General features: G+C 45.4%; 3 protein-coding genes and 2 non-coding genes across 6 annotated transcripts; 3 read left to right on the top strand and 2 right to left on the bottom strand.

Annotated features, from left to right (window-relative positions):
* Nucleotides 1–11,825: 11,825 nt before the first annotated feature.
* Nucleotides 11,826–11,928, top strand: LOC125511706. The gene has a single exon (XR_007285068.1). It is a non-coding gene; the product is annotated as a U6 spliceosomal RNA (small nuclear RNA).
* Nucleotides 11,929–47,508: 35,580 nt separating this feature from the next.
* On the top strand, nucleotides 47,509–48,883 carry LOC125508138 (ocs element-binding factor 1-like). The gene has a single exon (XM_048672741.1). The coding sequence runs from the start codon at nucleotides 48,110–48,112 to the stop codon at nucleotides 48,581–48,583; it is 474 nt and encodes a 157-aa protein (XP_048528698.1). The 5' UTR covers nucleotides 47,509–48,109; the 3' UTR covers nucleotides 48,584–48,883.
* Nucleotides 48,884–49,649: 766 nt separating this feature from the next.
* LOC125508139 (cytochrome c oxidase subunit 5C) lies at nucleotides 49,650–50,142 on the bottom strand. Its single transcript, XM_048672742.1, has one exon. The coding sequence runs from the start codon at nucleotides 50,108–50,110 to the stop codon at nucleotides 49,919–49,921; it is 192 nt and encodes a 63-aa protein (XP_048528699.1). The 5' UTR covers nucleotides 50,111–50,142; the 3' UTR covers nucleotides 49,650–49,918.
* Nucleotides 50,143–52,807: 2,665 nt separating this feature from the next.
* TRNAP-AGG lies at nucleotides 52,808–52,879 on the top strand. The gene has a single exon. It is a non-coding gene; the product is annotated as a tRNA-Pro (tRNA).
* Nucleotides 52,880–53,033: 154 nt separating this feature from the next.
* LOC125508137 (eukaryotic translation initiation factor 5B) lies at nucleotides 53,034–58,229 on the bottom strand. 2 transcript variants are annotated; one of them, XM_048672739.1, is made up of 7 exons: nucleotides 57,934–58,229; nucleotides 55,422–55,923; nucleotides 54,111–54,717; nucleotides 53,929–54,029; nucleotides 53,765–53,845; nucleotides 53,550–53,677; nucleotides 53,034–53,453 (listed from the first exon to the last, which is right to left on the bottom strand). In XM_048672739.1, the coding sequence occupies exons 2-7, from the start codon at nucleotides 55,848–55,850 to the stop codon at nucleotides 53,327–53,329; spliced, it is 1,473 nt and encodes a 490-aa protein (XP_048528696.1). In that variant the 5' UTR covers nucleotides 55,851–55,923; nucleotides 57,934–58,229; the 3' UTR covers nucleotides 53,034–53,326. The 2 variants fall into 2 exon arrangements, with proteins under 2 accessions (XP_048528696.1, XP_048528695.1); XM_048672738.1 differs by having other exon boundaries at nucleotides 57,939–58,229.
* Nucleotides 58,230–72,089: the final 13,860 nt, after the last annotated feature.

The raw sequence follows: 72,089 nt of genomic DNA, 5'->3' as shown, positions 1-72,089 counted from the left end.
GAGTTCAAGAACTACACCTTGGATGAATTTCTTAGTGATGAGGGAATCAAGCATCAATATTTCGCACCATACACCCCTCAACAAAACGGTGTTGCGGAAAGGAAGAACCGGACGTTGATGGATGCGGCAAGGACCATGATGGCGGAGTTCAAGTCTCCGTACAACTTTTGGGCCGAAGCCATCAACACCGCGTGTCATGCATCCAATCGGCTCTACCTCTGCAAGGGCTTGAACAAGACTCCATATGAGATACTCACCGGTAACAAGCCCAACCTCAAGTACTTCCGGGTGTTCGGGTGTAAGTGTTTCATTCTCAAGAAAGGTGTTCGGTTGTCTAAATTTGAGGCTAGAGCTCATGAGGGCATATTTGTTGGTTATGCTACAAACTCTCATGCTTACCGTGTCCTCAATAAATCCACGGGACTTATTGAGGAGACGTGTAACGTGGAGTTTGATGAGAATAACGGCTCCCAAGTGGAGCAAAGTGGCACTTGTGATGTAGGTGATGAAATTCCTCCTCAAGCCATAAGAAGAATGGGTGTTGGTTTTATCCTACCCATTGAGGAACCCCTTGTGGCCGAAGGAGAAGGACAATGCTCCACTCAAGTGGAGCCATCACCAACCCAAGGCCCACACGCTTCCGAAGAACAAAGTGAAGGCCCTCAACCTCATGAACAAGACCAAGGGCAAGATCATACTCAAGACGGTGTTGACACACCAAGTGATGCCCAAGGTCAAGTTCTCTCCCCCGAGCAAGTTCAAGATCAAGAACAAGTTCATGACGGCACTCAAGATGATCAAGTAACCGCTCCTCAACTCACCACCGAGGAGGAATTAGAGCGTCGTGCCGCCAAGATTGCATCCAAGCTCTCCACCAAGGATCATCTCATGACGAATGTGCTTGGAAGCTTAATAAAGGGGGTAAGCACTCATAGACAATTAGCAAATTATTGTGAGCATCACGCGTTTGTCTCTTGTGTGGAACCCCACAAGGTCTATGAGGCGCTAGAAGATCCGGATTGGCTCAATGCCATGCACGACGAACTCAACAACTTCGAGCGCAACAAAGTGTGGAGATTGGTGCCAAGGCCAACGGGGAACCACAATGTCATTGGAACCAAATGGATATTCAAGAACAAGCAAGATGCCCATGGGATTATCATTCGCAACAAGGCTCGTTTGGTAGCACAAGGCTACTCCCAAGTCGAGGGTATTGACTACGGTGAAACCTTTGCTCCCGTTGCTCGTCTTGAATCCATTCGCTTGTTAATTGCATATGCTTCTCATCATAATTTTAAGTTACAACAAATGGATGTGAAGAGTGCTTTTCTTAATGGTCCCATTAATGAATTGGCTTACGTCAAGCAACCCCCCGGGTTCGAGGATCCCTACTTTCCCGATCATGTGTATCAACTCGATAAGGCGCTCTATGGCCTTAAACAAGCCCCACGTGCGTGGTATGACCACCTTACCGAGTTGTTGCGAGACCGTGGTTTTGAAGTTGGGCTAATCGACCCCACTCTTTTTACTAAGAAGGTCAAAGGGGAGTTGTTTGTGTGCCAATTATATGTTGATGATATTATCTTTGGTTCTCCTAACAAAGCTTTCAATGAGGAATTTGCCGCTCTCATGACCTCAAAGTTCGAGATGTCCTCCATGGGAGAGTTGAAGTTCTTTCTAGGGTTCGAAGTGAAGCAAAGAAGAGAAGGAACTTTCATCAATCAATCCAAATACACTCAAGACACACTCAAGAGATTCAAGCTAAGTGACGTCAAGCCGGCTTCCACTCCAATGCCCACCAAGTGCCAACTTGACTTAGATCCCAATGGTAAAGTGGTGGATCAAAAGGTATATCGTTCCATGATTGGATCCTTGCTTTACCTTTGTGCATCTAGACCGGACATCATGTTGAGTGTGGGAATTTGTGCACGGTTTCAAGCCGCACCTAAGGAAAGTCACTATGTGGCGGTCGAACGAATCTTTCGATATTTGGCTCATACCCCAAACTTTGGCCTATGGTACCCCAGAGGATCAAACTTCAAGCTTGTAGGGTACTCGGATTCCGATTGGGCGGGAGACAAAGTGGATAGGAAGTCCACTTCCGGAGGGTGCCAATTCCTTGGTTGCTCTTTGGTAAGTTGGTCTTCCAAAAAGCAAAGTTGTGTGTCTCTCCCGTCCACTGAGGCGGAGTATGTTGCCGCCGGTAGTTGTTGTGCTCAACTCCTATGGATGAGGCAAACTTTAAAGGATTACGGTGTCACTTGTGACAAAGTGCCTCTTTGGTGCGACAATCGAATTACCATCAAGATCTCTCTCAATCCGGTGCAACATTTCAAGACGAAGCATATTGAGATCCGGTATCACTTCATCCGGGATCACATTAGACGAGGAGAGATCGAGCTCAACTATGTCAACACTCATGACAACCTTGCAGATATTTTCACGAAGCCCTTGGATGAAGCAAGATTTCGCGAGTTAAGGCATGAGCTAAATATCATTGATTCGAGCAATGTGGCTTGAACCCTTGCACACCCTACCACGCTCAACTTGTTGTCTAGTTTAGGTGTAGGCATGGACATAGGGGGAGTGTTGTTCTCTCGATGAACTCTCCCTCCCCCCATTATGCATAAATTGATTGTGTTCTTTCACATTAGCCATATTTGATGGTACTTGTGCTTCAAAGACGAGTTTTGGTCATGGACCCAAGGATAATTCTTCGCGGTGCCATACCAATTGACTCAAACATAGGTGGCCTCGGCCACCGTCCTCTCTTTGGGGAGTTGAAGTTAGCCTTGCTGCTCTCGTGTTGTTTTCTCTCTTTCTCTCTTTGCTCGTTGTGTTAGGTTCTCCTAAGGTGTTGTTTCTCTCCTGTTTTTGTGCCCCTTCTTCCTCCCTTCGGATTGCACTCATTTGATCTTGGCTTGGGCTTAGGTGGTCGGGCGGTACAACCGGTACCACGAGCGGTTCTACCGCTGGTACCGGGTTGTGCTGTCCCAAGGGTTTCCGTTCGGTGCCTGGGCGGTTCCACCGCACACTCCCACGGTAACCTACGTCCGGTACTACCGGTTGTTGCCGTGCGGTACTACCGCTGCCTTCCAGGCACCGGAAGTACCGCCTCCATCCACCGGTCTGTACCAGACGAGCGGTACAACCGCTCCCCTAAGCGGTTCTACCGGGGCGTGCGTACGGGCCTATATATACTCGACGGGGCTGAAGGGCTGTCTTTTTTCCCTTCGTCCTCGTTCCTCTTTTTCTTGCCCTAGCCGCCGGCCATCTCTACCCCTGCCCCAGAGTGCGTCTCGCGCTTCGGATCCTTGGCTCTCCGTGGATTCTCTCCATGGAGGCCTTCCGATCTCTTACCATGGATGGTGGTATTGCCTCGTGCTCTTTGCCTCTAGTTTTTTTGTTTAGGGTTATTCCTTGCCTAGGGCTTTTCCCATCTTTCCGCGTTTAGTGTTCGTTCTATGGCTTAGAAGAGTTCTTTGTTAGCCTCCTGTCTTGTTTGCAGCACTTAGAATTCGGAATATTACTTGTGTGATTCGTATGACTCGGTTAGATCTATCTTCCCTGGTAGTGCCACTGTCAGCGGTTCTACCGCCCCTACGGGCGGTACAACCGCTGGAGCGGTACTACCGGCGGAAGATCTGGTACAACCGGAGTATATCAACCACTAAGCACTATTCTATCTTCTCTATTGTTGCAACTTGTTCCTTTTCTGCTAGTGGGTGCAATCCTCTCATCCTTGTTGGGTTTTTGTGTGTTCTTTTCGTGTGTGTGTTCAGGTGGCTCTAGTTCTCGCTCTGCTCCTCGCAAGACCAAGAAGAGGGCACGAAGGACCTTGCGACTGGTTGTGTCAGATGAAGAAGTTGTGATTCCCACCAAGCCCACTCGCCGTGAAAAGTCTGCAGCTGCTAAGCAACGTGTTGTCATGCCGTTGCATCGTTGGAAAACCAAGGATTGGGAAGCCTACCGCTCAAAGAATCTGTATGAGGTTCCCATTGCTCCCCGTTGGACCATTGCAAGTGCGGATTGTTCATGAACTCTTTGAGCACAACAAGAACAGATATGCCAAGCAGTGGACAATTGATTTTGATCATTGGAGAAACAACATGGAGTATTTTGGTGAGGCACTAGCTCTCTGCGAGGAGTTTGATCTTTTCAAGATCATGTCAGTCAACTGTGACTTTGATGTTCAACTTATCCATCAGTTCTATGCCACGGTTCATTTTGGAGAATATGATGCGCGCACTCTCACCTTCATGTGTCGCGATGAATTGTTTCACGTTCCCTGGAGGGCTTTCTGCAATGCTATTGGGTACGAGGATACCGGTCTGCAAGGAAGGGGTGGCATTCGCCCTCATGATTTTCCTGAGTCCATGCCTAAGGAGAAGCTTGCCCCTCTGTACATTAGGGGCCGTGGGATTATTGGAGAATCCAAGGATTTGGAGAAGGTCTATGACATCATGCACCGAGTGTTCCGCAATGTGCTCTTGCCCAAGGTGGGAAATCAAGATGAGATTCATGGCTATCAGGTTGATTTGATGGTTGCTATGAAGACCATGGTGGGGACAGGGGCAACATTTGATGTGTCCAATTGGCTGTGGCATGAGATGTACAACATGGTCATCTACCGTAAAGTCCCAATCTACGCTCCGTTTGTCATGTGCTTTCTGAACTCTGTGTGGGCTGTTCGTCGTCCTGGAGAGCTCCTCACTTCTCCAGACAACCTCACTGTTCATGAGGTCAAGCTCCTTAAGAAGAAGAAGCATGCTGAGCCTCGCTTCCCTGAACATGCTCCTGAGGATGTCTATGCTACTTCTGACGATGAGGACTTTGAGCTGGAGCCAGGGGCCAAGCCTTCGTGGGTGGCCAAACTTACTGCCAAGGTGAAGAAGACCTTTTGTCTCCAGGCTGACATCTAGAAGAAGATGTATGAGGCACATGTCAATGAGAAGCTTGCACGGCGTCGCCAAATTGCAATGATGAAGCACCTCAACATGCAGGTTCAGAGTGGCTCTGAGAAGAGCATCACCCCAGAGGAGCATTGGATCTCTACCCATAGCACCTGGACTGATGATGAAGCCCCTCCCCAGCCATCATCCTCGTTTGCAGCAGCGGACAATGCCATGGAAGAATCTGATCATGACGATGATGACGACTCTGATGATGAAGATCTAGATGCGACTGAGGAGTCAGAGGAGGACGCCTGAGCTTTGGGTCGCTAGCTTCGCTCTTTTCCTTTTTGGTGTCTTGATGCCAAAGGGGGAGAGGGTTCTATAGGTCTCGGGGATTTGCTTGGGTTGTTTTCTCTTGTTCTCGTGTTTTGTGTTTGTTTGTGGACTTGGTTCGTTCCGTGCTGTGTGTAAGACTTGCTACTCCGTTTACCTTTCTGTTCGTAGGTCTTTTTCGTTATTATTGCCTCTAAGTATTATATTGTCTATCCTTTTGAGCTCAGAGTGATGAGTCTATAAAATCTAGGGGGAGTCTAGTCCTGAAAGTGTGCTCATGATTTCTAACAGCTAGTACTTGTTGGGGCACACATTCAGGGGGAGTTCCAGTCTAGATTTCATTGACTTATCTCTTGCAAATCGTGTTGTTGTCATCATCCACCAAAAAGGGGGAGATTGAAAGGGCATTTCCCTACTTTATGTTTTGGATGATGATGACAACCCTTTGTGGTCTAACGTGTGCTATATGTTTCAGGTTCTCGATGCTTAGGCTTACATCGGATTGCTATTACCTCTCGAAGGAAAAGATCGAAGACGTGTCCTCTACGGTTTTATTTTCTTTGGTCGTAGAGTACCCGTACTATCAAGAGGGAATCCTCATTAGGAAGCTCTGGGGGAATCAGTTCACGTACACTTTTCTCACCCTCTCTTTGCCTTCCTCAGGTGTGTGTGAGAGAGAGAGTTTTCCTTGCCTCTTCCCCTCTTTTCTTTTCTGCTCACTGTTTCTGCCCAGCGGTTGTACCGCTCTCTGGAGCGGTTGTACCGCTGGGTCTTGTCGCTCACCAGCTGTGCTCGAGCGGTTGTACCGCTGCCTCCGGGCGGTGGTACTGCCACCATGCTCTGTAATAGCTGGGGCAGTGGTTCCGTCCATGCACCGCTCAAGTACCGCTCTCACTTCTGGTTTGATGCGGTTCTTGGGCGGTAGTGGCCCGGTTGGTCCGGTCGTTCCACGATGACCGGTACCACCGGTGGTCCGAGCGGTTCTTCCACTCAGGACTTAGCCACCCAAGAGCTCAAGGCCATACGGTTGTTTCGGCTAGGCACCGCCCAAGTACCGGTCAAGCTCCTGTTTTGATGCGGTGTTTGTGCGGTGGCTAGGCGGTTAGTCCGGTTATTGTTCTTAGCCGGTACTACCCCCCCTGGTCCGGTTGTACCGCTTGGTAGGGTTCTGCAGATACACCGTGAGTCCCGGTTGTACCGGGACGAGGACCGGTTGTACCACTACAGTGCTAAAATCACAGTAACGGTTGGAAATTGAGGGTGACTATATAAGGGAGCTTCTCCCACCTACCACTCCTACCTTGACCTCTCTCACTCCACCATTGATGCCCTTCAAGCTCTCTTGCCCGATCTCTCTCTCTAGCCACTCAAACTTGTTGATTTGCTAGGGATTGAAGGAGGAGACCTAGATCTACACTTCCACCAAAGGATATTTGGTTCCCCCATACTTTCTTGTGTGGACTTTGTTACTCCTGGGTGTTTGAGCACCCTAAACGGTTGAGGTCACCTCGGAGCCATATTCCATTGTGGTGAAGCTTCGTGATTTCGTTGGGAGCCTCCAATTAAGTTGTGGAGAGAGACCCAACCTTGTTTGTAAAGGTTCGGTAGCCGCCTTCAAGGGCACCAATAGTGGAATCACGGCATCTCGCATTGTGTGAGGGCGTCAGGAGAATACGGTGGCCCTAGTGGCTTCTTGGGGAGCATTGTGCCTCCACACCGCTCCAACGGAGACGTACTTCCTCTCAAAGGGAAGGAACTTCGGCAACAGATCCTCGTCTCCACCGTCTCCACTCTTGGTTATCTCGTGCCTTTATTTAAGCAAGCTTACTTGTTTTATATCTCTTGCTTGCTTGTGTACCTATCCTCGTTGCATCATATAGGTTGCTCACCTAGTTGCATTTCTAGACAACCTATTTTGATGCAAACTTTAACTTGTTAAAGAAAAGCTAAAAATTGTCAGTTGCCTATTCACCCCCCCTCTAGTCAACCATATCGATCCTTTCAGTTGTTTTATGTGTTGATCATTTGGCCATATATGCAACTTGGTGGCCGGATATGCTCTATGTGTTGATCACTTGGCCAGATGCAACTTGTCGGCCGAATATGCTTTATGTGTTGGTCATTTTACAGGATATGCAGCTTGTTGACAATGCTTTTGTTTATAGCCTTCTCATGTGTGCAACTTGTTTTTTGAAGGTGGAGAAGAGGAACCTCGTCCTCGTGCATTGTTGTTTGAAGTTGAGTGGGCAGGCATCGACACCGAGGAGTAAGCGAATGATCCAACAGAACCAACAAAAGAGCCGACCAAGAAGATTAGGAAAGGGGCCCGAGGAATTAAGTGGGAGTAGGAGAAGGAGAAGCAAGAAGGGGCGACGACCAAGATTACAGAGAGGTTCGGGGATAACTTTGAAAGAACATGCGGTGCCCCCACGTTTGGTTTTGGTAATTGATGAAAATCTCTATGGACTAATGGTTGCCTTGAGTTATATTTGAAGGTTTTGTCCATAGGCTTTACTTGGAGTACATGTGTTGGTTTCAAGGAGAGTTGGTGCCGACCAAGGTGCTATTCAAGGAATTATCCAAAGATTGGTCATGTGAGAGTACATGTCTTGAAGAAGAAGATTGTATGATCATTCATGTCTACCTTCAAGACATCATCCAAATGAAGAGAATTGGAAAGATTCAAGGTTGATCAAGATTAAGTCAAGAATGTATCAAGTTGATCAACACACAAAGCATACAAGATGTACTGAGGGATCAAGTGATCCCCTGGTATGGTAAGCATTGTCAATTACGCTTTGTGTACTAACCCATGGTCTTCGTGAGAGTTCTGTGTGGGTTTAGGTTGTCGTGTGAAAGTTCAAGTGATGCATCACGAAGAGATCAAGTGCTTGAAGCTTGCCGTCCATTATGGTGACAATGGACGTGTGAAGATGTGCGGAAGAGTTGCTCACCCATAGTGGAGTATGGGGGAGCAATCTACTAGTCTTCACCAAGCCAACGCAATCAAGAAAGGTGGTCCAACTTGAGGAAGTCAAGATCGTCATCATATAGTTCAAGTGGACTATGTGCAAGACAAAGGTTTGCCCTTGATAGGTTTACTATTTTACCGGTCTCATGGGTAGTTGGGAGACCGGGTTATAGGATCAATTGTCGTACTATCAAGGGGGGCTCTCGATGAGTAGCTTGATCGTTTTGTTCGCTGAGAGCTCAAACCATTGCATCCTTGCATCATCTTTCTTGGTTCTTGTTTGGTTCTCTTTGAGAGTCTTAGAGCTTATGGCCATCTTGATGACAAGCTCGAGTTCATCGAAAACGGAGTTCACATGCTTCTTCTATGATGTTTTCGATGTTGGAGGTTTTGCCGGTTCTTCTTGGTTGGAGGTTTCACTCCTCTTTTTGTTAGGCATTCCTCCCCTGCCGTTGTTTTGATGCTACTCGTCGTCTTGTATCCAACAAGCTTGAGTTTGCTCAATTCGGAGCTCGTATGAAGAAGTTATGGCAGTTCTTGTTTCTTGAGAGCGGCTTTTGTCTGGTCCCAGCGGTAGTACCGCTTGGAGCTCTCAGCCGTAGTACCGCTGCAGTGCCGCTCTTCTACCGCCTCGATTTTGGGTCCTGCTCTTCTCGTGTCGGGTTCAGCGGTAGTATGAGCGGCAGTAGGAGCGGTAGTAACGCTCTTGTGCGGTAGTACCGCTGGGCCAAGCGGTAGTACAACTGCGGCCAACGGTAGTACTGCTGGCTACAGCGGTAGTGCCGCTCATACTGCTCTACCTCTCTGGCAGTTTTTCAGCTCGTGTTTTTCTCTCTCGTTGGGGTGTATTGACCATGTTAAGCGGTAGTACCACTCCTCCAGCGATAGTACCGCTCGTGGAGCAGTAGTACCACTCGTGTGCGGGCTGAGCACATAACGGTTGGATTCGGGAGCTCCTATAAAAGGGGTCTTCTTCCCCAATGAACCTTATCCTTTGAGCTCGTGTTCTTCCCCCATTGTTGACCTTCTTCGAGCTTGCTAACTCTCAATCTCTCCATGGATTCTTGCTAGTTTTTGAGGGAAAAGAGAGAGGAGATCTAGATCCACATTTCCACCAATCACTTTCTCCTCTATGTGAGGGGAACCACTTGGATCTAGATCTTGGAGTTCTTGGTGTTCTCCTTCTTGTTCTTCCTCTCATTTTCCTCCCTAGCATTAGTTGCTTCGGTGGGATTTGAGAGAGAAGGACTTGGGCACTTCGTGTGCCCTTGCCATTGCATTTGGTACATCGGTTTGAGTTCTCCACGGTGATACGTGGAAGTTAAAAGTTAAGAAGCTTATTACTCTTGGGTGCTTGGTACCCTTGAGCTTGTTCCTCTTGGGTGCTTGGGCGCCCTAGACGATTGGTGGTGTTCGGAGCTCAATCATTGTGGTGTAAAGCTCCGAGCAAGCATCGGGGTCTCCAATTAGGTTGTGGAGATCGCCCAGAGCAATTTGACGGGTACCGGTGACCGCCCCCAAGGGTTGCCAAAGTGTACGGGTTCGGTGACCGCCCCCAAGGGTTGCCATTTGTACAGGTTCGGTGACCGCCCTCAAGGGTCCCTTAGTTGAATCACGGCACCTTGCATTGTGCGATGGCGTGAGGAGATTACGGTGTCCCTAGTGGCTTCTTGGGGAGCATTGTGCCTCCACACCGCTCCAAACGGAGATTAGCATCCGCAAGGGTGTGAACTTCGGGATACATCATCGTCTCCACGTGCCTCGGTTATCTCTTACCCGAACCCTTTACTTATGCACTTTACTTTGTGATAGCCATATTGTTTCTTGTCATATATATTGCTATCACCTAGTTGTTTATCTTGCTTAGCATAAGTTGGTGCACATAGGTGAGCCTAGTTGTTGTAGGTTTTGTGCTTGAAAAATTAACCGCTAGGTTTATTCTGCATTTGTTCAAGCCTCAACCGTAATTATTTTAAAGCGCCTATTCCCCCCCCCCCCCCTCTAGGCGACATCCACGATCTTTCACTTGACGAAGAAGGAAGAGATATGTGTTGAGCGCTCGAACGCCAAGGAGGAAAAGAGATCGCCTAGAGGTTTGACATGTTGATGGCGGCGGCCAAGAAGAATTTCAAATTCGAAGATAAGAAGATCATGCTCGGAGAGAAGAATTGAGACCGCGACCGCCTCAGAGGACTCGAAGATGTTGATCTTGAAGATGAAGGAGTTGGATGACGATGCAAGGATGATCGTGCAAGCCGTCCACCTTTAGGATGTTGAAGCGCTTGAAGGAGCAGCTGAAAACGGCGGAGAAGGAGGCTGCCAAGAAGGAAGCGGATGGCAAGGAGTAACCGGCGACAGAGTGAGCGCATAAGCTCGGATAGCTGGTCCGCCGGGCAAAAAAATCCACTTTTTAGACGACTGAGATACTTTTGTGATTGGTCATGTAAAAACTACGAAGATCGTCCTCTTTTTGTTTGTGATCGGTCATTATGTATTTGAATTTCAAATTTTCTGGGTCTGTACGGACATTTAGAGGATGCGATTGGACGGCAAACTCCTGTATTCTTGTTCGTGGACTAGTCCGGCCCATGGACTGATGTCGTGCTGTTTAAGTGTCGGTGTTGGAGATACCCTAAAGATATTTTCAGGATCACATGGCTGATGTGGCAACTACCTCAAATCACATAAAGAAAGAAAAAGAATCCAGCAACTTTATTTTAGTTAGCAGCCCACGTTTTGTCAACTACATTGGTCCAATTCGATTATCTTTGCACGTACCCAGTGAAGCTCGTGGGAGGTGTGTTGACTTGGGATGGCTTGTCAAAACCAAAGGGTGCATGCACTTGGTCACTTTGAGGTTCACCATCACAATCAAAATCAAAATACCACTGGCAGCAAAAGCCAAAAAGGCAAACTAGACTGAAATTTCAAGATCACCGGCGCTGCATCCATGAGAGAAAAACAGTTGCTTTTCCGTGGGAGAAAAACTGTTGCTAGGCGCAGATTTATCATCTCTGTGATAACGAGGTGCATGCCTCCGGACGGATTTTGATTGGATTCTCCGTGATTTTTAACATTCATGCACGGGACACAAGTTTATCCCAAAGGATGCACCGCCTGGAAAACATAGCTCCGTACGTAGGAGGTGGGTCCGAAGTAACAGTCTGCATGGAACACTTTTTTTTTATGGAACAAAATTTTGGTTTTTGAGAAATCCTGCATGGAACATAAATATATTTTTTGAGACAAGCATGGGAAATTTTTGTTTTGTGATCAACATAAAAAAAAGAGTTTTTGAGATCAACATAAATGAGTGTAGATTTCGCAAAAAAGAAAACATAAATGAATGTAGAACGGGAGCGTACCCTCGAAAAGAAAAAAGGACACGAGCAGTCCGTATATGTGTTTCCAGCTCGCTTCGTATAGTTGGGCCGACTCCTCGCAGAAAGATATTGGGCTGACAAGCTGACGATCTAGCTTTCACGCAGATGCGGCCCACTTACCGTTTGGTGCGGTTCCGCGGTTCCTGGCGCTTGCGGAACGCAGCACAGCACCCTTGTTTAGTACCACCTCGCCCAGCGAGAGACGTTCCGACCGGTTTATAAGCCTTAGCGTTGTAACCTTGTGTCTCTTCGGGGACATCCGGTAAAATTGGAACGATACAGACAAGATTAGCAGGGCCACTGCGGAAGGATGACACGCACAAATCAAGAAATGGTCCAAATTTTTTCGAGATTTTGCGCGCTGGTCCCTGTCATCTCGCACGTCAGCCCCGGGTATTTTCTCGTGTGTGCTTTCCGAGCTCATTTGTCTTACAGATGGGCCCTTCCGCTAGTGCCTTTCCTCCCAACGAAGCCCTTGAGGAGGCTGCTTTGCTTTTGTGCTTGCACATTTTGCAGTTACGTCCTTGTCTATCTTTTTTCATTCGACATATGCTTGATCCCTGTTGTTTTCTTTTGCACATGGATATTATTATTACTTTTTACTAATATACTATTTATACGAATATTTATATTTATGACGGCATGGAATATAATCTATATTTCGTTCTTGTAGTATTTTCACAAATTATACAATGTGTAAATATGTAGCTTATTTTATGTTGATAAAAGTAATTACCTTTCTTACATCCATTATGTCCAACTTTTTTGTTCACGATCTATATAATTTGCCAATGTCCACCTTTCTTTTGTTCATGATCTATAATTTGTCTATTCATGTATATCGATATCAAGAAAAACGTTGGGGCATTAGGCAAATGTTTTTTTTCTAATCAAAAACATTATTTTCATAGCTCCAAAAACTCTAAATATAAGTGTACATATACATTTAGATGTGTAGTATGTAGGCTTACAAATTTTCATCAATGTACATTTTCATATCTGGTGTCTGCAAAAGAGACAAATACGTGGATTAAAATGGGCCAACATTTTGTTGTTTTGGGCCAGGATTTTGTCCTTCTCTGTAGCATACAATTCTTCTATTTTAATGAAATTTTATTCCTTAAAAAATGAAGTTCTATAGCCTTTGTGACATTTTTTAAACATCTACATATAGATGTAGATTTTTTTGAAACTTTAGATAGCCTTTATGATATTTTTAAAGACCGGGTTCACTGGCGTCCAATAGCCAAAAACCTCACTCGTATAGACTCGCACGTTCCTACCCTTATGTTGTGCTGAAATGGTCCTTTTGCATACAGGCAATCAACTTGTTCTTTTCCTCCTCTGACTTTCAAGACCTAGCCGGCGGCGGCTCATCTTCCTCTACTTCCTAGCGAGGGGCTTTCCCCTCCATTCGTCGCTCAGACGATGGGATCGGGCGGGGACTCCACGACTTTGGTTTGGCGGTCTTAGCGTTAGAAATAAATTAAGATATTTCTCCTATCAATGGTGGCGAGACGATGGTGTCGTTGTCAATATGGAATAAGGTCTCCCCGCCTCGTCCTCATTTCAGTTGTGCTTCTTCGTATCATCGGGAGGCATGTGGAGGACTGTGTGTCCCCAGATCTGGTTCTTTGAGTCTAACTTTTCCTTTTGCAGGTCTATTTTGGTGGCGTTATCTTGCGGAGTTGACAACATGGTTGTACGTCGTGGTTCTCCAATTCCAATCCTGACCGCCGAAGGTTGACTAACCTCAGTATAGTCAGGGAGTGTGTGAGATTAGTATTCCTCGAGTCCATATGGCCGCATCTGAGGGTGTTCTGCATGCCCTCTTCGGCATTTTCTTCTCCGCGGAGACGATTTGCTATGCAGATAACGATCACTAGCTTCTTATGATCGATCTACATCTATTACTTCCCAACCGCTGCTTCTAAAAGTTGTCATGGGTTTCAACAACTTTACTCCGCTCAGACGGAGGCCCAAATGCGGCACTGAGCTTTGCTCATATCATGTTGCCAATGAATGCACGAGGAAGAAGACTTCGGCACCCCCAAAATTTTGGAGGTATCTTTTATTTTTTGTAAAGATGTTTTTCTAAGGGTATTTGCTACTTAATATATGATATTTGGCCTTTTCACAAATAAGAAAGAGAGAAATGATCATTTTCGCATGATAGCTAGGCATAACTTTTCTTCTTCACCCATGAATCAGAAATTTGGGTGTCCTCTCAGCGATTTGGACGGAGTAGAAGACATATACACCCACTTTAAAGTTTATATTTATTTGCAACTGTGGTTTATAAGTGATCTTGTTTTCATAAGTATTTCTCTTACCTAGAGAGTATACCTATTGTTGTCTGATTTGTTAACGTACATGGAATAGTATCAGTCATATCTCATGTAATTATGATGGAGATATTATGTAGCAATTGTAATCTGCTGTGTATGGTAGTTTACGATCTGATTAGTATCAGATTGATTGTATCCTTGTTGTACAAGGTCTATCAGATTAAATAGAGGTGCAGCCCATGGGGCAATTCACGGCAAACATATTGTTGTTTAACGTGGTAACAGAGCCTCGATCCCATCTCTCCACGACATGGCTGGCACCACCTCCGGCGCACTCGTCACCACCACCGCCGGCCCGCTCGTCTCCGGCCACACCGCTACCATGCCGTCGCTCGCCGGCCTCATCACCGTCCGGCTCACCCGCGCCAACTTCCTGCTATGGAAGGCGCAGGTTGTCCCAAACCTCACCGGCGCCGGTCTGTTCGGCTACCTCGACGGCTCCGTTCCAGCGCCGCCGAAGACGATCACCGAGGGCACCGGCGATGCTGCGCGCTCCGTGCCCAACCCTGAGTACGAGCCATGGAGGAGGACCGACCAGGCCGTGCTCGGCGCGCTCCTGTCCTCCATGACGGAGGAAGTGCTCGCCCAGATGACGCGAGCGACCTCCGCGACGGCCGTTTGGACTGCCCTCGACGCTATGTTCGCTGCCCAGAATCGGGCCAGTGTGTGCCAACTCCGTACGCAGCTGTCGCAGACGAAGAAGAAGGACATGTCAGCGGCAGAATTCTTCCACAAGATGACAGGCTATGCCGACGCACTGGCCACCGTCGGCGAGGTACTGTCCGATGACGAGATCATCGGGCACATAATCGATGGGCTGGGTCAGGAATATGACCCCCTCATGACTGCGCTCTCCATCTTCACAGGAGAAGCCTCTCCGATTTTTATGCCTACCTTCTCAGCTTCGAGGCGCGTCAGGAGCAGCATGCCGCGAACAGCGGCGACTTCTCTTCATCAGCCAACAACGTCGTGCGCCACGGCAATGGCTCCGGTTCCCGCGACGGCAACCGGAACAGCAATGGTGGCCATGGTGGCCATGGAAACAGGAGTGGTGGCAATGGTGGCCGCTATGGTTCCAATGGCAACCGTGGCAACAATGGTGGCCGTCACAACGGCGGCGGCGGTAGGAACCGTCGTCCTCCAAGGTGCCAAATATGCCGCGAGGAGGGGCACTACGCCACCGATTGTCGCGATCGCTACAACGACCGCAGCGGCAACATGGCTACATACGGCCACCGCGACAACAATTGGTACCTCGACACAGGTGCCACTGACCACCTCACCAGCGACCTCGACCGCTTGACGGTGCACGAGCGCTATGGTGGAAAGGATCAAGTTCAAGTTGCAAATGGTGCAGGTTTGGAAATTTCTCATATTGGTCATACTAAACTTGCTGGCTCTAGTGATCCCATCCACCTTAAAAATGTTCTGCACGTCCCTGAAATTCACAAACATCTTCTTTCTGTTTATCGTCTTGTTTCGGATAACCAAGTGTTTGTGGAATTTCACCGTTTTTTCTTTTGTGTGAAGGACAAAATCACGAGGAGGGTCCTTCTTCTCGGTAGAAGTCGCAATGGCCTCTACCCCATCCCATATGGTCGGCCGTCGTCGTCATCATCACGTCGAGCTCTCTCCGGAGTCCGTTCTTCATCGAGTCAGTGGCATCATCGTTTGGGTCACCCATCAAATAATGTAGTTGAGTCTGTCGTTCGGTCAAATAAACTCCCTTGTTCGTCGAGTCATGATACTTTCGTTTGTGACGCATGTCAACGCGCCAAAAGTCATCAATTACCTTACAATAATTCATCCCGTGTTTCTTCGAAACCACTTGAGCTTATTCATACCGATGTGTGGGGTCCTGCCCTCGCCTCCTCTGGAGGTTTTAAGTTTTATGTTAGCTTTGTTGATGACTTTAGCCGTTTTACGTGGATTTATCTTCTTAAACATAAATCTGATGTCGAACAAGTTTTCTATAATTTTCAGGCCCATGTCGAAAGACTCCTCAATGCAAAAATCCGTGCGGTTCAATCTGATTGGGGGGGTGAATACCACCGCTTGCATAAATTTTTTCAGCGTGTCGGTATTTCTCATCGCATATCCTGTCCACATACATCCCAACAAAATGGTATAGCTGAACGGAAGCACCGGCACTTGGTTGAAACCGGGCTTGCCCTCCTCGCTCACTCCAATCTTCCTTTGCGTTATTGGGATGAAGCTTTTCTTACCGCATGTTATTTGATTAACCGCATGCCCAGCCGGACCCTTCAAAATATGCCACCACTCACACGTCTTCTTCACATCACGCCCGATTACTCTTTTCTTCGTGTATTTGGATGTGCATGTTGGCCTAGTCTTCGTAAATACAACTCCCGAAAACTTGAGTTCCGCTCCAAGATGTGCGTTTTTCTCGGATATAGTCCGTTCCATAAAGGTTATAAGTGTCTTGACAAGTCCACTGGTCGCATCTATATCTCCCGCGATGTCGTCTTTGATGAAAATGTTTTTCCCTTTGCAACTAGTGCGTGTCCCGACTTGTCTCGCTTAAATCCTCCTGTATCCTTTCCTTCCAATGAGCCAGTAGTTCAGGATGCTAATGTGAGAAACTACAACTTGTCGTTTTTGTTTCCTGACTTGTGTCCTGCAGATACAGAGGAACGACATGTATCTACGAGCGCTGTACAGGGCCATAGCGACGTGCATGCTACAACGCCATGCACCCAGCCATCATGTGCCACACGTCCAGCAGCAGGCCCCGGCTGTGGTGCTTCTCCATCAGGTGGGCCGACTCCGGCCTCTACCACGTCTACGCCATGTACTGACCAGATAGACAAGCCGGCCTCACCATCAGCGCGTAGATCGCCTGCACTTGACGCCTCTGCGCGCGTCGATGCCGGACCAGACGCGCCGGCGTCTTCAGCGGGCGCTCCTCCATCACCACCAGCCTCGCCAACGGCTTCTCCGACGAGTGCCTCTGCATCACCACCGGCCTCGCCGTCGGTCTCTCCGGCGGCCGCTCCTCCATCACCTCCTGCCTTGCAGCCGGCTCGGTCTGCGGCTCCCCCCGTTGAGCGGACACGCACGCGTCTTCAGAACAACATACAACGCCCGAAAATCCCCACTGATGGCACTGTCCGGTACAACCCGTATCGTCGTGGTTTCAGTGCTGTTGTGGCCGCTCCAGCTACGTACCGACAGGCGCTCGTTGATCCTGCATGGAAAGCCGCTATGCAAGAGGAGTTTTCAGCCCTTCAGCACACCGCGACGTGGTCGCTTGTTCCACGTCCTTCCGGCACCAACATTGTCAGCTGTAAGTGGATTTTCAAAGTCAAGCAACATTCTGATGGCTCTCTTGACAAGTACAAAGCCCGCCTGGTCGCTCGCGGGTTCACTCAGCAGTATGGTGTTGACTATCTCGACACGTTTAGTCCAGTTGTCAAACCAGCTACTGTTCGCCTTGTGCTCTCACTCGCTGTTTCGCAGGGTTGGTGTTTGCGACAACTTGATGTGAGCAATGCATTCCTCCATGGTCTTCTTGATGAGGAGGTGTATGCAACAGCCACCGGCCTTTGAGGATCCTCGCTACCCTTATCATGTGTGCAAGCTTCGGAAGTCAATCTATGGGTTGAAACAGTCTCCCCGAGCTTGGTATTCCCGCCTCAGTGATCGACTACATCAACTTGGTTTTCAGTCCTCTAAGGCTGACACTTCCCTCTTCATTTTTCGGAAAGGGGGTGTGGTCATTTACATGCTTGTCTATGTTGATGATATTGTCATTGCTAGCTCCTGTTCTAAAGCGGTGGATCGACTGCTTCGCACTCTTGGCGGGTCTTTTCCTATCAAGGATCTAGGTCGTCTCGCTTACTTCCTTGGGATTGAGGCCACCTACAATCCAGGGGGAATGGTGTTGTCTCAGCGAAAGTATGCTGATGATCTTCTTCATCGTGCTCATATGGGAGAATTGCAAGGCGGTTTCTACTCCCATGTCCGTCACTGATAAGTTGGCAGCAGCTCTTGGCACTCCTCTCAATGGTGATGACGCCTTCAGCTATCGCAGTATTGTCGGAGGGTTGCAGTATCTCACGCTTACCCGCCCAGATATTTCTTTTGCTGTAAACAAAGTGTGCCAATATCTGTCCAAACCCACTGATGTGCATTGGGAGGCTGTCAAGCGCATACTAAGATATGTTAAAGGTACTGTGGCTACTGGTCTCCAGATTCGTCAAGGTCAACTCCACACTTCTGAGTGTCTTTCACGGATGCTGACTGGGCAGGATGTGCCGATGACAGACGCTCCACAGGTGGTTTTGTGGTCTTCCTAGGACCCAATCTGATTTCTTGGAGTGCTAGAAAACAGCCAACAGTGTCACGATCTAGTACCGAGGCGGAGTACAAGGCCCTTGCAAATGGTGCAGCTGAAGTCACATGGGTGCAGTCTGTGCTTAGAGACCTGGGAGTACCTCTGCCGCGACCACCAGTTTTATGGTGTGATAATTTAGGTGCCACATACTTAACTGCAAATCCAGTGTTCCATGCAAGGACGAAGCATATTGAGGTGGATTTCCACTTCGTGAGAGAAAAGGTGGCACAAGGAGCATTGAATGTACGTTTTGTGTCTTTGGTGATCAAGTAGCAGATGCCTTCACTAAACCTGCTACAAAGATCATGCTGGAGAAATTACGACACAATCTCAACCTTGTGGCCGGTTGAGATTGAGGGGGAATGTTAACGTACATGGAATAGTATCAGTCATATCTCATGTAATTATGATGGAGATATTATGTAGCAATTGTAATCTGCTGTGTATGGTAGTCTACGATCTGATTAGTATCAGATTGATTGTATCCTTGTTGTACAAGGTCTATCAGATTAAATAGAGGTGCAGCCCATGGGGCAATTCATGGCAAACATATTGTTGTTTAAGATTATCTCCGGTCTGTTTTGTAAGAGGACTTCCTTACTACCTACCTTGTATCGTTTAGCCATGTACGTTCTTCGTGCTTTATTTATGAAGCAGGACAAGACCCTGTTTCATGCATAGAGTATACCCTCAGTCCTATTAATGTTTGAGTCGATGGTGACGATCCGCCTGTTAACCCATCTCCCCATAGAAGATAGGTTCCCGTGCTAGTGAGCTATCTCTTCGTGATCAACAAATTTGTTTCGTTGGAGGCATAATTTTTGTTGTATGTATGGAAAATATGCCAAATGATAACTTGTTATTAATTTCTAACTGAAGGTCAGTTTTGTGCCTCGCAGAAAAAAGTCAGTATAGTCAGTTAGAACTTGATACGTATGTTAACCTGGGAACTGAGCTTTAGCTAGTATATGCTTTTTTTGAAACCTGGACTGTAGAACAATCGTTCTACGATTAATTTTATATATCAATGAAGAAAAAAGATTACATCATACTAGTAGTCTAGGTAGTCCTAACCAATACCAGCTCTCGGAATCATAAAGATAAAATTACAGATAGTATATGCAGGTATTGTTTCCAACATTCACAACTTCATCCTCGCTCACAGCCCACGTTTTGTCGACCTCATCGTTGGTCCAACTCGACCACCCTTCCAAGAATCGAATAAAATCACACAAGGTCGGCTGGCTGCCTGTCAAAATCATGGGTGCATGCACCTGCACTTGGAGGAACCCTCGCCATCACAATCAAAATACCGCAGGCCGGACCCAACGTACACCAGCTGGAACCAAATTCCGGAGGCCATGGGGCCGCCCTCTAGAGCCAGAATGCTCCCAACACAGTGATCCTTTCTCTCAAGTTAAACCTAACCTAGCCTAGCTTAAACGTGGCCACAAAGGCTAGACACTGCGCAACTGAAAGAAACCAGAGCACTTCGACGACATTGCCAAAGTGGCCACTGGATGTTTATTCAAGCACGTTTATGATGCTGCTTTTGTTAGACAAGCCATGGCCCGCATGGCTTTCCTAGCATCCTTTAATTACCTAGCCCACTTCTTAATTGGGCCCTTTTTCTAGGAGAAGAACTAGTCATGTCTTTTGGGTAGAGCTTTCTTTTTATTTTCCATCGATTAGGTTATCGCATTATGCCGCCCGGTAGTTAAGCATAGATAAATTTCCATTGGTAGCTACTAGTTTCCTTGTAGACATCCAAAACGAACTAGTTTCTTGGTCTTGGCACAAAATGAGCTAGTACCGAATGCAGATTTTGCGCATCTAGCCAGTGGTGATCAGTGTTCTAAGAAACGCTAGAAAGGCGAGGTGGGGGAATTAGGCGAGCTGCTTTCCAAAAGATAACATTAGTTTGGTTTCATGGAGATTGTGGTCACTGTTCTAAGTTCTAACATGTTGTCATCTGACCCTATTTTTAGGGTTGTATTGTGTCTAATGTGGTGATTAGAAAGCAGTTTGTGGAGGGCAGAAAGAGAGGAGAAAACCGGCTGCTTAGCAAAGCTCCTTTTCAGCATCACGCAAAGAGAGCCACAAATGCCTTTACTTTAGAGTGATGGACGCACCATAGGATCTGAATTAAGTCAAAAGAAGCTACTACTTAATTAGCGGAGGAGAGGTGTGGCACGCTCTCAACTCTGATTGCTCGGAAGTTTCCAGCTCCACTTGTATATGCCGCCTTGACATTTCAATCAACTTAACTGGATTTCCCTCTTTTGTTAATTAACTAATTTCTGTACACTGTGTGTCTGTATGTGGGGCATGGGCCGACTCATGCATGCAGAAATTGGTGGCGTGCCAGGATTAGGAAGAAAAAAGCTCACATACTGTGGTACCTGAAGAGCTACTTGCAGTGCTCCTAGTGGCGATGAGAGGAAATTAGTTGGAGGAGCTGGTAGAGCAATTTCAGAGGGAAAGTAAACAATAACCCACTGGTGCAGTTTTAGTCTTGAGAACTGGGGGTCAATTGGGACACTCATGCTAATGCATAATCCTTTGTTGCTTTACCTTTATTTTTCTCCAGGCATTTTCTCTTCTTGGTCTTATCTTTTTCTAACACCAAACTGTTTTGGGTTGACCGATGTAGCCACCGCTTAGATCACGCGAAACTAATAGTAACAAAGGAGGACAGGAGGGATAATGGATCGAATTTTATTAAATCAATCCTTATCCACGAATATTGCTTAAGTATGACAAATTTAAAGTTTCAAAAATATGTAATTTGACTAAAGTTCATGCCGACAGTTAATTAATGAAACTCAAATATGTTGAAAAATAAACGATGTAAGCGAAGTTTGTTTCCCTTTTAACGAAAGCAAGACAATTGGCCGCTAATATGTAAGGCGCATACATATCTGATACTAGTATTCTTTTTGTCTTGTCTTTGTTGAAGATGGTGAAACATGTGCCATGTATAAGTAACAACTTTGTATATACAAAGGCCCCTTTTCGTTGTATGAGGCGTAGTGAAATACTTCATGATTATTTTCTGCTTGTCGATCGCCCCCCTATAGATGTTATGTTGAAGATGGTGAAACATGTGTCGTGTACTTAACAACTTGTCAGTACGGGTCTCCGTTTTATACTGTACATATAACAGATGAATGGTGAGATACTTCCTCAGTTCTTTTCTGCTTGTTGATTGAGACACACGCTTGACGCATTCGCATGGTTTGCAATGCATACTAATTTTGATGATTAATTACCAGTTCACTTCAATAAGAACTTGGAGCTACATTTGATGGTAAATCTACTCTCTCGCCATTTTATACGGCGAACCTAAATATTCATACATAAGGCGACGAGGGTCAAATAAACGTCGACTACACCAATTATGATACTGGCACCTGTTTCGTGCATTTCAGAACTGATGCCTATATGTCTTTTTCATTCTTTTCCTTTGTAAACGAATTCATAATGCTGTAAAATAACTAAATAACCTCTGTAGTGGGTTCCTAGTCTCAGTATCACATTCTCTCATAGTCGGATCATAATGGGCATGAGCCAATGTACATTTTACCTGATTAAAATTGCACAATCATGCTGCAAGATGTACGCCGCCAGAAAGTAACCCATTTTGCAAAAATGCGCCACTCGTCTGTGCGCCAATCGATTTAGGCAGACCACGAGGAGGCACACACTTTTCCAGACAGGTACAGAAAAACTAACGTTATTTGCGGAATATACCTGAGAACCTTGCAGCATTTTTCTATGACAGGAACATGTGGCCGCGCATGCATCTGCATTGGTGGAAGCCCACCGACCGAGCTTGTAAGTTTATTATATTATGCACATACAACAAAAGATTGTATTACATTAGGAGAGAATGCCATGAAAAACAATGCAGTTTTGGTTCTTGCATGTACAAGAGCCAGAGACACGTGTCCGCCGTTTATGCAGGTAAGGAAAGTTCCCTATGAATATATGAACAATCATCTTCCTTTTTGACAAAAAAATATTTGGATTATAATATTGGTTTGTAGGAATCAGCCATCATGTAAACAAATGACAAAATACTAACTAATTGCCACCTATATATCAGGAATGATAACATCCACCATGAAAATATTCACATGAAGAATGTAATATTGTACAGTACAGAAACGAAACATCTACTACATATACTTAATTTAGATATGGGCTAATATTCTCGAGTACTCACTTTTTGCCAAGCTCAGAAGTAATAGTACTCCCTCCATTTCTTTTTACTCCGGATATTAGTTTTGTTTTAAGTCAAACTTTGTGAAAGTTTGACCAATTTTAATTAAAAATTACCAACTTCTATACAATATCAAATGCATACAGTAGTAAAGTAAATTTCATGATGAATCTAACGCTATTGATTTGTTTTTTTTAATGTTTGATATACTTTGCTATGAACTTGGTCAGACTTCAAAAGGTGACTTAAGGCATACCTAATACACAGAGTAAAAATAAATAGATGGGGTACTTTTTATCTCATAAGATAATATTATTGTGAGAATATTATCAAAAAACAAATACTGCGGGGAACCAGTACCACACATAAATTTTATTTTTAAATAAGTGATGTGTACAAAGTAGAAAAAATATATGTTTTGCTCCATAGCCAATCATGCAGGGGGCACATTCAGCAGTGGTGGAACCCACAATGTTAGGCCCAAACATGCAATGCCCTGTATATATATAGTACTCCTACATGATAATTGAGGTGGCCACGTTTGTCTTGTTTTTCCCCCTCTTTTTTTTTCTCTAGAGGAAAAATCAATAAAAGAAACAAATCTAGCTCACATACTGTCTAGGGTCTAGCATAGTGTGGACTCACTCTAGCACCATCATACGGCTTTCCAAATCGCCGTGACTCAGGGGAAGAGATTTTAGCATAGGTTTGTTTTTTTGTTTTTTGTTTTTAGCTCACGTGAAACCACTAGCAAAATTTTTGGGATGAAGTGAGTGTGATGTTTCTGTTTTTCTTATATGGTTTTGTTCGGAATTTCTTCTACGTTGGTTGTAGAAGTAGTAGTAGTGGTGGTATATTAGTGCTATGGGCCAAACAAGTCAATTAGAAAGATCACCTAAACGTCCATACATGATAACAAACACAATAGTTATTATTTATTTATACATCCAACCTTTTGATGTGACATTTTTTGTTGCTGAAAATTAATTCGTCCCATCTGCCATAACCAGTGCTAAGTACCTTAATACACATGGCCATATATCTTCCGCCAAGTGGACGGTGCAACCACATCCTGCCTCTCATCTCAAGCCTCAACCATCAATTTACTTCTAAAAAAATCATTGATTTCTTTGTCGGCTGAATGTGTTTTACAAGTTCGAACTCTTCAATTTGAAAAGGAAATACTTCCTCCGTTTCTAAATATTTGTCTGTCTAGATATTTCAAATGGACTACTACATACGGATGTATATAGACATATTTTAGAGTCTAGATTCACTCATTTTACTCCGTATGTAGTCATTTGTTAAAATCTTTAAAAAGACAAATATTTAAAAACGAAGGGAGTACTTTAGATATACGTGATAGTAATAACTGCCCTAATGACATAGTACAAAAATATCATCGTCAACAATGCAGTACACGCTGGGCTAGGACATAAAACAATGTACTACTCACTTGTCTTGGATGTACTATTTTTTTAAAAATCTCCATACGTCTCAATCTTTTGCATGTCGTCATGTCCTCTTTTTGCCACTTATATTTGGAAGCCAATATGCCTTGTGTTTTTTGTTGCAACGACCAGTTTCATAAGGATATCATGTATGTATGAGACGATCTCTTTTCTAAATTTAGCAAAAAACAGGTTTTGAAAATATCCAAAGAAATTTCCGGGCTTGAAAAATGGTGGGTTTGAATTTTGGGAGAAATGTGGCTCATGGTTTCTGGTTTTTGCTTTTCTAATATGGAATATTTGGGAGGAATGAGTGTGATGTTTCTGTTTTTCTTATATGGGTTTTGTTCCAAAAATTTGTCTACGTTGGTTGTAGAAGGATCAGTATATTAGTGCTATGGGCCAAACAAGTCAATTAGAAAGATCACATAAATGTTCATAGTACATGATAACAAACATAACAGTTATTATTTATTTATACAGCTAACCTTTTGGTGTGACCTTTTTTTTTTGCTGCTGAAAGTTAGTTCGTTCCTTCTGCCATAATCAGTGTTAAGTACCTTTGGCCATGTGTCATCCTCGCGCCAACTGGACGGTGCAAGCGCATCCAGCCTCTCATGATCTCATCTCGAGTCTCAGCCATCGATTTCTTTGTCCCCTAAATGTGTTTTACAAGTTCGAACTCTTCAATTTGAATAGGGAGTACTTTAGTACCTGGAAGATGCATTGAATCCACGGGATACATGCTAGAACTGCTCCAATGATATGGTCCAAAAATATCATCGTCAACAATGTACTACACGCTGGGTTAATTACGATATAAAACATGCACTACACACTTGTCTTGATGTACTGCTTTTATTTTACTCGGTGTGTCTTCATCCTTTGCATGTCGACATGCATGTCGTCTCTTTGCCACTTACATTTGGAAGCAAATATATCATGCGAGTTTTCTTATTGCGACGGTCATATTCATAATAAGGTCATATTCGTATGAGGTGGTTTCTTCTCTGAAATTCGTCAAAAAAAAAAACTAGCTTTGGAAAATATCCAGAAAAAGTAGAAGTGTTTTGAAATAAAAACCAGGGAGAAAAATTGGGGGTTTTGAATGTTGGGGGGAACTGGGTTCATGGGCCCCAGGCACGTTCATGCGAGAGGTAACTTAGCATGAAAGAGAAAATAGAAATATCAAATCAAGTACAAGGAAAATGGCCTTTTGTGACTTGGGTTAGTTGGTTGGTTCTGATTTGCACTTTTGGGAAAAGCGCAAGATTCCCCACAGGGGCATTCTCGGAAGCAGCAGAGAAGCTCACGAGCGCAAGTGGTACGGGTAAAATCAAGTGAATAATAAAAGCGATCTGATGTTCACCCCAAGGATTAATTATTGGAATTGGCCGGTGGTCCATGCCCGCATAAAATTATCTTCTTGATATAAAGATAGAACAATTCCTTGCAAAGGCCAGATTTGATTTTACTCAATTTAGCCCTGGATTGAGTGGTAGGAGAAAGAGATAAATAATACAAAGCCTCCACTTCATCATGAGAACAAGATCAGTGTGTCTGGTTCTCTAGTCGAACAATGGTTTTAGATTTCGCCGAAAGCAGAGAATGAGATATATTTGTTTCTTGCATGTAGAATACACATAAGTTCTCTTTCAAACTCGAGCACGCCAAAGTGCGGTAACCTTTTATCAAATGAGATGCAATGTTATAGCCCCAAAACCAAACACTTAGCCTCAACCACCAAAACCCTACAAATGCAAATAAGCGCATTAGGTTCTGGACACCTTTGGTACTATATTGGACAGCTCATAGTTGGAGCGAGGTATGCATGTATTAGACCTAGAGAAAAACGTCTTCATTGTAAAATGTTAGAGTTTATATGTAATACGTTTGTAATCTCAACTAAACCCCTCTTTCTCTCTCTCTTATCTCATATCTCATTTAACCACCGAATCCTAGAGATCGGTAGGTTTTCAAACTTGTACCCCAAGCTTGGCCTTGCGCCCTGATCAATATAAATCCAACGCGGCTCCCTTACGAGGGAGTAGAAACGCTTCCTGACATGGTATACAGAGCCAACCTCTTCCCATCTATCTAGCCAGAAAAGCTTCTCCTTCGATCACCACCACCAGATCACGATCACCACACCACCATGTCCTCCTCGGCCACCAACGCCATCAACCTTGGTGCTCCACCAGCCGAGAAACTCACCAGAACCAACTATATCCTATGGAGGACCTAGGTCATGCCGGGACTGCGAGGAGCGCAAGTCACCGGCCTCCTGGATGGATCCGACGCTGCGCCACCGAAGACCGGACCCTGCGCCCCCGAAGACAGTGCAGCAGCAGCAGGCGGACAAGACCACAGCAGAGGAGCCAAACCCTCTGTATGCGCAATGGGTCTCGAAGGACCAGCAGGTCCTGAGTTATCTCCTGAATTCTCTGTCAATAGAGATTCTCGCCCAAGTCACGAGTAAGGAGACAACTTTTGATCTTTGGACTGCTATCACCACTATTTTTGCCTCGCAGTCCCAATCTCGCATCACAAACTTGCGGATTGCCATCACAGAGATCGGTAGGTTTCCAACTTGTACTTCAAGCTTGGCCTTGCGCCCTGATCAATATAAATCCAACACGGCTCCCTTACGAGGGAGTAGAAACGCTTCCTGACATGGTATACAGAGCCAACCTCTTCCCATCTATCTAGCCAGAAAAGCTTCTCCTTCGATCACCACCACCAGATCACGATCACCACACCACCATGTCCTCCTCGGCCACCAACGCCATCAACCTTGGTGCTCCACCAGCCGAGAAACTCACCAGAACCAACTATATCCTATGGAGGACCCAGGTCATGCCGGGACTGCGAGGAGCGCAAGTCACCGGCCTCCTGGATGGATCCGACGCTGCGCCACCGAAGACAGTGCAGCAGCAGCAGGCGGACAAGACCACGGCAGAGGAGCCAAACCCTCTGTATGCGCAATGGGTCTCGAAGGACCAGCAGGTCCTGAGTTATCTCCTGAATTCTCTGTCAAAAGAGATTCTCGCCCAGGTCACGAGTAAGGAGACAACTTTTGATCTTTGGACTGCTATCACCACTATTTTTGCCTCGCAGTCCCAATCTCGCATCACAAACTTGCGGATTGCCATCACCAACACCAAGAAGGGATCCATGTCGAGCACCTCCCACATTGCCAAGATGAAGAACCTGGCGGATGAGCTTGTCGCGGCGGGTCGCCCTGTCTCTGATCCAGAGATGGTCGACTACGTGCTTGCGGGTCTCGACAGAGACTATGACGCTGTCGTGGCGGCTATCGGCGCAGTTAAGTCGACGATCTCAGTTGACGATCTCTTCGCCCAGATCGCGGCGTTCGATCAGCGGGTGGAGATGCTAGGCGATGGCGTCGATGCTGGTTTCAACTCCTCAGCGAACATGGCGTACAGGGGACGCGGGCGCGGCTACAACAGGGGGTGTGGTCGCGGCTACAGCAGAGGTCGTGGCCGAGGCAGGCGCCCCTCCCCGAGTCCATCTGGCGGCAACGGCGGCAACAGTGGCGGCGGCGGTGGCCGCGGCCGCCCACAGCAACAACGGCAGCAGCAGGTTCGTGATTATCGGGAGTGTCAGATCTGTCACAGGCACCATCCAGGGGGCACCCGTGACTGCTGGCACATGTATGACGAAGATGAGCCTGAGGATAAGGGGGGCAACATGGTCACCGATTCCTACGGCGTTGACACGAACTGGTATGCGGACACCGGCGCCACTCACCACATCACCGGAGAGCTGGACAAGCTGACCATCCGGGACAAGTATCACGGACATGATCAAGTGCACACCGTGAGTGGTTCTTGTATGCAAGTTCATCATATTGGTCATTCAGTTGTTAGAACCCCTAATAAAAATCTACATCTAAACAAAATCCTTCATGTTCCTGAAGCTTCAAAAAATCTTCTATCTGTTCATCGATTTACTCGTGATAACCATGTCCTCATTGAATTTCACCCTTATTTCTTTCTTGTCAAGGACTTGGCCACGAGGAGAATACTTCTTAAGGGCAGATGTGTGGGAGGACTTTACCCACTCATATCTTCTTCATCATCGTCATTGAATAAACAAGCTTTTGCGGCTATCAAGCCTTCATCATCAAAGTGGCATAGTAGATTAGGTCATCCTTCGTCAATTATAGTTAAACGTGTTCTTAGTGAAAATAAACTTCCTCACTCCCATGAAGTTAGTATTGAGTCAGTTTGTGATCCATGTCAACAAGCTAAAAGTCATCAGTTACCTTATCCTGTGTCTACTAGCATCTCCACTACACCCCTACAACTTGTATTCTCAGATGTATGGGGACCAGCTCCCACTTCGGTTGGTAGATACTCATATTATGTAAGCTTCATTGATGACTTTAGCAAGTTTACTTGGATCTATCTTCTTAAGAAAAGATCTGAAGTGTTTCAAGTCTTCTCCAATTTTAAAAATCTTGTTGAGAGAAAACTGAACACTAAGATTATTGCTATGCAAACTGATTGGGGGGGGGTGAATACAGGAACTTGAATTCCTTTTTTCAGCAACTTGGCATTTCTCATCACGTTGCATGTCCACATGCACACCAACAGAATGGTTCTGCAGAGAGAAAACATCGCCATGTTGTAGAAGTAGGTCTTGCCCTACTTGCCAATGCATCTATGCCACTCAAATTTTGGGATGAAGCATTCCTCACTGCCACATATCTCATCAACTTGCTCCCTAGCAAGGTCATTAATTTTGAAACACCCATCACACGTCTCTTTGCCACCACTCCAGATTATAAATCTCTTCGAGTGTTTGGTTGTGCATGTTGGCCCAATCTACGACCATACAATACCCGTAAGCTTGCTTTCTGTTCCAAAAGATGTGTTTTTCTAGGGTATAGTCCTCTCCACAAAGGAGTCAAGTGTCTAGATGTCACCTCTGGCAGGGTCTATATATCACGAGAAGTTGTTTTTGACGAATCTGTCTTTCCATTTGAGTCTCTTCATCCAAACGCCTGAGCTCGTCTAAAACAAGACATTCTTCTTCTTCCTCCTAATCTCCGGTCCTTTGATCAAGGGGACGACAATTGTACTGACCATTATGGCTGCTCAACCAGTTCTGGTGTTGCGTCTACTCATGTGCAGGTCTATGGTGAAAATACAGAAGAAAACGGAGTTGAAAATGATCAAAATCCTGCGCAAAACAGAGGCATATTGCATGTGGAGGAAGAAGACGGAGCCGACGCTGAATACGAGGAAGATCCGCCCCAGCCTGCCACGCCAGTGTGACAGGATCCCTCGGGATCGGTGCGGGGATCCGCCTTGGATCGCGCGCACACGGCGGACCTGCGTCCCATGCATGGGCAGGCGACAGCAACCGCGCAGCAGCCATCGGTCGGCTCGGGATCTAGCCCGCGCATGCGCATGGAGCTGCATGCAGGATCTTCTACGGCAAGAGACTCTGCGGCAACTGGCTCCAGCAGTACAAGTGCAGCCACACAGCAGGTTACAGAGTCTGGGATCGGATCTCCTGCGCAAAGCAACGAATCAGGTGCATCTCCAGGATCTTCTGCGACAGAAACTCCCACGTCCTCTCCTGTGCAACAGCCTGTTCAGTCTCACCGGTGGTGACATCACGTGTTACCACTCGCCTGCAGAAAGGTATAAAAAATCCAAAGGTTCGAACTGATGGTACAATACGATATGGCATGATGTGTATTGCAGGAGAACCAACAAAAGTAGAAGATGCACTTGGAAATGTGAGGTGGAAGCAGGCGATGGATGAGGAATACTCAACACTTATGAGGAACAAGACATGGCATCTTGTACCTGCACAGAGAGGTAAAAATATTATTGATTGTAAGTGGGTGTACAGAATCAAAAAGAAGGCAGATGGCTCAATTGACAGGTACAAGGCACGGTTAGTTGCAAAAGGCTTCAAACAACGGTATGGATTAGATTATGAGGATACATTTAGTCCTGTTGTCAAGGCTACAACCATTAGGCTTGTGCTATCTATTGCTGTGTCCAGGGGATGGAGCTTGAGGCAGCTAGACGTTCAGAACGCGTTTTTGCATGGTGTTCTGGAAAAGGAGGTTTATATGAAACAACCACCTGGGTATGCAGATAAGAAAACACCTCATTATGTGTGCAAGCTTGACAAGGCACTTTATGGCCTAAAACAGGCCCCAAGAGCATGGTACTCAAGGTTAAGCTCTCAGCTGAGGTGTCTTGGTTTTGTTGCATCCAAAGCTGACACGTCACTCTTTATTTATAACAAGGCAAACACAGTCATATTTGTGCTGATATATGTTGATGATATTATAGTTGCAAGTTCTTCACAAGATGCCACTAATGCTCTTTTGCATGATTTGAGATCAAAGTTTGCCTTGAAGGATCTTGGTGATTTGCACTTTTTCTTAGGCATTGAAGTTAAGAAGATTCCACATGGTATAGTCCTGAACCAGGAAAAATATGCTACTAAACTTTTAGCTCGTATGGGAATGAAGGACTGTAAGCCTTCACCCACTCCATTGTCTTCTTCAGAAAAACTTTCAGCCTTTAAAGGTGAGCCGCTCAAAGAAGAAGAAAGCACAAGATACAGGAGTGCTGTAGGAGCTTTGCAATATCTGACACTTACAAGACCAGACATATCATTTGCAGTCAATAAGGTTTGTCAGTATTTGCATGCACCTACTTCTGTACACTGGACAGCTGTAAAAAGGATTTTCAGGTACATCAAACATACTGTGAGCCTTGGGTTACAATTTAGACATTCTGGCTCTACTCTTGTGAGTGCTTTCTCTGATGCTGATTGGGCAGGATGTAGTGATGACAGAAGGCAACTGGAGGTTTTGCTATATTCTTTGGTTCTAATCTTATATCTTGGAGTGCTAGGAAACAAGCTACAATGTCAAGGTCAAGTACTGAGGCTGAGTACAAGTCACTGGCAAATGCAACCGCTGAAATTATCTGGGTTGAATCCTTGCTTAATGAGTTGGGTGTTAAACAACATCGTGTCTCATGTCTTTGGTGTGATAACTTGGGAGCCACATATCTCTCTGCTAACCCAGTATTTCATGGTCGAACTAAGCACATTGAAATTGACTTTCACTTTGTAAGAGAAAGAGTTGCAGAGAAGAAACTGGATATCAGATTCATTCCATCAAAAGATCAAGTGGCAGACGGGTTCACCAAGGCGTTGCCAGCTCGGCCATTCGAAGATTTCAAGAGGAATATCAACCTAGGATAGTTGAGATTAAGGGAGGGTGTTAGAGTTTATGTGTAATACGTTTGTAATCTCAACTAAACCCCTCTTTCTCTCTCTCTCTTATCTCATATCTCATTTAACCACCGAATCCTAGAGATCGGTAGGTTTCCAAACTTGTACCCCAAGCTTGGCCTTGCGCCCTGATCAATATAAATCCAACGCGGCTCCCTTACGAGGGAGTAGAAACACTTCCTGACAATCGAAAACAGGAAAAGTTAAAAATTCTAATGCAAGCCACATGTTGAAGCATTATACAACACCTCAACCCATCAAACAAGCACGTCACGCTCGCCACCAACACCCCGGAGACGCCAAGAGCCATATCATCACGCACCCGATACATATAGCATGCCACCCATATGGGCTTAGCATTTATTTTTGAATGCGTGGGCTTAGCATTTTAGTGAAAACAAAAACGGAGAATATGAATGGTTGGGGAGGGGATGACTATACTTTCTTCAAAAATAAATGCTAAGCCCACGTGAAATTTTTGAAGCCATGGAGAAAAACTTCAATGATTTATTCAACCTCCCTCCCCTCCTCCCCCAAGCTACACATAGCCCCGTCATTGATGTACACAGCGGTTTAAAAATATATATGTCTATTTTCCACCAGAAAAAAGAGAAGTCCAGAATTCTAGCGCAAACCGTCTGTTGAACCATGATATTTCTGTTTTCTGGATGTAAAACTCTTAAATCTCTCTCAAAGTCGAGCATGTCCAAATATCTAAATGTGTCGGCCTTGTGAACAAGATACAATGTTACATCCCGAAAATTCAATTCAGCTCTCAGGAGCACGTGCTCCCCGGGCCCAAAAATAATTTTTGAAATGTCATAAATATCAAGACAAAATTTTATGTGTTCTAAGTCACATCCAAATGCTATCTACAAATTTTGAGGCAAAAAGGTTAAGCATTTTGGCATTTGCAAAAAAAATTGAACACCAAATATTATCCCCCATATGTCACCCAAAAATTGTTTTTTCACCGACGAAACACTGCTGCTCCATTTCCCGTGAAAATTGTCAAGCATGCTTGCGACACTAACACAAACATCCACAAAAAATTTCATAATTTTTTGAAAACATTTACTATTTTTTCACGTTACACATGCTCCCGAGAGCCAAAACGCCCCTCCCCATTATATCCCTAAAACCAAACACAACACGTCAGCCACCAACCCTTAAAATGCCAATAAGCACATCAGATTCTCGACACATTTGATTCTGTAATGGACAACTTATAGTTGGAGCAAGGTATGATGTGTTAGACCCCGAGATGAACCAATGTATATATGACATCTTCATTGTAAAATAAATACACACATTTTCCGGCAAAAGCACGAGAAAACCAAATTCTAATGCAAGCCACCTATCAAAGCAACCGCCGCCGATGAAGAGTAGCGTAGATTGAAAGGATCCGACCTGAAAACACATGAACATAGACGAACTACGACCAGATCCGAGCAAATTGTTGGGGAACGTAGCAGAAATTCAAAATTTTCCTACGTATCACCAAGATCTATCTATGGAGAAACCAGCAACGAGGGGAAGGAGAGTGCATCTACATACCCTTGTAGATCGCTAAGCGGAAGCGTTCAAGTGAACGGGGTTGATGGAGTCGTACTCGTCATGATTCAGATCACCGATGATCCTAGTGCCGAATGGACGGCACCTCCGCGTTCAACACACGTACAGCCCGATGACGTCTCCCACGCCTTGATCCAGCAAGGAGAGAGGGAGAGGTTGATGAAGATTCAGCAGCACGACGGCGTGGTGGTGGATGCAGGGCGTCACAGTAGCAGGGCTTCGCCTATACTACGAGAGAGAGACGTAACGGGGAGAGAGGGAGGGGCTGCACCAAAGGCAAAAGGTGTGTTTGAGAGGCCCTCCTACCCCACTATATATAGGAATCCCAAGGGGGGGGGTGCGCCAGCCCCTAGGAGATCCAATCTCCAGGGGGGCGGCGGCCAGGGGAGGAGTCCTCCCCCCCCCCAAGGCACCTAGGAGGTGCCTTCCCTCCTTGGGACTCTTCCTTAGGGTTTCCCCCTTCACCCTAGGCGCATGGGCCATAAGGGAAGTGGCTCCCCAGCCCACTTTGGGCTGGATCCCTTCCCACTTCAGACCATGGGACCCTCCGGGATAGGTGGCCCCACCCGGTGGGCCCCCGGGACCCTTCCGGTGGTCCCGGTACAATACCGATGACCCCGAAACTTGTCCCGATGGCCGAAACAGGACTTCCTATATATAAATCTTTACCTCCGGACCATTCCGGAACTCCTCGTGACGTCCGGGATCTCATCCGGGACTCCGAACAATATTCGGGTTACTGCATACACATATCTTCATAACCCTAGCGTCACCGAACCTTAAGTGTGTAGACCCTACGGGTTCGGGAGACATGCAGACATGACCGAGACGTTCTCCTGTCAATAACCAACAGCGGGATCTGGATACCCATGATGGCTCCCACATGTTCCACGATGATCTCATCGGATGAACCACGATGTCAAGGACTTAATCAATCCCATATACAATTCCCTTTGTCTATCGGTATGTTACTTGCCCGAGATTCGATCGTCGGTATCCAATACCTAGTTCAATCTCGTTACCGGCAAGTCTCTTTACTCGTTCTGTAACACATCATCCCGTGATCAACTCCTTGGTCACATTGCGCATATGATGATGTCCTACCGAGTGGGCCCAGAGATACCTCTCCGCTTACACGGAGTGACAAATCCCAGTCTCGATTCGTGCCAACCCAACAGACACTTTCGGAGATACCTGTAATGCACCTTTATAATCACCCAGTTACGTTGTGACGTTTGATACACCCAAAGCATTCCTACGGTATCCGGGAGTTGCACAATCTCATGGTCTAAGGAAATGATACTTGACATTAGAAAAGCTTTAGTATACGAACTACACGATCTTTGTGCTAGGCTTGCTTAGGATTGGGTCTTGTCCATCACATCATTCTCCTAATGATGTTGATCCCGTTATCAAGACATCAATGTCATGGTTACGGAAACCGTAACCATCTATTGATCAACGAGGCTAGTCAACTAGAGGCCTTAGGACATGTGTTGTCTATGTATCCACACATGTATCTGAGTTTCCTATCAATACAATTATAGCCATGGATAAAACGATTATCATGAACAAGGAATATAATATAACTAATTTATTATTGCTCTAGGGCATATTTCCACAGTCTCCACTTGCACTAGAGTCATAATCTAGTTCACATCGCCATGTGATTAACACTCACAGGTCACATCGCCATGTGACCAACATCCAAAGAGTTTACTAGAGTCAATAATCTAGTTCACATCACTATGTGATTAACACTCAATGAGTTCTGGGTTTGATCATGTTGCTTGTGAGAGAGTTTTTAGTTCAACGGGTCCGAAACCTTTTCAGATCCTGTGTGTGCTTTACAAATCTCTATGTTATCTCCTAGATGTAGCTACCACGTTCTATTTGAGCTATTCCAAAATAACTGTTCTACTTGGAGCTATTCTAAATTGTTGCTCCATTATACATCCGCGGTATCTCTATTCAGAGCTATCCGGATAGGTTGTTAAGCTTGCATCGCATCGACGTAACCCTTTACGACGAACTCTTTTACCACCTCCATAACCGAGAAACTTCCTTAGTCCACTAGTTACTAAGGATAACTTTGACCGCTGTCCTGTGATCCATTCTTGGATCACTCTTGTACCCCTTGACTGACTCATGGCAAGGCACACTTCAGGTGCGGTACACAGCATAGCATACTGTAGAGCCTACGTCTTAAGCATAGGGGACGACTTTCGTCCTTTCTCTCTATTCTGCCATGGTCGAGCTTTAAGTCTTAACTTCATACCTTATAACTCAGGCAAGAACTCCTTCTTTGACTGATCCATCTTGAACACCTTCAAGATCACGTCAAGGCATGTTCTCATTTGAAAGTACCATTAAGCGTTTTGATCTATCCTTATAGATCTTCATGCTCAATGTTCAAGTAGCTTAATCCAGGTTTTCCATTGAAAAACACTTTCCCAATAACCCTATATGCTTTCTAGAAATCCTACATCATTTCTGATCAACAATATGTCAACATATACTTATCAGAAATTCTATAGTGCTCCCACTCACTTCTTTGGAAACACAAGTTTCTCATAAACTTTGTATAAACCCAAAATCTTTGATCATCTCATCAAAGCATACATTCCAACTCCGAGATGCTTACTCCAGTCCTTAGAAGGAATGCTGGAGCTTTGCATACTTATTAGCATCTTTCAGGATTGACAAAACCTTTCGGTTGTATCACATACAACCTTTCCTCAAGAAAATCGTCGAGGAAACAATGTTTTGACATCCTATCTGCAAGATTTCATAAATAATGCAGTAATCGCTAATATAATTCCAACAGACTCTTAGCATCGCTACGAGTGAGAAAGTCTCATCGTAGTCAACTCTTTGAACTTGTCGGAAAACATCTTAACGACAAGTCGAGCTTTCTTAATGGTGACATTACCATCATTGTCTGTCTTCCTTTTTAAAATCCATCTGTACTCAACAGCCTTACGACCATCAAGTAGTTCTTCCAAAGTCTACACTTTGTTTTCATATATGGATCCTCTCTCGGATTATATGGCCTCGAGCCATTTATCGGAATCCAGGCCCACCATCGCTTCTCCATAGCTCGTAGGTTCATTGTTGTCTAGCAACATGACTTCCAAGACAGGGTTACGTACCATTCTGAAGTAGAACGCATCCTTTTCATGCTACGATGTTTGGTAGTGACTTGATCTGAAGTTTCATGATCACCATCATAAGCTTCCACTTCAATTGGTGTAGGTGCCACAGGAACAACTTCCTGTGCCCTGCCACACACTAGTTGAAGAGACGGTTCAATAACCTCATCAAGTCTCCACCATCCTCCCACTCAATTCTTTCGAGAGAAACTTTTCCTCGTGAAAGGACCCGATTCTAGAAACAATCCTTTATTGCTTTCGGATCTGAGACAGGAGGTATACCCAACTGTTTTTGGGTGTCCTATGAAGATGCATTTATCCGCTTTAGGTTCGAGCTTATCAGCCTGAAACTTTTTCACATAAGCGTCGCAGTCCCAAACTTTTAAGAAATGACAGCTTAGGTTTCTCTAAACCATAGTTCATACGGTGTCATCTCATCGGAATTACGTGGTGCCCTTTTTAAAGTGAATGTGGTTGTCTCTAATGCCTAACCCATAAACTATTGTGGTAATTCGATAAGAGACATCATGGTATGCATCATATCCAATAGGGTGCAGTTATGATGTTCGGACACACCATCACACTACGGTGTTTCAGGCTGTATTAGCTGTGAAACGATTTCCACAATGTCTTAATTCTGTGCCAAACTCGTAATTCAGATATTCATCTCTATGATCATATCATAGATATTTTATCCTCTTGTCACGACGATATTTCAACTTCACCCTGAACTTACTTGAACCTTTCAATAATTCAGACTCGTGATTCATCAAGTAAATGTACTCAACATCTACTCAAATCATCTGTGAAGAAAGAACATAACGATATCCACTACATGCCTCAGCACTCATTGGACTGCACACATCAAAATGTATTACTTCCAGCAATTTGCTTTCTAGTTCCATTTTACTGAAACCGAGGCTTTCAGTCATCTTGCCCATGTGGTATGATTTGCATGTCTCAAGTGATTCAAAAATCAAGTGAGTCCAAACGGTCCATTTGCATGGAGTTTCTTCATGCATATATACCAACAGACATGGTTCGCATGTCTCAAACTTTTCAAAAACGAGTGAGCCCAAAGATCCATCAACATGGAGCTTCTTCATGCGTTTTATACCGATATGACTTACGTGGCAGTGCCACAAGTAGGTGGTACTATCATTACTATCTTTTGGCATGAACATGTGTATCACTACGATCGAGATTCAATAAACCATTCATTTTAGGTGTAAGACCATTGAAGGTATTATTCAAATAAACAGAGTAACCATTATTCTCCTTAAATGAATAACCGTATTGCGATAGACATAATCCAATCATGTCTATGCTCAACGCAAACACCAATCTCGATGGTAGAGGGAGCGTGCGACGCTTGATCATATCAACATTGGAAACACTTCCAACACATATCGTCATCTCACCTTTAGCTAGTCTCCGTTTATTCCGTAGCTTTTATTTCGAGTTACTAACACTTAGCAACCGAACCGGTATCTAATACCCTGGTGCTACTAGGAGTACTAGTAAAGTACACATTAACATAATGTATATCCAATATACTTCTATCGACCTTGCCAGCCTTCTAATCTACCAAGTATCTAGGGTAATTCTGCTCCAGTGGTTGTTCCCTTTATTACAGAAGCACTTAGTCTCGGGTTTGGGTTCAACCTTGGGTTTCTTCACTAGAGCAGCAGCTGAATTGCCGTTTCACGAAGTATCCCTTCTTGCCCTTGCCCTTCTTGAAACTAGCGGTTTCACAAACCATCAACAATTGATGCTCCTTCCTGATTTCTACTTTCGTGGTGTCAAACATCACGAACATCTCAAGGATCATCATGCATGTCCCCGATATATTATAGTTCATCACGAAGCTCTAGCAGCTTGGTAGTAATGACTTCAGAGAAACATCACTATCTTATCTGGAAGATTAACTCCCACTCGATTCAAATGATTGTTGTACTCAGACAATCTGTGCACAAGCTCAACAATTGAGCTTTTCTCCTTAGTTTGCAAGTTAAGAAAATCGTCGGAGGTCTTATACCTTTTGACGTGGGCACGAGCCTGAAATTCCAATTTCAGCCCTTAAAACATCTCATATGTTTCGTGACGTTTCAAAAACGTCTTTGGTGCCTCAACTCTAAACCGTTTAACTGAACTATCATGTAGTCATTAAAACGTGTATGTCAGATGTTCGCAACATCCACAGACAACGTTCGAGGTTCAGCACACTGAGCGGTGCATTAAGGACATAAGCCTTCTATGAAGCAATGAGGACAATCCTCAGTTTACGGACCTAGTCCGCATAATTGCTACTATCAACTTTCAACTAATTTTTTTTCTAGGAACACATCTAAACAGTAGAACTAAAGCGCGAGCTACGGCATAATTTGCAAAAACCTTTTGACTATGTTCAGGATAATTAAGTTCATCTTATGAACTCCCACTTAGATAGACATCCCTCTAGTCATCTAAGTGATTACATGATCCGAGTGAACTAGGCCGTGTCCGATCATCACGTGAGACGGACTAGTCAACGTCGGTGAACATCTTCATGTTGATCGTATCTTCCATACGACTCGTGTTCGACCTTTCGGTCTCTGTGTTCCGAGGCCATGTCTTCACATGCTTAGGCTCGTCAAGTTAACCCTAAGTGTTTTTGCATGTGTAAATTTTGCTTACACCCGTTGTATGTGAACGAAAGGATCTATCACACCCGATTAACACGTGATGCTTCAAAGCGACGAACTGTAGCAACGGTGCACAGTTAGGGGAGAACACTTCTTGAAATTTTAATGAGGGATCATCTTATTTACTACCGTCGTTCTAAGCAAATAAGATGTATAAACATGATAAACATCACATGCAATCAAATAGTGACATGATATGGCCAATATCATATAGCTCCTTTGATCTTCATCTTGGGGCTCCATGATCATCTTGTCACCGGCATACTCATCGACATGTAAGTTGTGATTCCTTTGACAAGAACATGATCAATCTCATACATCACATATATCATTCATCACATCCTTTTGGCCATATCACATCACATAGCATACCCTGCAAAAACAAGTTAGACGTCCTCTAATTGTTGTTTGCATGTTTTACGTGGCTGCTATGGGTTTCTAGCAAGAACGTTTCTTACCTACGCAAAACCACAACGTGATATGCCAATTTCTATTTACCCTTCATAAGGACCCTTTTCATCGAATCCGATCTGACTAAAGTAGGAGAGACAGACACCCGCTAGCCACCTTATGCAACTAGTGCATGTCAGTCGGTGGAACCTGTCTCACGTAAGAGTACGTGTAAGGTTGGTCCGGGCCGCTTCATCCCACGATGCCGCCGAATCAAGATAAGACTAGTAACGGCAAGCATATTGAACAAAATCAACGCCCACAACTACTTTGTGTTCTACTCATGCATAGAATCTACGCAATAGACCTAGCTCTGATACCACTGTTGGGGAACGTAGCAGAAATTCAAAATTTTCCTACGTATCACCAAGATCTATCTATGGAGAAACCAGCAACGAGGGGAAGGAGAGTGCATCTACATACCCTTGTAGATCGCTAAGCGGAAGCATTCAAGTGAACGGGGTTGATGGAGTCGTACTCGTCATGATTCAGATCACCGATGATCCTAGTGCCGAACGGACGGCACCTCCGCGTTCAACACATGTACAGCCCGATGACGTCTCCCACGCCTTGATCCAGCAAGGAGAGAGGGAGAGGTTGATGAAGATTCAGCAGCACGACGGCGTGGTGGTGGATGCAGGGCGTCACAGTAGCAGGGCTTCGCCTATACTACGAGAGAGAGACGTAACGGGGAGAGAGGGAGGGGCTGCACCAAAGGCAAAAGGTGTGTTTGAGAGGCCCTCCTACCCCACTATATATAGGAATCCCAAGGGGGGGGTGCGCCAGCCCCTAGGAGATCCAATCTCCAAGGGGGCGGCGGCCAGGGGAGGAGTCCTCCCCCCCAAGGCACCTAGGAGGTGCCTTCCCTCCTTGGGACTCTTCCTTAGGGTTTCCCCCTTCACCCTAGGCGCATGGGCCATAAGGGAAGTGGCGCCCCAGCCCACTTTGGGCTGGATCCCTTCCCACTTCAGCCCATGGGACCCTCCGGGATAGGTGGCCCCACCCGGTGGGCCCCCGGGACCCTTCCGGTGGTCCCGGTACAATACCGATGACCCCGAAACTTGTCCCGATGGCCGAAACAGGACTTCCTATATATAAATCTTTACCTCCGGACCATTCCGGAACTCCTCGTGACGTCCGGGATCTCATCCGGGACTCCGAACAATATTCGGGTTACTGCATACACATATCTTCATAACCCTAGCGTCACCGAACCTTAAGTGTGTAGACCCTACGGGTTCGGGAGACATGCAGACATGACCGAGACGTTCTCCTGTCAATAACCAACAGCGGGATCTGGATACCCATGATGGCTCCCACATGTTCCACGATGATCTCATCGGATGAACCACGATGTCAAGGACTTAATCAATCCCGTATACAATTCCCTTTGTCTATCGGTATGTTACTTGCCCGAGATTCGATCGTCGGTATCCAATACCTAGTTCAATCTCGTTACCGGCAAGTCTCTTTACTCGTTCCGTAACACATCATCCCGTGATCAACTCCTTGGTCACATTCGCATATGATGATGTCCTACCGAGTGGGCCCAGAGATACCTCTCCGCTTACACGGAGTGACAAATCCCAGTCTCGATTCGTGCCAACCCAACAGACACTTTCGGAGATACCTGTAATGCACCTTTATTAATCACCCAGTTACGTTGTGACGTTTGATACACCCAAAGCATTCCTACGGTATCCGGGAGTTGCACAATCTCAATGGTCTAAGGAAATGATACTTGACATTAGAAAAGCTTTAGCATACGAACTACACGATCTTTGTGCTAGGCTTAGGATTGGGTCTTGTCCATCACATCATACTCCTTATGATGTGATCCCGTTATCAACGACATCCAATGTCCATGGTTAGGAAACCGTAACCATCTATTGATCAACGAGCTAGTCAACTAGAGGCTCACTAGGGACATGGTGTTGTCTATGTATCCACACATGTATCTGAGTTTCCTATCAATACAATTATAGCATGGATAATAAACGATTATCATGAACAAGGAAATATAATAATAATCAATTTATTATTGCCTCTAGGGCATATTTCCAACACAAATCCACCAAGGACAGATCTGTGGGAGACACATCTCCACACACCTACCGATGATATTGATGGAAATATGCCATAGAGGCAATAATAAATTGGTTATTATTATATTTCCTAAATCGTGATAAAGGTTTATTACTCATGATTGAATTGTATTGCTCGGAAACTTAAATACATGTGTGAATACATAAACAAATACCGTGTCCCTAGTAAGCCTCTACTAGACTAGCTCGTTGATCAAAGATGGTTAAGGTTTCCTAACCATAGACATGTGTTGTCATTTGATAACGGGATCACATCATTAGGAGAATGATGTGATGGACAAGACCCATCCGTTAGCTTAGCATATTGATCGTTCAGTTTATTGCTATTGCTTTCTTCATGTCAAATACATATTCCTCTGACTATGAGATTATGCAACTCCCGGATACCGGAGGAATATCCTGTGTGCTATCAAACTCAAAACATAACTGGGTGATCATAAAGATGCTCTACAGGTTTCTCCGAAGGTGTTTGTTGAGTTGGCATAGATCAATTTTAGGATTTGTCACTCCGAGTATCGGAGAGGTATCTCTGGGCCATCTCGGTAATACACATCATAAGCTTGCAAGCACATGACTAGGAGTTTAGTCACGAGGTGATGTATTACGGAACGAGTAAAGAGACTTGCCAGTAACGAGATTGAACTAGGTATGAAGATACCGACGATCGAATCTCGGGCAAGTAACATACTGATGGACAAAGGGAATTACGTATGTTGTCATAACGGTTCGACCGATAAAGATCTTCATAGAATACGTAGGAGCCAATATGGGCATCCAGGTTTCGCTATTGGTTATTGACCGGAGAGGTGTCTTGGTCATGTCTACATAGTTCTCGAACCGATATGGTCCGCACTCTTAACGTTTGTTGACAATATAGTGTTAGATGATTTGGTGATCGAATATTGTTCGAAGTCTCAGATGAGATCACGGACATGACGAGGAGTCTCGAAATGGCCGAGAGGTAAAGATTGATATATAGGACGATGGTATTCGGACACCGGAAGAGTTTCGGAGTGCACCAGATAGTCATCGGGTCACTGGAAGGGGTTCCGGACACCCCCGGTAAGTGTATGGGCCCAATGGGCCAAGGGGGGGGGCAGATCAGCCCTTGGTGCACCCCTTCCTTGGACAACAGGCCCTAGGGGAAGGAACGGGGAGGGGAGGCCCCTCCTTCCTTTCCCTCCTCAAGTAGGGAAGGAAAGGGGGGCACCCTCCCCTGCCTTTTCCCTGCACTTATACAAGGCAGGGGAGGGCGCGGCTTGGGAGAGACCCCAAGTAGGATTCCTCCTACTTGGGCACCCCCTTTGGTTGCTCCTCCCTCCCAAACACCTATATATATGTGGGAGGGGTGCCTAGCACACAAACAGACAATTGTCTAGCCATGTGCGGCGTCCCCTCCACCGTTTACACCTTGATCATATTTTCGTAGTGCTTAGGCGAAGCCCTGCGGAGATCACTTTGTCATCACCGTCACCACGCCGCCGTGCTGCTGGAACTCATCTACCACCTCGCCGTCTTTCTGGATCAAGAAGGCGGAGGACGTCACCGAGCTGAATGTGTGTAGAACGCGGAGGTGACGTGCGTTCGGTACTTGATCGGTTGGAGCGTAAAGAAGTTCGACTTCATCAATCGCGTTGTTTAACGCTTCGGTTTCCGTTCTACAAGGGTACGTAGACACACTCTCCCCCTCTCGTTCCTATGCATCTCCTTGATAGATCTTGCGTGTGCGTAGATTTTTTTTTGTTTTCCATGCAACATTTCCCAACGGTGGCATCCGAGCCAAGTTTATGTGTAGATGATATGCACGAGTAGAACACCAAGAGTTGTGGGCGGTGATAGTCATACTACTTACCACCAACGTCTTATTGTGATTCGGCGGTATTGTGGGATGAAGCGACCCGGACCAACCTTACATGTCCACGCACATGAGACCGGTTCCACCGACAGACATGCAACAAGTTTTGCATAAAGGTGGCTGGCGGGTTTCTGTTTCTCCTACTTTAGTTGAATCGAATTTGACTACGCCCGGTCCTTGAAGAAGGTTAAAACAACAAACTTGATGAAACACCGTTGTGGTTTTTGCATAGGTAAGAACGATTCTTGCTAGAAGCCCGTAGCAACCACATAAAACTTGCAACTACAAAGTAAATGACGTCTAACTTGTTTTTGCAGGGCATGTTGTGATGTGATATGGTCAAGATATGATGTGATATATATTGATGTATGAGATGATCATGTTTTGTAATATCGACAACCGACAGGAGCCTTAGGGTTGTCTCTTTATTGTATGAAGTGCAAGCGCCATGTAATTGCTTTACTTTATCACTATGCGTTAGCGATAGTTGTAGAAGCAATAGTTGGTGTGACGACCTCGACGCAACAATGGAGATAAGGTGTCGAGCCGGTGACGATGAAGATCATGACGATGCTTTGAAGATAGAGATCAAAAGCACAAGATGATGATGGCCATATCATGTCACATATTTTGATTGCATGTGATGTTTATCTTTTATGCATCTTATTTTGCTCCCTGGATTTGGTCCGCTTATGGCCGTTGGATCATCATCATTTTGGTCAACTGCTTCCTCTCCTCCGTTCGATATTCACCTTGTGGTTAATCTGGTTTTCACTTCACAGTTGTTTTTCCAGGCCTATGACCGGTGGGCTCGTTCCCAACGTGGATTGGTTGGGTGAGCCATGAGGCAGGTGCAAGAGGGTTTCACCAATCCACTCCTCCCGTCACATGCACTGGCACACAAGACGCGCGTGATGGGCGCTACACAAACCCCAATCCACAGCCGCTGCACCCCTCTTACCCCAGTCCCTCATCGCCACAACCCACCCTCCTTCTCCATCGCCCCCTCGTCCTCCTCCTTCATCGCCCCCCTCGTCATCATGGATGAACACCTTCGATCGCTTGGGACCTACGGCAGCGACCAGGTCCGGGCGGGAGCAGAAGGCCACAGAGGCTATGGCGTGTGCGGGAGGTGGAGTGATGGATGCGAGCGAAGTCGGTGGTTAGGGGAGGCTCGTCAAATGGAGGAGCAGGAGCAAGGAACTCGAGGTGGTGCAGGTTTGCCTCTACATCCAATCCCCCCTCTCTCACTCAACCTAGGCTACAGGGGACTACGAGGAGTGAAAAGTAGTGGTCGTGCATAGGTCAAAGCAGCAGCAATAAGGAGCTGGTGGTGGTTCAGGTTTGCCTATACCTTGTTTAAACCTTAAAGCCAGCCAACTTGGCCTCACACATTCGCTGATGTGGTCCACACTGAGGAAGAGGGAGACATCGTAGGGAAAGAAGAGGGCGTTCGTGTGGTTTCTTCTCCTGTTGATTTCCCCTCTTGCCTGATCTGATTTTGTGGTGAAAATAGTGGTGGATTTTCTCTGTTTGCCAGTCTAATTTGGGGTTGATTTATGCCATCGATTCCATCCTTATTTGGTTCCTTTTCGACTTTCTATTCATGTCGCTATGGTGTCAAGAAAGGGAACCCAATATAGCTTGTTGCAAATCATTTCAAAGTTTCCTTGAAAGATCATAGATTTCGACGAAAGAATGGTGCCGAAAAAACCAATTTCTAATGCAAGCCCCCTATCAAAGCATTATACAATACCGGGGCCCATCAAACAAACACACCACGCTAGCCACCAACACCTCATAAACGCCAGAGCCACTCATCACGCATGGTACCTATGGCACGCCATCCATTGTGGGCTTCATTTTTGGGAAGCAACTTCTTGAAGAGAAAATCTCATCTTATAGTTAGAGCGTGACATCTAGCTGTTAGATCTATACACATTAATGTATATATTAGCGGCGATACTAGCCGAGAATGGTAGAAGCTAAAACAGAAAATATGAATGGTTGGGGAGGAGGGATGACTATACTTTCTTCAATCTTAGTGCTAGAAAAAAAAATCAATGATTTTTCCACCCCCCCCCCCCACAAACATGTATAACCCCGTCATTAATATACACAAATGTTTTACTTAAAAAACACGTACTTCAATTTTCTGCAAAAAAAAGGCAAGTCCAAAATTCTAGCACAAATCGTGTGTGGAACCATAATACAATACCGTCATCCGTCTCCACTAAATGAATATTTTTGCTTCTAAATGTAAAACATGTAAGATCTCTTTCAAACTCGGGAGCATCCAAATATCTAAAGTGCGACAACCTTGTGAAACAAGATACAATGTCATATGCTTAAAACTAAACACGTCATGTCATCCATCAACCTTAAAATGCCAATAAGCATATCAGATTTTCAAAACCTTGATTTTGTAATGGACGGCTTATAGTTGAAGGCATAGTACCTACGTATTAGATTAGGACAAAAGCCAGTATATATAAAATGTATTTCACTAAAAAGTAAGATCAAACATGTCACGCCAGCCATCAGCCTTAAAATGCCAACAAGCACACCAGGTTCTTGGAACCTTGATTTTGTAATAAACGGCTTATAGTTGAAGGCGTAGTACCTACGTATTAGACTAGGACAAAAGCCGGTGTATATAAATTGTATTTCATTAAAAAGTAAAATCAAACATGTCACGCCAGTCATCAGTTTTAAAATGCCAACAAGCACACCAGGATTCTCGAAACCTTGATTTTGTAATGGACGGTTTATAATTGAAGGCATAGTACCTATGTATTAGACTAGGACAAAAGCCGGTGTATATAAAGTGTATTTCACTAAAAAGTAAAATCAAACACGTCATGCCAGCCATCAGCCTTAAAATGCCAACAAGCACACCAGGTTCTCGAAACCTTGATTTTGTAATGGACGGCTTATAGTTGAAGGCGTAGTACCTACGTATTAGATCAGGACAAAAGCCCCTATATATAAGGTGTATTTCACTAAAAAGTAAAATCAAACACGTCACGCCAGCCATCAGTCTTAAAATGCCAACAAGCACACCAGGTTCTCGAAACCTTGATTTTGTAATGGACGATTTATAATTGAAGGCGTAGTACCTACGTATTAGACTAGGACAAAAACCGGTGTATATAAAGTGTATTTCACTAAAAAGTAAAATCAAACACGTCATGCCAGCCATCAGCCTTAAAATGCCAACAAGCACACCAGGTTCTCGAAACCTTGATTTTGTAATGGACGGCTTATAGTTGAAGGCGTAGTACCTACGTATTAGATCAGGACAAAAGCCCCTATATATAAGGTGTATTTCACTAAAAAGTAAAATCAAACACGTCACGCCAGCCATCAGTCTTAAAATGCCAACAAGCACACCAGGTTCTCAAAACCTTGATTTTGTAATGGACGATTTATAATTGAAGGCGTAGTACCTACATATTAGACTAGGACAAAAGCCGGTGTATATAAAGTGTATTTCACTAAAAAGTAAAATCAAACACGTCATGCCAGCCATTAGCCTTAAAATGCCAACAAGCACACCAGGTTCTCGAAACCTTGATTTTATAATGGACGGCTTATAGTTGAAGGCGTAGTACCTACGTATTAGATCAGGACAAAAGCCCCTATATATAAGGTGTATTTCACTAAAAAGTAAAATCAAACACGTCACGCCAGCCATCAGTCTTAAAATGCCAACAAACACATCAGGTTCTCGAAATCTTGATTTTGTAATGGACGGCTTATAGTTGAAGGCGTAGTACCTACGTATTGGACTAGGACAATGTATATAAAATGTATTTCACTAGAAAGTAAAATCATACACGTCACGTCAGCCATCAACCTTAAAAATGCCAAAAAGCACATCAAATTTTCGAAACCTCGGTTTTGTAATGGGCGGCCTGTAGTTAAAGGCGTAGCATCTACATGTTTGATCCGGACAAAAGCCAATGCATATAAAGTGTTTTCCACTAAAATTAAATACACATTTTTTTCCATCAAAATTAAAATAAATCCAAAATTACAATGCGAGCCACCTGTCAAAACAAACATGATATAATACGACGACCCCTCAAACAAACACGGCACGGCAACCACCAACACCCGGAAACAAACGCCAAGCGCACACCATCGGCACCGGTGGCACGCCGCCCGCTGTGTGCTTAGCGTTTTGGGGAAAAGCAACTCCAGAAAAATCCCATCTGGAGAGGGCCACGGAGAGCCACCCAGCACCGGACCAGCAAAGATTCCTCCAACCTTTCTACCCTCTCCGTCCATCTAGAATGCACATACGCCGTTGCCGTGGCCTCGGAGAATTACGGAAACACCCTCGGGTGGAATTACCAGAACGCCCTCGCGTGTGAAGTTACAGGAGTGCCCTTTCCCCGCCAATAAATAACCCCTCCGCCCTGACCTGATCCCCTCCCCCTTCCTCCTCCTCTTCCTCCTCCGATTGGGTGGCTGCCATTGCTCTCCACACCATCCAAGCTCGAGCTCCCATTTCATCACCACTCTGCTAGCCCGAGTCTCCCTCTTGACCCACCGTCGGTTCCAGGCCTCGAAATCCTCGTCCCAGTCTCTTTCTCCTTTCAAGAAGAATTTCTTTGGGTTGAGGGAGCTGCTGTTCTTGGTAGGACAGGCTAGGCCAGATCTGGGGGAGAGGGTGGGTTGTTGTTCCGCTTGAAATCTCTGGGTTTTGTTGCGCTGGAGGTTCTTGCTGGCCATGGTTTGTCCAGGCATGCTGAGGCGCAATCTCTGAGCTTTATGAAGATCGCCACTCACCTGCGCCGGTGCTGCTTCCTCCAGTCCTTCTCCGTCGTCTTCCTCTACTACTTTTATGTGATCTCATAATTGGCCCTCTAAAATCCGCCGTCGCTAGCAGTAAACTATTTTCTCCTTCTTCTTGTTCTTCTTGCTTCCTTTTCCTGCGTCAACAAGTGATAAATAAGAACCGTAGCAGCAGCATCATCATCATCAGCAGTAGTAGCCAAGTACTAGTGATTCCGGTGCCAAGATGTCGTCGTCATCGCTGTCGCCGGGAGGCGGAAGGCTGTCGGGCTCGGACGGCGACTCGGGGGCGACGTTCGCGGCCGGGGACAACCGGCGGGAGAAGAGGCGGCTGTCGAACCGGGAGTCGGCGCGGCGGTCGCGGCTGCGGAAGCAGCAGCACCTGGACGAGCTGGTGCAGGAGGTGGCGCGCCTCAAGGCCGAGAACGCGCGCGTGCTGGCGCGCGCCAACGACATCACCGGGCAGTTCGTGCGCGTGGACCAGGAGAACACCGTGCTCCGGGCGCGCGCCGCCGAGCTCGGCGACCGGCTGCGCTCCGTCAACCAGGTGCTCCGCGTCGTCGAGGAGTTCAGCGGCGTCGCCATGGACATCCAGGAGGAGTGCCCGCCTGACGACCCCCTGCTCCGGCCGTGGCAGATCCCGTACCCTGCCACCGCCATGCCCATCGCCGCCACCGCCACGCACATGCCCCAGTACTGATCGATCCGGTGATGATTGGGTCAATAATTGAGGATCCCCTGTAGGAGCTGAGCTGAGCTGTGGCTGGCAAGAGGAAGAAGATCTACTCTACTTGGCTGCTGCCTTGAGGATTATTACCAAGGCGTAGTTTGCTGCTATATGTTGTGTTTATTATGTTTCAGTAACTGTCCGTCGTCGTCCTCCTCCTCCGTGTCCTATGTAATGTAACAGTAATAAGGGTTAATTATATGTATGGTTGTGTTCTATGTATCGTGAATTTGTGATAATTCTGTTCAATGTTATTACCATGTCATGTTATTATGTTTGGTTCCAGTGTTCAGTGTAAATTCTGCAGTGTTCCAAGTAATAATTCAAGTGTTTGATCAGATTTTACAACAGTCACCGGATGTTGGTTTCTTGTTGAATTGAATGAAGAACAGTTTGGCCAGTTTCGCAGATTCACATGGTTTTTTTAGCCCACACCAAGTCTGTGTAAATCTGTGGGCTCATGTCAAATCACAAGTAAGGTGGAAGGCATCGAATCAGCTTGAGTGCAGAGAAACACCAAGTGCTCAAAAGCAGAGAAAGATCTTCAGCTTCAAGGTTCCTCCTGGATTCTGTCCGACAGCTCTCTGTTCTATGTTGTTTATTTTCTTGCATGCATCTATTCCAACCTTTTCATAGGCAAAAGCAAGGTGACAAGAATCAAATGGTACCACTAGGTCACAATCCATGTCGCAACCATCAAGATATGTGTTACAACAGGGAAGAAACAGCGTATACATCAGCACCTTTGATCAGTAATCACGCAATAATGGCTAATGACGGTAGCGTAAGCAAGCAGAACGAGATCCGTCATCAGAAAACTAAACTCGTGACCGCATACGAAAACGACGGTGAAAGGCAAGGGAAAACCTTAAAAACTTATCTTGACCGAACCAAATGACATCACCAGATAGAAGAGCACCAGTTATAGGTCATAATGATGGTGCTTGTTCCATTCATGATAATATCAAACATAAGGAGTAGCTTGTTAGGCATCCCACCATTGCATTAAGCCAAAAGGGTGAGCTCACTTCCAAAAGGATGACAGTGAAATCTAAATCATATTCATGTCAGAGGGAAGCCTTCCAATCCCTGAATTGGTTTGCAACACATATGAGACAAGACATATTTGATACGACAAAAAGCAAATTCAAAATGGTTCGATGTTCTCAAATGGTGGTGTGCTTATTTTCATGACAATCTCCACAGCAATCACTCTGTCATGCTCTCCAGAGAGTTTCAGAAATTACTGGCAAAACCAAAATGACAAAAGACTTCGAGATGTAGAACTTCTGGTTCAGCACTTCAGAACTACTCCTCGACAACGACGCTGATCTGCCCCTTCTCAAGCATGTCATAGAAGGATCGCGTCTTCCTCTGCTCGTTCCAGTGATGCATCTTCCACATACCACCAGCAACCAGCCCAAGGGTGAGTCCAATGAAGATCTCCTTCACCACGCTCGGCCCCTTGAGGGTCGCATGTGCAACTCTGCCGCCTGCCATCTGCTAGCTGTTGGGCTCAGATGCCAAAATGCCTGCAGAAAATGAGAAGATTCTGTGAGCTGATTTAGTGGGAACATGGTGACAGCATATCTTCACCAAGGCAGCAAGATACTTTAAATAAATGCAGGCATGCATGTGCAAACAACATAAAACAATTAGGCCATGATATATGATTTTTCAAGCGTTCAAAGGTCACTTGGGTTAATTGCGCAAAAACAAGTCTGTACAAATTTTCAAGACATAACCGAGTTGAGACTGGAAGAACTAGAATGTGAATCAAGAATTTCAAGATTTTGAGTTGTAAAATTAGTGGACCCAGCTATGTTAAACCAGCATGATTCACAAACAGTAGAGTGTGAGGAACAGGTTCTGATTCCACAAACTACTCATCTAAACCTCTCTAGAGAACAATAGTAGTTGCAAAAAGAGTCAACTCCCTGCTTTTGCACATCCTAGTATCATACTATTCCACCGCCCAAGTTTTTAAAAAGGCATCTTAAGATGGAGCAGGGAAAAAATGTGACACAATAAATGGTCCTCAGCATCAATCATTGCTTCTTTCAAGAACAAAAAATGTATGCAGTGTACCCTTCACCTAACCTGCCACTCATGCACAGAGGACACAGGCGTCGTAGTCAACAAAGCATAAATGAGGCAAAGCAATTAGTTGGGAGGAACTTCCTTATCACCCATCATCAGATTAACCATAAATTATCAACATCCTAGCAAATCCAACAATCACCACTCAAATTATGCATTGTTCCATACGAAGCACTCAGCCAAAAGAAGATGGACAATAACATCATAATTGCCACAACAGATCATTTTCTTCAACACAATGCATATTTAAGAAGTTACAGACAAACTACAAGATAAGTCAAGACCGGGTTCACTCAAATTCAAGAAATCACTAAGAAAATTAAAAAAAGTCCTTTCCATCAAAGAAAATACCCACAGAAAGTATACTTGATGAGATCTATGATAAGTTTGCACTTGGGGTTACTTTGAACATAAGCATCTTCATCAGTAAAAGAACTTTTCTGCTTTGGGATACTGAAAGGACATGAATCTAGCTAACATATACTATTGTATATAAGCCAAACCAAGTAATCAACACAGATGAGCTCTACCAACACGGCAATATGGTTGTGCTGATACGTTCATAAAGGAACTAATACCACAACACCAGCTGGAACCCCACTCACATAGATTAATGGCATTTTATAGAGCGCCATATCAGCAGGTTATTCGCAATAGTGATACCTCACAAAACCTATAATGTTAGCGCGGATAGCACAACAGTTACACATATGAAAACATATGCAGATATAAGACAGTCGCTAAGATACTTGAAAAATCTTACAAGAGTTATGCTGACATAAAATGAGAGGAAAATGTATAATTGTAATGTGCTAAGTGCAGCAGAGAGAAATTACTGGTGCTCTAAGAATATGAATTAACTAGAACAATAATAAAAGCACAGTCCTGCAACACCACTCATTCATGTGCATGGCAAAGTCGAGAACTACACAAGTCACAACACCATCATGAACATGATGCAGGTTGCTGAGCAAAAAGATAACAGAGTTTGATAATGATACGGGATGTTAGAAGCTGCGACAGTGCAATAGAAGGCACACCTAACTTCATATGTGAAACCAAAGATGACACACTAGTGAACATATAATGTGCTAGTAAGGGATTACACTGAGCCAAACCATCCAGAGGCAGCGGCGATGGTACCACGCCAAAGTATACTTCCTAATTACCAGGTATATAATCTGATACATACATATCCACATCTCATTGGAGCAAACGATGTTTCTTTCTTAGCCACCATTTCCCAATCCAAATCGCATGGCCCTCAAATCAAAACTGAACATGAGCTAGTCAGGGATAGCACTGAGCCAAACGATCCACAGGCAGCAGCTATGGTACGACGCCAAAAGATACCTCCTAGGTCCCAGATATATCATCTGATACATACATATTCACATCTCATTGGAGCAAACGATGTTTCTTTCCTAGCTACCATCTCCCAATCCAAATCGCACAGCCCTCAAATCACGAGTCTATGATGAACAAAAACATGGCCAAAAATTCGCACCGCATGTGGGCAGCGCACGCCGTGGTTACGAACAATATGCCGTATTCACACGAAAAAAAAATAATACCGCCTCGCAAATCACACGCATCCTGCTACCCTAAATCATCGCGCAACATCCCAAATTTCTAGCCCGTCGGTTGATGCCGTCGACAGCCCCAGCGAAATGGATCATCCAGGCACCGAGCGACCAGATCTGGAACGGTTCCTAACAAATTAGAGGGGGGAAACCTAGGATCCGATCCGCGAGAAGGCCACGAAGGAGCCTAGCCGCGCGCCAGGACACGGAGAGCCGAGGGATCGATTGAACGGAGCAGGTTCGAGCGGTGTGGGAAGAGGGGTCTGACCTTGCCGCCGCCGGAGGAGAAGGAGAGAGACGCCTGCGCCGCCGCGAGAGAGAGACCCACTCTTCGATTTGTTACGGGGATGGCGTTTTTGCGGAAACGCCCATTTAAGGGCTGAGATTCGCGGACGGGCCCGGTCCACACGGGTGGTCTGAGCCTCTGAGGCTCTGAGCGAGTGGAGGGCCCATCGGCATGCCCACCAGTCAACCACCTACGTTAGAGATGTTATAAACCTTTGTTTTCATCAAAGGGCATTTGGTCTAGTGGTATGATTCTCGCTTAGGGTGCGAGAGGTCCCGAGTTCAATTCTCGGAATGCCCCCAATTTTTTTATTTCTTTTAGCTTTTTTCGCCATCGTAACAAATTTCCTTCACATTTGCAGCAATAAATTTGTCTGTGCCTTTTGTTTCTTGCTTCCAAAATACAGACACCAACTCACTAAGGTTTATATAAAACGAAAAGTCGCCAGGAAAAATGAAGCTATCTTTGTCTGCTGCCTTCTCTATATGTATGTGTAATATCTATACTTAGAAACCATCCGGTAACATCACTGGTTCAGTACATCTCGACGGTGTAGTAAAACAAACTGGTGCAGTACACATAATCTTTTACCCACAGAGCTATGTGTAACTATTATGTAACTCGCTTATTCGACCAACCGACAAATTTGCATCGTCAGGACTGGCCGTCCTCTCTTATTGTGAAGGTGCATGAATGAATGCGGCTGCGAAAATAGGGACCTCTGACGCCACCCCGGCGTCCTCAAAATCAAGCGCTCCCGCGGACAGCTTTGTAGCACTCCAGGCTGCAGAGGGGGAGCTTCAGCTTCGAGTCCCTGTACCGGTACGCATTCGTGCAAGACGGTCCGGCGCACTTCTCACGCGGTGGAGGGTAGCTGGGTGATGAAGGCAAAGTGAGACGATGTTATCCGAGGCGCACATTTGGTGCTGATGATTTCTCAAATGTGGGGAGGGATGCGAGGATTGGTTACCTGCAGGGTTTGGAGTTGAAGATACTGGGGAGGCCTACTTCTTCAGGGAACGTGACCACCGTGCCTGTGGGCCCCATGACCCACCGGATGGAGCTCCTGGCGAGTTCTTGCGCTCTGGCTGCCTTCTCCTGAGTAAGAAGGAATGATTCTGTCAGAAGATAATAGTAGTAGAAAACGCGAGTGTCATGGGCATATGATCAAATGATGCAATGGACCTTCTCCTCTCGCTCCTTCTGCTTCCTCTCTTCTTTCTTCTTCTCGGTGTCCAGGCCCAGTATTTTCCTTATAGCTTCAGCCTGCAGTTAACACTTTTAAGAACTCCTAGGAACTGAACCTACTCCAGGAAGTTTAAAAGAAATCAAGCAAATGTTTCTCCAACCTCGCTTTCTTTAGTGGCTTTCTCCACTTGCATCTTGCGCCGCTGAGCAGCCTCAGCCTTCTTCGCGAGCATCTCAGCATCAGAGAGCTTTTCCTTCTTGCCTGGAGCCACAGAAAAATGTTTCAAATTAAATCAGCGCAAGACTTCAGTCAAGTTACAATAGGCAACAAGGTAGTATGTACTTCTTGATGAAGCTGCTGGTAAACCATCGGGGAACTCAATGGTACTGTTGCTGTTCCCATCCATCCATGATTGAAGGGCTCGGCGACGCGTTGTGAGAGGTTCACTCTTAACACTGGCAGACAATTCAGTGACTGCTTTCTGCTTCTTGTTTTCAGCTTCAAGATCATTATCAGAGGCCAGCTCCTCTTCTGCATTATCCTCATCAGCATCAGTAGAATCTCTTGACCTTTTCTTGCCATCTCTATTTGATTGGGGTGTAACAAAATCATTATCAACCTCATAAACTGTGCTCCTGCTCCGGTCTTTCTTCGAGGCATTCTTCTTAGGGTTACTCCCTCCTTTGTTTTTAGGTTCACGAATATGACCCTCATTATCATTAGAAGCTCCATGATTTTCAGGAGTACTTAAACCATATTCCTCATCTAATTCACTGTCCATGTTGGATTTCTTAGCAATCCTTCTACTCTTCCGGACAGGATCCGAAGACGCTTCTCTCTGAACTTTGGCAGGTTGTTCCGGAGTCAAGGTATCTTCAATTTTCCTCAGCTTTCTTGTTTTCTTGTCTTGAGAAGAGGGCAACCTATTTGAATCTTTGGCACCTTCAGTCTGAAAGTAATTCATCGTTTTAATTGGGTATCAATTATGGATAGCAAAGCAAATAAACGGACAGGACATGCATAGAACCAACATAACATCATGACTTGCAAAATATTCCCTTCGTTTTTATCTACTCTGCATATTAGATTTGTCTCAAGTCAAATTTTGTAAACTTTGACTAAGTTTATACAAAAATTTATTAACATCCACAGTGCCAAATAAGTACCATTAGAATCATCATTGCATATATTTTCGCATCTTATATATTACCTCCGTCTCAAATTACTTGTCTTAGATTTGTCTAGATACGGATGTATCTAGCACTAAAACTTGTCTAGATACAGATCATCCGTATATAGACAAATCTAAGACAAGTAATTCGGGACGGAGGGAGTATTTGTTATTGTGAAAGTTTATACGGAGCATTATTTTCTATAAACTTGGTCAAACTTTATAAACTTTGACTTCAGTCAAAGCTAATATGCAGAGTAAATAAAATGGAGGGAGTATAATCAGAACAGGTATAGTGCCAAGACTATGAGATAAAAGAAATATCTCGATAGAAACTGCATGTGTATGTCCTAATAACACCATCCAGTTTTCGTTGCAGAACTTGAATTTAGCAAGCTAGCAAATTTTCTTCTTCAAAATGATCCTTCTTTTCAGGTCTCAAGTACACTACGAAACAAAAGATATGATCACTTGTTGTTTACCTGATTACCATGCTTTTGCCGGTGCGATGAATCTCCTGGCCGTGTAGGCTTTGCAGCTGAAGACCTGGAATCTGGTATAGCAGGGTTTGGTTTTGCCGGTATGGTCCGACTGATTCCACCAATTTTGAGCTTCACTTTCCTTGGTTTCTGCGTGGTTGACAAATCATCATCCCCTGCTGACACATGTATCCCATGATTGCTTTCACCCTTTCTTGAGTTACTTCCTGATGCCTCAGAATGCAACTGGTGGCTCCCCTTGCTCTTATGTGAGTTTTTCAAGTTGGGAGGGGACAGAACACCCTCGGTGATACGCTTGGAAGCACGGTCCAGGGAAGGTCCATTCAGATAAAACTCTTGACGTCGGAGTCCTCCGTCAGAGGCAACATTGTCATCTGAGGGCAGCCTCTTTGAATTACTCCTAGATGACATAGATGACTACTTCACAGCAGGATTGCTCTCTGGCCTGGGTCTCCTCGTTGTGCTGGTCCAGTGGATCTTCTAACTAAATAAGACAACACACATAAACAAAAGGCATGTCTTTACTGGAAATGTTGAGTGTAAGTAAAAAATGTTGGGAAAATATATTGCATGATGCATCTTATGACTACAGAATGTGAAGCTGGCACCACCGCAATGCTGCAAGCTCAAAAATAATGGTACTTATAGGAAAGGTTATTAATTTACAAGAATAATAACAGTACACATATGGTTTTTAATACTATTTTTAATGGCTCGTCACCTTTCTTTTGGACTAAAAACTCTAGGGGAGGCCCCACAGTAAGAGTTCACAACAACTATCCAAAGCATAGCAAAACTTATGTAGATAAGATTCAGGTTAGAGAGCAAACCCAAACCTTGAATGGCGCCTTAGCTATTCTTAAGTAGGATTTCCAGGATGTAAGGTCAGGGACAACAATGTCAGAGATCTTTGCATTTCTTAGCTACCAAACGTTCCAAGCAGCGATGATGAACACCTCCATGAAGTGTGGCATTTGAAAATGAGAATGGCCAAGGTGAAAGGACCACTCCAAGAGTTGGGCTAGACAATGTTAATAGCTACTGTTATGCGTACGCAACTTAAATAAATCTTTACACGACATGGAACACGGTTAGAAATTTATTACCATCACCTATCTTTAAACTAGAGTTTATTTCTATTTGAAAAATTAAGGTAACATCAAGTTGAGTCAGCAACAGGTAGTTAGCTTTAATAACCTAATGGATAGGTATCAGGTAACTGAACTAACACAACTGCAATGCAAAAACATAACAATAGCTGGTGGTAAAACTGAGATACACAACAAGTCAGCAACAATGTTAAAAAGACATTTAAGAACATGTCGCTAAACTTAGTTAGAGTTGGAGATTTGGAGTAGAATAAATCCGATGCTCTCCCTGCTCATGTTCTCCTCCCTCAACCTCAAGGATGAAGACGAGTCTCACGAATAAGTGGTCATAGTCTCAATTAAAAAAATTATGATATTTGTACTGCATGGTACTAATTACTTGAATCAAAGTCAAACAGAAAATATATTATTGCACACAAATCAATCACCAGAAATTCAATTCATGAACAACCGAGCAAAAAATGAATCCCCAAAGTTGATCGTCCTTGAATTCCTAGCAAGCAACTTGTTTAGACACTTCTAATTTTATTCGCAAACAAGCAAAAAAGTGAAACCGCAAAGTTGATCATCCTGGACAACCTAGAAATATTATTAGCCGACGAGAATTCCTAAAGATCAGGACCACCAACTTGTTTAGATTTTAGATACTTTTAATTTTGTAATAATGTCATTTCTAAATACTTCCTCCGCAAAGCAGCATAACAATTGTTTTATAGCTACTTTACAATTGTAGCATATCTTCTTCACAAATGCAACAATTAAATTTTTTAGCTACTTTACAATTGTAACATATCTTCTTCACAATTGCAACAATAATGTAATATCAAGTTCAGTCAGCATCAGGTGGTTAGCTATAATAACCTAATGGATAGGTATCAGGCAGTTTTGTACTGATTAACACAACTGAATTATGGGCAAAAATTACGGTGCTAAAGCACAATAGGAATGGTTGGCGAGTTAACTGCAGTGCAGAACATAAAACTATATTACTTGAATCAAAGTCAAACAGAAAAACTATATTACTGCACACAAATCAATCGCCAGTAATTCAATTCGTGAACAACCTAGCAAAGAATGAAACCCCAAAGATGATCATCCTTGGACAACCTAGAAATATTATCAGCCGACGAGAATTCCTGAAGATCAGGACTAGCAGCCTGTTTATACACTCGTAATTTTGTAATAAGGTCGTTTCTAAATACTTCCTCGCCAAGGCAGCATACGCACCTAGATTTGTTGGTAAATTACATTAGCCCTAGCCCAACAAGGTGTATCATGTATGTAGCGACTGCTACCAAAACCTTCCGCGGGTAGGGGAGCAGATGATGAATAACGAGACGGGAGGGGAGGAGAGGGTTTGGCAGGAAGAGAAAGTCGGATGAGACCTTACCACTTTGGGAGCGACCAGACGGCTGGCGAGAGATCCGAGGATTGGGAAGTCGGCGTCGCGGGATGGAAATTCGGGGCCGGGAGGAGGGCCGGGGGCAACGGCCTGGCCGCTGGGCGCTGGGCGCCGGCGACTTGCCGAGTGAGGAGGGAGGGGGAGGGGCGAGGAGCTCGCCCTGGAATTCCGCCCGCCCTGCTTGTCGATTTGGGGGAGACGAGAAAGACGAAGTTCCACGGGTTCAACCGCTAGCGGCAGGGGCAGGGGCAGGGCCCGTTTGGGAGCTTCGTAAACTTCTCCACCCGGAAGATCTCATCTTTATCTGTGCCCGAGAAAAAGAAACCATTGTAAACAATTATTATATTTTCTGTTTGGATAGGGAGTTACAAGAAGCTAATACCAACCTGAAAATAATACTCTCTCCGATCCATATTACTTATTTCTTAAATGAGTGTATTTAGCAACGACAAAGCGTGACACACAGTTAAGGAGGGAGGAGAATAAAAGGCCGCTGCTAGGCGTAAGTCGGATGATGGACAAGATTTATAAACCGCCTTGGCGACCGTTCGATGAAGTCAGCGTGTGCGTCCGATCTGTGACAGCTGGAGCACACTTCCCTCAACAATGCTACCCCCGTTGTCTTCTCCATTGCTGCTCCACGCTACCCCTGTTGTCTTGCTGCTCCATGGCAGTCCCGTGCAAGGTAGAGCAACTCCTCCATGGAAGCTCCATGGCAGCACCGAGCGGCATGGCAAAGCTCCAATGCAACACCGATGGGCATCCGACGGAGCTCCATTGCAGCACCGCGCGGCACACGATGGTCCCAGCGATGCTCCAATACAACACCGGCAGCCCGGTGATGTTTCATCGCAGCACCAGCGGCCTCCGGCGATGCTCCAATACAACATCGGCCGCCTGATGACTCTCCATAGCAACCCCGGCAGCCCCCGGCGACTCTCCATAGCAACACTGGCGCGTTGCGTTGCAGCTCCTCCGCTGGTGCACAACACCACGACCCCATGGCATTGCAACTCCGTCGCTCACCGTCGTGTTGCATTGTAGCTCCGCCAACGGCGCGCAACACCATGGTTGTTGCGCTGCGTCTCCACCGCCGACGCGCAACACCATGGCCGTTGCACTGCAGCTCCTCCGCCGACAACCTGCGCTGCAGCTCCGTCGTCCCCATGCAGCGGCACGCTCGCTCAACTGTAGCCCCGCCGCCCATCGATGAGGCAGCCCGCATCCCCGGCTCACAGCCCCGAACCCGCCTCAACAGATTTGTAGTGCCGGTGGTCGGGAACGGGAAGCAACCGTTCTTCATCCCCTTGCATCGTTGGTGGCCGGTGGTGTCTCGATGTTGCGTCATCGGTGGAGGAATTGGGGGATACGAGAGAGAGGGAGCGGCTGTTGGGGAAATAAGGTGGAGAGAGCTCCGGTGGTCCTGGCCAGCGGTGCTCGCCGACCTTATGCTAGAGAGGGAGCCGAGAGGAAGAGGGGTGGGGATGACAATAGCGACAGAGGTAGGAGACGGAGGAAACGAAAGAAAAAAATATGCGGCTGTTGAGGAGATAAGGCTGTGCGGGAGGTGGATGGGTCCGACTGGACACGTGGAGGGCGCAGCAGGCGGCTGATTTGCTGAGAAATCAGTCGGTTGGAAGGAATACTTTTCCAGAATAAAATTTGAACCAAAAGCAGAATATGGTTGAAAACAGGACCGACTCACAAAAAAAATCAATCTAGCTGCTTTAGGTAGCTAGCTTTGCACGCGCAAGTGTGTATCCTTTCGGTAAATCAATTTGATGCTCTAAAATCAACATACTTCACTGATAAAATGTATCAAAAACGTTTACAAAAAATATTTTCACTCTTGGAGGGGGGAGGAAGGTCATGACCCCCTTTGGCCTCCAAGAGGCTCCGCGAGTGGTATCTAAGACTAAAATATATTTAGATACATCCGTTTGAGCGACAAGTAATATGGATTGGAGGGAGTAATGAATTAGAAGAAGAGTGACGCTACAAAGACAAGCTCTATTCACATACAACTAAATGGAATTTCATACAAGTGTCTTGTGGGAGCAAAATTGGATTCGAGATCTGCGGCATGACCTGAACTTTGACATCATAAGGAATTTTATTTGGGTCTGGAAGCTCATCTGGAAGATAAATATTCAGCTAAGAGACGATGTGATTGATTCCATCACCTGGAATTTCAGAACACCTACTCCACAAGCTCAAACTATAGCTTGCACTTCCAAGGCAGGACTCTCTCCACCTTCAAGTCCTCGTTTTGGACATCTTGGGCGCCTGCTAGGTGCAAGTTCTTCATATGGCTCCTTCACCTGAACCACATATAGTGTGTTGATTGCTTGCAAATAAGAGGCTGACCAATGAGTATTTCTGTCAGCTTTGCATGCATGAGTCCAAGTCATTAACACTCCTGTTCTGGTCATGTCTTGTTGCCAAGGTTGTTTGGTTCCATGCCTCACGTTGGCAGGGTTGTTAGTCCCTAAACCTTGTCTTCTGAGTACATTTTACCTGGGCAGTTGATCTACGGGAGAATATTATGGAGGCTGAGACGTCCATTTTGCATCATGTTTTCCTACTGTTATTTATATTGTTTTTGGTCATTATTCCACTTTATGATGCAATTCTAATGCCTTTTATCTCTTAATTTGCAAGATTTACGTGGAGAGGGAGATTACCGGCACCTGGAACTGGACCTAAAAGAGCTACAACACATGTGCCTATTCTACAGAGCTCCAAATGACTTGAAACTTCACAGAGGTTTTTCATTGAATATATAAAAACTGAAGCAAAGAAATACCAAAGGGGCCACCAGTTGTCCATAAGGCAATAGGGCACGACCACCCTCCTGGGCGCGCCCTGATGCCTCGTGGGGCCCACGGCTGGCCTTCGGTGCCCATCTTTTGCTATATGAGGGGTTTTGACCTAAAAAATAAGAGAAGACTTTCGGGATGAAGCACCACCGTCTCGAGGCGGAACCTGAGCAGGAGCACCTTTGCTCTCCGGTGGAGCGATTCTGTCGGGGACACTTCCCTCCGGGAAGGGGAAATTGAAGCCATCGACATCACCAACAATCCTCTCATTCTGGGAGGACTAATCTTCATCAACATCTTCACCAGCACCATCTCATCTCAAACCCTAGTTCATCTCTTGTATTCAATCTTTGTCCCAAAACCTTAGATTGGTACCTGTGGGTTGCTAGTAGTGTTGATTACATCTTGTAGTTGATGCTAGTTGGTTAATTTGGTGAAAGATTAAATGTTCAAATCCTCAAGCATATTCAATACCCCTCTAATCTTGAACATGGATATGATTTGTGAGTAATTACTTTTGTTCTTGAGGACATGGGAGAAGTCTTATTATAAGTAATCATGTGATGTTGGTATTCATTTGATATTTTGATGATATGTATGTTGTTGGTTCCTTTAGTGGTGTCTTGTGAACGTCGACTACATGACACTTCACCATACTTGGACCTAAGGGAAGGCATTGTGGAGTAATAAATAGATGATGGGTTGCTAGAGTGAGGGAGGTTTAAGCCCTAGTTTATGCGTTATTCTGGAAGGGGCTGATTTGGATCCATATTTTAATGCCATGGTTAGATTTATCTTAATTTTTCTTTTGCAGTTGCGGATGCTTGCGATAGGAGTGATGTCCCTTGAAACTGCGTCGATGTTTCCCCAAAGAGGAAGGGATGATGCAGTACAACGTCGGTATGACCCCCTTTGGCCTCCAAGAGGCTCCGTGAGTGCTATCTAGGACTAAAATACGTCTAGATACATCCGTTTGAGCGATGAGTAATATGGATTGGAGGGAGTAATGAATTAGAAGAAGAGTGACGCTAGAAAGACAAGCTCTATTCACACACAACTGAATGGAATTTCACACAAGTGTCTTGTGGGAGCAAAATTGGATTCGAGATCTGTGGAATGAGCTGAACTTTGACATCATAAGGAATTTTCTTTGGGTCTGGAAGCTCCTCTCGAAGACAAATATTCAGCTAAGAGACAATGTGATTGATTCCATCACCTGGAATTTTAGAACACCTAGAAGTTACTCCACAAGCTCAAACTATACCTTGCACTTCCAAGGCAGGACTCTCTCCACCTTCAAGTCCTTGTTTTGGACGTCTTGGGCGCCTGCTAGGTGCAAGTTCTTCATATGGCTCCTTCACCTGAACCACATATAGTGTGTTGATTGCCCGCAAATAAGAGGCTGGCCAATGAGTATTTCTGTCAGCTTTGCATGCGTGAGTCCAAGTCATTAACACTCATGTTCTGGTCATGTCTTGTTGCCAAGGTTGTTTGGTTCCATGCCTCACGCTGGCAGGGTTGTTAGTCCCTAAACCCTGTCTTCTGAGTACAATTTACCTGGGCAGTTGATCTACGGGAGAATATTATGGAGGCTGAGACGTCCATTTTGCATCATGTTTTCCTACTGTTATTTATATTATTTTTGGTCATTATTCCACTTTATGATGCAATTCTAATGCCTTTTATCTCTTAATTTGCAGGATTTACGTGGAGAGGGAGATTACTGGCACCTGGAACTGGACCTAAAAGAGCTACATCACATGTACCTATTCTACAGAGCTCCAAATGACTTGAAACTTCACGGAGATTTTTCATTGAATATATAAAAAATACTAAAGCAAAGAAATACCAAAGGGGGCCACCAGTTGTCCACAAGGTAATAGGGCGCGACCACCCTCCTGGGTGCGCCCTGATGCCTTGTGGGGCCCACGGCTGGCCTCCGGTGCCCATCTTCTGCTATTTGAAGGGTTTTGACCTAGAAAAAATAATAGAAGACTTTCGGGATGAAGCGCCGCCATCTCGAGGCGGAACCTGGGCAGGAGCACTTTTGCTCTCCGGTGGAGCAATTCTGTCGGGGAACCTTCCCTCCGGGAAGGGGAAATCGAAGCCATCGACATCCCCAACGATCCTCTCATTGCGGGAGGACTAATCTTCATCAGCATCTTCTCCAACACCATCTCATCTCAAACCCTAGTTCATCTCTGTATTTAATCTTTGCCCGAAAACCTCAGATTGGTACCTATGGGTTGCTAGTAGTGTTGATTACATCTTGTAGTTGATGCTGGTTGGTTAATTTGGTGAAATATCAAATGTTCAAATCCTCAAGCATATTCAACACCCCTCTGATCTTCATGGGTATGATTTGTGAGTAGTTACTTTTGTTCTTGAGGACATGGGAGAAGTCTTGTTATAAGTAATCATGTGATGTTGGTATTCATTCGATATTTTGATGATATGTATGTTGTTGTTGTTGGGGAACGTAGCATGCAATTAAAAAAAATCCTACGATCACGCAAGATCTATCTAGGAGATGCATAGCAACAATAGGGGTAGTGTGTGTCCACGTACCCTCGTAGACTAAAAGCGAAAGCGTTAGGTTAACGCGGTTGATGTAGTCGAATGTCTTCGCGATCCAACCAATCTAGTACCGAACGTACGTCACCTTCGAGTTCAGCACACGTTCAGCTCGATGACGTCCCTTAAACTCTTGATCCAGCAGAGGGTCGAGGGAGAGTTTCGTCAGCACGACGGCGTGGTGACGGTGATGTGATCCGCGCAGGCCTTCGCCTAAGCACTACGTCGCTATGAACGAAGGAGTAAACTATGGAGGGGGGCACCGCACACGGCTAAGAGAACAACTGTTGTGCTTTGGGGTGCCCCTGCCCCCGTATATAAAGGAGGGGAGGAGGAGGCCGACCACCAAGCGGGGGAGTCCTACTAGGACTCCACTCCTAGTAGGATTCGGCCCCCCTTTTTTCCTTTCTCGTGGAGGGGAAAGAGGGAAGGAGAGGGAGAGGGAAAGAGGAAAGGGGGTGTAACACCCACGATGCGGCTATATCTCCCACGTGTCGGAGCACGACTTAGAGGCATAACCGCATAGTAGGCATGTCGCAAGAGGGGTAATCTTTACACATCCCATGTACTGAATATGAAAGGGATAAAGAGTTGGCTTACAATCGCCACTTCACACAATACATGAATATAGCATTACATCATCTAGAATACAAACAGGCCCGACTACGGAACCAAAATAAAAGAAGACCACCCCTAATGCAAAAGATCCCCGATCGCCCCGACTGGGCTCCACTACTGATCAACTGGAAACGAAGCAACACAATTAACGAGAGCTTCATCGAGCTCCTCCTGAGCTCGGTTGCGTCACCTGCACGGTATCATCGGCACCTGCAACTGGTTTTGTAAGTAATCTGTGAGTCACGAGGACTCAGCAATCTCACACCCGCGAGATCAAGACTATTTAAGCTTATGGGTAGAAAAGGGTAGTGAGGTGGAGCTGCAACAAGCACTAGCATATATGGTGGCTAACTTACGCAAATGAGAGCGAGAAGAGAAGGCAAAGCACGTTCGAGAAACTATGATCAAGAAGTGATCCTAGACTACTTACGTTCAAGCATAACTCCAACACTGTGTTCACTTCCCGGACTCTGCCGGAAAGAGACCATCACGGCTACACACGCGGTTGATGCATTTTAAATAAGTTAAGTGTCAAATTCTCTACAACCGGACATTAACAAATTCCCATCTGCCCATAACCGCGGGCACGGTTTTCAAAAGTTCAAAAAACCCTGCAGGGGTGTCCCAACTTAGCCCATCACAAGCTCTCACGGTCAACGAAGGATATTCCTTCTCCCAGGACGGCCCGATCAGACTCGGAATCCCGGTTACAAGACTTTTCGACAATGGTAAAACAAGACCAGCAAGACCACCTGCTGTGCCGACAAATCCCGATAGGAGCTGCACATATCTCGTTCTCAGGGCACACCGAATAAGCTAAGCGTACGGGAGCCAACGTAACCCAAGTTGCCAAGGGACGGCCCCGCACGGTGCTCTGGGTTGTACCAACACTTAGAGAAGCACTGGCCCGGGGGGGGGGGGGTTAAAATAAAGTTGACCCTTGGGTTGGCCAACCCAAGGGAAAAAGGCTAGGTGGCAAAAGGTAAAACCAAGGTTGGGCCTTGCTGGAGGAGTTTTATTCAAGGCGAACTGTCAAGGGGTTCCCATTATAACCCAACCGCGCAAGGAACGCAAAATCAAGGAACATAACACCGGTATGACGGAAACTAGGGCGGCAAGAGTGGAACAAAACACCAGGCATAAGGCCGTGCCTTTCACCCTTTACCAAGTACATAGATGCATTAAGTAAATAAGAGATATTGTGATATCCCAACAATAACCATGTTCCAACATGGAACAAACTCCAATCTTCACCTGCAACTAACAACACTATAAGAGGGGCTGAGCAAAGTGGTAACATAGCCAAACAATGGTTTGCTAGGACAAGGAGGGTTAGAGGTTTGACATGGCAATATGGGAGGCATGATATAGCAAGTGGTAGGTATCGCGGCATAGGCATAGCAAAAGAGCAAGCAACTAGCAAGCAAAGATAGAAGTGATTTCGAGGGTATGGTCATCTTGCCTGAGATCCCACAAGGAAGAAGAACGAGTTCATGAAGAAGACAAACGGACGTAGTCGAACGGATCCTCACAAACGCGACGTTATCGGAACCAACCCGAAGAAGCAACACCGGAAAGAAGCAAACCACATAGTAAACAACCACCACATGAACATGGCATGATGCACAATCAAGTATGATGCATGTCCGGTTTAATGAGGCATGGCATGGCAAAGTGCACAAGCAATCCTACAAATTAAGTGGAGCTCAATATGCAACTCCGCTGCATATTGACGAAACACCACGACAAGTTATTTAGTTCGATCTCGTTTATGTACCCAACAAGATTAAATGTTGATTAACATGGCAAGGGGTGAAGCAAAACAAAACTACCTATCTAGGCAAGTTTAAATGAGGCCGGAAACAACGAACAACAATTCCGGTAAATCCCCATATGCATGTTTTAAGGTTTGGTACTGCTCTGCCCTAAACACAATTTTAGGGTTGGTAAACATGCAAAGTGATGCCACCAAGTTAAACTAGGCATTTTTCTACCCCATTTACATATAAAGTTTATTAAATTTGGAGCTACGGTTATTTAGTTATGAATTAAATCATTTTAGCATGATATTTAAGCAATTTAAAGCAAACATCATTTTAAACATGGAAGAAAGTGGCATATTATGAAACTAGGCAAAATTCTAAGCAAGTTACATATATAAAACATTTTAATATGATGCACGGTTGATGAGTTTTTATTTGCATGAAGTGCAAGGGTTTTTCTGCAAAACTGTAAATCCCTGGAAAATGCTAAATTCGTAGAACAGACAAAAACATGACACAGGCCAAATCTGTAGGCTGGCCCAACAGTGGAAGGGGAAAAATGAGGCGCTGGGGATGGCCTCACCATGGGCCAATCCCAGATCGGGGGGAGAGGCCAAGGCAGGCCGGCTCTGGAGGGGAAGCAGGCTGGGCCTTGTCAACGGTCCAAGCGAGGCGCTGGACGAGCGTGCGGTCAACGAGCAGAGGCTCGAGCAGGACGCACAGGCGAGCACCTGCTCGATGCAGAGGATGCGGAGGCCGCGGCGTGGACTTGCGGCAGGGATGACGCCTGGCGATGCGGGTCTCCAGGGCGGCGGATCTGGCCGATGCAGTCAACGGCGCGGTGGTTGTAGCTGTCGTTCGTTGCAGAGGAGAATCGGCGCAGCGAGGGGCCTGTAGCGGCGGGCGCGATGTTGGAGAGGAAGCAGGCTTGGCGCGGAACTTGGCCAGGCGGAGGGCGAGGTCGAGCTCGGGGACGAGCCCCTGCTGCTCGGGGAGGCGCGAAGCAGAGGAGGCTCGAAGCGGGGCGGACCAGACTTGAGGAGGCCGTCGGCCATGGCGTCAGGCGGAGTTAGTACCTGAAGAAAATGGTGGCGCGACAGTTTCATAGAGGACAAGACTTGAGAGAAGAAGAGGGGCACGGGGAGAAGGAAGGAAGAGGTCAGCCTGGTTGTTTGCGATGCTGTTGTTGCCGGCGGCGGCAGGAACTTGGCGCCTTGCGCGGGGTTCCGGCGACGCGAAGCTCCGGGAAGAAGATGGCGGCAGCGGGCCTGCTGATTGGACGGGCATGGAAGGCGAGGGAGACCAGGGGCGGCTGGCCGGTGGATCAGGAAGGACGAGGCTGCGGCCGGACCGATGGATGGATGGATCGAAGGGACTGGGTTCGCTCGGCGGTGAAAACCAGGAAGGTGGTCGGCTGCGGGTTTGGATCTGGGAGGATCCCGAGGTGGGAGGCGAGTGAGTGGTTGGCTGGTGGCGGCGGGTGAGGGATTGGATGGAAGGAAGGATGGGACAGTATACCTAATTTCTAGGGTTGTCCATTATATATGGCGGTGGGATTAAGTTTAGGGGCTATTCGGTCCATCCGATCATAATCGGACGATCCCGGATAAATAGGTTAGGGGGCCCAATTAACAAAATGGAGATGTTTTGTAGATGTTTGGGGATGATCCGGACACAACGGTGGCGACTGCCCGGGTCGGGTCCGGGAAGCTTTTCGAACGCGCGCGAGGAGGGCCGCGGGCTGTCGAGAGAGGTTAGGTTGGGCCTGGCGGTAGGTAGTGGACTGTGCAGAAGGCCTCAGGCTGAGAAAAGAGAAGAGAGAAAGGCCTGGCGACTATTTCCGGAGACTGAAAACGTCCGACGTTTGACCGACTATATTGTCGCTATAGTTAATCGTTGGGGCGTCAAACGAACTCCGAATGCGATGAAACTTGTCAGGCGGTCTACCTACGCTAAAATAAGACCGCACGCCAACTTTCAACCCAAACCGAGAACATTTTCCGGCCACTTATAAAATACTATTTCGGACATGCCGCGGGCGCGTGCAAGTGTGTCTGGACTCAGAACGGACAACGAAAGGAACGGGGAGACCGGGACGGATGCAAGTTTTGAAAACATGATGATGCAGCGGATGATGACATGACAAGATGCAACACGCAAGCGAATGACAAGGCAACGACGGCGAACAACTGGGAGGCACCAGGCGCATCGGTCTCGGGGCGTCACAACACTCCACCACTACGAGAGGATCTCGTCCCGAGATTCAGGATGGCACTGGAGAGAAACGGAAATGGAAGAGAAAAGGTAAAACTAAGTTGCTTCTTTGACGAATGAGTGAAACCAAAGAACCATGCGAGGTTGAACAAATTTGAGAAAGAATACAATGAAGGTGAACAAACTCGAAAACACTTGTTTAGAAATGAGGAACAAAGAACATTGCGAAAAACCTTGAGGTTGAAGGGCAAGATATATATTGAAACCACTCTGGTTAAAACAAGATAGAGAAGGATTAAGAATGATATAATTTGGACAGCACTCCGACTGAAAAGAAAAGGAATTGAAAAAGAACTTGATAAGATGAGAAGATACTTGATGAAATCAACAACACACTGCCTCTGGAACTATTGAAAGAATGGAACAAGGGGTAAGAAAGATCTCACAACACTCCGGTTGAGAAGGGAGGTAAAACTTGATAAGATGAGAGAACTTGGAAAGAGGGCACGACACTCCGGTTAAATGGATAAGCACGAAAAGAACATGGTCCTGACACTCCGAGATGATGAGTGGAGAGAGCAACATCACAATGCCTCCGGAACAAAAGTAAGAATGGAATGGAATGAACGAAGGGAAACAAGATCTTGAGATAGCACGCTTACAACAAATGCTGGAACAGAGTTGTTGGATTATCAACAACGAAAGGATAAGCTTGTAGTGGGCTTATGGAAAACATCTCGAAATCTTGAGGTGAAATTCTGCCACTAACGAAAACAAGATTGGATTGATAAGAACAAGGAGACGAGAAGCTTATTTCACCGGGTGGATAAATGAAGAACTTGGATCAATTATGAGCACCATAATTAGCAACAATCCTTAGGGAAAGCTTTAGGTGGAAAATAACCCAAGATAACTCCAATGAAGAGATTGGTGGATTTAAAATATCTCATTTTTGACAACTTTTGAATCATGAAACATGAAGGGAAATTGTCAAGAAAGACATAACACCATCTCAAAGATAAGTTAGAAAGAATTGCACTTCGGAATGCAAGATGAAGAATACTTGAGCTCCTCTGAAAAGAACCTCAATGAACACTTCGAGAAGGAATTAAATCCTTGATGAACCACCATGTAAAGCCTCCATGAAGAACTCCGGTAACAAAAGGATGATCAAATGGAAGGAAAGAGAGGTTGAAAACACAAGGTGAAGCCTTGCAATGATTAAATGGAGCTTTGCGATGAGATAATGCGAAAAACTTGAAACTCCGGAAAAAGAAAAGATAAAACAATTGAAACCGAGAATTTGATGAACCTCCGGAATAAAGAAATAATCACTTGGAAGAAAACAAGAATATGAATTACATTATGCGTATCCCTCACCAATTAAATTGATGACAAATAATGGATTTGGCACACTACTTATTCTCGTAGAAAGGATTAAGAGAGATATAGCGCAAACTTGGAAAAATCTTCAACGAACCACCGTAAGAATTGAAACAACGAATAAATTGATATGATAACCAAGGAAGAGAACTCTTGAATGAACGACCGGTAGAATTGAAAATGAACGAAGAAACGACAAGGAACACCGGGTAGAATTAGAAAATGAATGACGATACTTGACGGAATTTGATACATGAGAGTGAAGAGGTCACGAGCTGATAAGAGAATACTTGAATGATGCACCGGTATGATTTGAAGAACGAGAGCTGAAGGCTGAGAATGAATAATCCCTAAATGATGGCCTTCGGAGAAACAAACTGAAAAGACTCATGAATTGCTCCGGATGGGTGAAAAGAATTCTCACAACCGAAACAATTATGAGAGGATGGCACGAAGCTAGAGCCATGCATCTCTTAGAGAACGGATAAGATATGTAGGAAAAACTCTTCTTCGGTCTTCAAAATCTGAGAATGACGATGAGAAACACCACCAAGAATTGTTGAAGCACTCCGGAATGAATCAAAAGCGAAGAGGTTGAGCCAACGATGAAAAGAATTTGAAAGCGCGATATTGGAGATGCAATTGGCTGATGAAAATTCATTTTTACGTCAAACTTCAAAAAGAAATTTGAGGATAGCTCCGGGAAAATAAGAAGAGTCAGGTAAGATCCTGGAAAAAGACCTGTGGGTTAGGGCCCACTCAAAAGATACACCGTTGAACAAAATAAGAGAGAGATTGCGCCGTATGAATTTAATGGCTTGAATGAGATAACATCCTCGAAAGAGCTTGAATGAAAGCAAAGTGGAAACATGAATCTTCGAGATATCTTGAGCACTCCGGAACAATTGAATAGTAAGCGGGGAAGATTAAGAGGTGCACCCTCATAAGAAAAGCATTTGACCCGAGGAAAAGATATGATTGACAAAGCTTGAATTGAAAAACACCGAAGAAGAAAAGAATGACGAATGATGAACTTGAAGCTCCGTTAGAATCTCCACGATAAATCACCGGATAAGAACATTGACGGAAATAATGGAGAGGCTTCCCATCAATAAAAGGATACTTGAATAAGAAATCTGAGTCCTTGAAGAAACAAAGGGAGGGAGGGCGGGAAAACAAAGACAATTTGGAATGGATGAAACGAACACCGTTGAGAAAACTGAGATTGGATCTTGCAAATGTTGGAATGATCGGATCCACTTGAAGAGAAAGACATCGGTTGAAAAGGATTGACATGACAATCTCGATTATCATGAAGGATTAGTATTCACATAGGAGTATGAGAACACTGTTTAGGAAAGGTATGGAATCAACACTTGACTTCGAAGCAACTCGAATACCACAATCAGAACAAAAACAAGGATTGGCTTGCAGAATAAGCCGGAACAAACATATGATAGAGATTTCATCCGAAGTTTCGTGGTGGGGCGCACACGGGCTCGATCGTACAGCACCATCATGTACAAGGTAGTGCACATGACATATGAAGCGTCCCCAAGTCAGCATAGCCAAGGACTCTTTAAGACACAATGAGACCACTGTAAAACCAACCGTGGATAGGCGGACCACTAGACGTCGAACCCCAATTTCATATCATACGTCTGTCGGAAAGATATCCTAAGAGGTACTTGAATTCCCACTTATAAACTCCAGAAACTTTCCGGTTATGCAATCAGGTGTTGGGGATACAGGGGAAGCATAATATCTCACCCAAAACAAGCAAATCCTACATCCAGTTGTATCCATCCTTCAACACATAACCAAGAAACCTTCGGAAATCATTTACCTCAACCTTCGAAAAGCATCCGTTATACGAGTTATGGCAATACTCCCGAACTCCCGCCCCAGTACTGGGTGGCGTCGAGGTTATCTCACCAACAACTGCATAAAAGAGATTTTTGATGTCGGCGAAACTCAGGTATTCTAAAACTGCAACGATAAAATTGTGACGACAACACCTTGGAGCTCAACTCCCCGGGACACTGCCACAACCCCTAAATGTCAGGAGGCACCAAGAACAATGTTCTCGTCACAAAACCATCGGAACAATTCCAAGATACCCGCGTGATCCTAATTTTTTTTAGTGAAATTTAAGAAGAGAAGAGTCAAAACTCTACGTCAGGAGGCCTCACCAGAGCGACGAAGGGACTGAGGAGTAAAAAGAATCCTACTCTCTGATATATAAAATCCTATAAGACTCAAAACATTTTTTCTAGACTCAACAATGCCAGCGATTCGATCAAGCAGGGGGCTCCTAAGTCGGGGAAGGCTCTGATTACCAACTTGTAACACCCACGATGCGGCTATATCTCCCACGTGTCGGAGTACGACTTAGAGGCATAACCGCATAGTAGGCATGTCGTAAGAGGGGTAATCTTTACACATCCCATGTACTGAATATGAAAGGGATAAAGAGTTGGCTTACAATCGCCACTTCACACAATACATGAATATAGCATTACATCATCCAGAATACAAACAGGTCCGACTACGGAACCAAAATAAAAGAAGACCACCCCTAATGCAAAAGATCCCCGATCGCCCTGACTGGGCTCCACTACTGATCAACTGGAAACGAAGCAACACAATTAACGAGAGCTTCATCGAGCTCCTCCTGAGCTCGGTTGCGTCACCTGCACGGTATCATCGGCACCTGCAACTGGTTTTGGAAGTAATCTGTGAGTCACCGGGACTCAGCAATCTCACAC

Source organism: Triticum urartu, chromosome 5 (genome assembly GCF_003073215.2).
Source record: "Triticum urartu cultivar G1812 chromosome 5, Tu2.1, whole genome shotgun sequence".
Lineage (NCBI taxonomy): Eukaryota > Viridiplantae > Streptophyta > Magnoliopsida > Poales > Poaceae > Triticum > Triticum urartu.
The sequence above is the reverse complement of the archived record's forward strand: the minus strand, read 5'-3'. Positions and strand labels throughout refer to the sequence as shown.

Coding starts and splice junctions, on each gene's coding strand:
- LOC125508138 (XM_048672741.1), top strand. CDS start 48,110: ATGTCGTCGTCATCGCTGTCGCCGGGAGGCGGAAGGCTGTCGGGCTCG.
- LOC125508139 (XM_048672742.1), bottom strand. CDS start 50,110: ATGGCAGGCGGCAGAGTTGCACATGCGACCCTCAAGGGGCCGAGCGTG.
- LOC125508137 (XM_048672739.1), bottom strand. CDS start 55,850: ATGTCATCTAGGAGTAATTCAAAGAGGCTGCCCTCAGATGACAATGTT. Junction 54,718..55,421: donor GGCAAAAGCATGGTAATCAG/GTAAACAACAAG, acceptor AATTACTTTCAG/ACTGAAGGTGCCAAAGATTC. Junction 53,846..53,928: donor AAGCCACTAAAGAAAGCGAG/GTTGGAGAAACA, acceptor TGTTAACTGCAG/GCTGAAGCTATAAGGAAAAT.